The sequence below is a fragment of the Chelon labrosus genome (genome assembly GCF_963514085.1).
Source record: "Chelon labrosus genome assembly, chromosome: 20".
NCBI classification, from domain to species: Eukaryota; Metazoa; Chordata; class Actinopteri; order Mugiliformes; family Mugilidae; genus Chelon; species Chelon labrosus.
The window spans coordinates 10,629,678-10,690,625 of NC_140353.1; the positions used below are offsets into that span (position 1 = coordinate 10,629,678).

At 42.7% G+C, this 60,948-nt stretch overlaps 2 protein-coding genes across 4 annotated transcripts; both read left to right on the forward strand.

Annotated features, from left to right (window-relative positions):
* Positions 1-16,746: 16,746 nt before the first annotated feature.
* On the forward strand, positions 16,747-24,150 carry nipal3 (NIPA like domain containing 3). Its single transcript, XM_084569433.1, has 11 exons — positions 16,747-17,019; positions 17,342-17,410; positions 18,093-18,264; positions 18,375-18,434; positions 18,678-18,823; positions 20,819-20,915; positions 21,061-21,196; positions 21,305-21,393; positions 21,581-21,644; positions 21,949-22,043; positions 22,226-24,150. Exons 1-11 carry the CDS (start codon positions 16,984-16,986, stop codon positions 22,411-22,413), a joined length of 1,152 nt encoding a protein of 383 aa, XP_084425559.1. The 5' UTR covers positions 16,747-16,983; the 3' UTR covers positions 22,414-24,150.
* Positions 24,151-26,054: 1,904 nt separating this feature from the next.
* Positions 26,055-60,430, forward strand: rcan3 (regulator of calcineurin 3). 3 transcript variants are annotated; one of them, XM_084568736.1, is made up of 4 exons: positions 26,462-26,698; positions 54,386-54,559; positions 55,585-55,756; positions 58,290-60,430. In XM_084568736.1, exons 1-4 carry the CDS (start codon positions 26,477-26,479, stop codon positions 58,442-58,444), a joined length of 723 nt encoding a protein of 240 aa, XP_084424862.1. In that variant the 5' UTR covers positions 26,462-26,476; the 3' UTR covers positions 58,445-60,430. The 3 variants fall into 3 exon arrangements, with proteins under 3 accessions (XP_084424860.1, XP_084424862.1, XP_084424861.1); XM_084568735.1 differs by lacking the exon at positions 26,462-26,698 and adding an exon at positions 41,467-41,702; XM_084568734.1 differs by lacking the exon at positions 58,290-60,430 and having other exon boundaries at positions 26,055-26,698; positions 55,585-55,862.
* Positions 60,431-60,948: the final 518 nt, after the last annotated feature.

The window sequence follows — 60,948 nt, forward strand, 5'->3', positions numbered from 1 at the left end:
GCTGTGAAAGTAACACATCAAAATGTTTTGCTCTTAAATCCTCTGCTTCAGTCAATCTCTCTGTTTCGCCTTCTCCTTAGCCGTGAGAAAAACCTTAATGCCCAACATCTACATTTAGGCATCCCCTGAAACATGCCGGACGCCTGTGCCATATCGGTGCTTTAAAAGAAGGGAACATTTACTATAAACGTGCCCGAAAACAACCAGGGACATCAGCTTAATCATGAATGAGGCATTTAATGCTCAGATTAGGATCCGGAAAGGTGTATTCCCTAAAAGTATTCCCTAACAATTTTCAAGAAAGTTTCCATTAAAGAGAGTCTAAGTAATTTCATGGTACTCATTTTGTCCGCTTTCAATTCACAGCAAATGAGAAAAGTGAGAATGAGAAGTTAATATTTTGCAGTTTTTCTCAAAATGTTACTAATGAATCAAACTGTTCTTTATAAAAAAAAGAATAAAATATCCATGAGGTTAAAGGTTAGTTGAGGGAAAGTTCTTCTGTTTCTCTTTTATTCGTCTAATTTACAGAAAAACTAAGTAAAAAGAAAACGTGTCTTTGTACAAAAGCATTCCTTGGCATTTCAAAGTTCAAACTTCTACCAAGTCTTTTGTTCAGGGCTGCACTTTCATGTCAAATTCGGGGCAGGTGTCAATTCGCTCCACGCAGAGAGCTCCAACGTACGAGGTGTAAGTGATAAGGAATCGGAAGACTGATGGATGTCACAAGATGTTCAAACGACTGCCTTGAAACTCATCCGTGGAGCGAGAAGACAAGGCCCGAGTGCCGAGCCACTTTGGTCTGTTGTGTGGCCGTCTGTTCTGCGTGCATGTGAATGCGAGCGTGCAGCCATGCATGGCGGCACACAAACAGACGTCAGCGCCGGCTCCACGCACGACCGCTGCTGAGTAGGGGCGCTCTCACCACCTCCCACTGTGTATCTCTTTCTCCCTTTTCCTGTCTCCCGCTTTACTCTTCCTTTCACCCACTCTCCCTGCCTCAGCCCGCGACGGTTTGACCAGTTATCTGGTCTGAACACTTCCAGCTCAACCCTAAAAGTAATCGTGCACAATCGTGGCGAAGAATAAGTCACGCAAGACAAAGAAACAAATAAAAATAGAAGTCAGTTTCTTTTGTTGATCCTCCTCATCAAGTCCTACACCCCATACATATCTCTGTATATCTTTCTTTCTCTTTCTTTCTCTTTCTTTCTCTTTCTATCTCTCTCCATCTCTTCTAATGCATGGCTTGTCATGGAGGAATGTGTGCTGAGGGTTGACAGAGATATAGGGAGCCCGGGGCGTATTGCTTTGTATTGGCTCTTTGCACCCGGAAACCAGGCCTTACAGGGAACACTGTGCACCTGTTATCTTAAGGCCTCATCGCGTTCCCTTCAACTGCGCTGCTTTCTCGTCTCCCAACAATGCCACTTCTTGTGTAAGAACTTCAAATTTTGGGCTCTGAAACGACCCAGTTCAACGAAGATGAGCTCATGTCAATTTATGTAACGTCTGACACGTTGTTTCCGTTAAAAAATCGGCATTTCAAAAGGTCTGACGCGAAGTGTCGCCACATTTAATAACTCCGATGTTTGCTTGTCGTGTGTCAGGCGTCGCAGGTGAGTGAAACTGCAACTGTCATGCATGGAAACCCGGACATCAGTATTTTGAAATCAGCGTGCATGTATCAGAAATTTCAGATCTTGTGTCGCAACTGCCATGCTATTAGTCTCCCTCTTTTGCGCGTCTGGAGCCAGACATCGCCACTGCGATCAATTCAAGTGGTGTGATAAGCATCAGCAGCAAGGAGGGACCAGTGAAGGAGCGTTTTTCATAAACACAGTGTTGCATTATACACCAAATCTACAGTGAATTTACGCATTTTTGTTGCTTTATACGGGACTGACATTTATTTTTGCTGTTTAAAAAACAAAATGCCCATTTTGTAGATCATAGGACTCAGTTTCTGTTTGTTAGATAACGCCAACAACCACGTGTATAATTTATCTGCCAGCATTAATTTCTCCTGTGTGTTGAAGGTACCAAACACGTCAACTCTACTAAGTTTCAGGCTTTGTTTTATTCTGCTATTTTGCAGGTTAATTTTGAATAAAAAACATGAAAAAACCTTGAAGACATGACACATTGTTAAATAAAAGATTCTTCTATGAGATATTCTAACCAGTTTTGACTGCAAAAACAATGAGAACTTTTACCTCTGATTCACTATTAGTAAGAATTAACTGAAAGATTTTTACTTGCAGCTGAACATTATTCCTCAGCAGATTGTTGCATTGTTATTCGTTGTCATACAGAGGCCTAGTATCTATGCAGGCCTTAGGTTGGTTTGATTAATCAAAAGATGCTCTTGAGGTTATTACTTGGTGGCAAATCACCTACACAAGTGTGTGTGCATGCAGTGCAGTATGCTGCTCTCTGTCCACTGAGATCAGTGTGTAACTAATGTGTGTGTTCATGTGATTTGTTGACCTCTGTCAGGTGTTTTGACTTCTTCAGGCCTATAACGCCGAGAAGGATGGGGGGGACCTCTTTAGCAGAACACTCCCAGCTGTCACTTTTGTTTGACCTGGACTAGAGAGGCTCCAAGAGTCTGGAAGGACTCTCAAGCACCCCCCTCCCAGCTCATAGGTCCCGCTTCTCTGAACTACTCCTCTGACCAGGCCGGCAGCAGCCACTCCCAGAAACTCCACATTGCCCCGAGTGAGGGATCAGAGTCGGGGGAAGGAGAGGAGGAGGGTTTAGGTGTAAGAAAAACCAAAGTTGAGGGAAGAAGGTGTGCACATGCAGAAGCAGCAGATGGCAGAGGGAAAGGCCATAGAGAGAAAACAGGGGGCTGACAAGAATGCGAAGGAATATTTTATGAGTCCGAAAGCCACTTCAAAGTGACACTTACAGTAAACCGACATTTACATTTCGGCTACTCGAGGTCGGGACAATACACACCTGGGGCAGGGGGAAGCTGCAGATGAGAATTTGGTAATTGCATTGCCCAGTACAAATGCATTCCTCTGAGCTCTGCTCTGGGGCAAATGTGGCCTAGTTTCATGCAATTTCGTTTAAATGAGCACAAAAAAAGCAAACATATAGCTTTGTGCACAAATGAGAAAAGTATGTCTGTTTTTGCGCCACAATAGGAATGGAAGAAATGTCCCTGACACAGAAACAATAGAGCAATGGAGATAGCTCTGTGTCTCTGTATTCACCTTAACTCAAATCTAAGTTACCGAAATTTAACCAAACTGTAACCAGTGTCGTTTACAGTCCAAATGCATTGTCAGCTTGCACAATACTTAAAGAACAGGTGTTATCTATTTCCCGATCTATTTCCTGATTGATGTACCCTTTTTTTGTTGTCTTGAAAAACACGTATGATGACAGAGATTTAGATTTTCTAACTGAACACCTCTGCAAAGCCAGACATTTTAGTTATCGTTCAGCAGATCAGCAGGATTACATCCATATTCGTTTGTATTACTTCCGCATCAATACCCACTACTCTTGTAATCTATGGTGTTGATTCTACAGTAAGCCACATGCACGTAGGGCTGAGCGCACCGAGAAGAGTTGTTTGTTTAAGATAGTGGAAAGACTGCTGGTATTTGAGGTCTGCGTTGTTTGTTTACAGTCATTCCTCTTTCCTTTCTGTTCCACACCACACTTGTGCTTTTGGAACACAACTGAAGCAGTCTGTAAGATAACAACGGCTGAACGGCACACACACGCCATAGACGCACACTCGAATTGTGCACGCACGCATAACTAAAGTCACATAAAGGTGGTAGATATATATGCGCGATAATGCCGTCTGTCACACAAGCCATCATTCTCTCCGCTCTGCCATATCAACTAACAGATAATTTAATGAGGGAACGCCAGTCTGAGGGTAACGGCTGCCAAGTAAATCAAGTGTCTGGAGTTAAAGAAACACTATACCTGATCGAAAACAGATTTATTAACCGAACCTGCCAGCGTTTGATATGATATGAAATAAATACGCTGACATTTTAGACCTGTGTGACTTTATTTACATCTTGAATAAAAACGGTAGCAGGTCTCCCCTTTCCTTGTTCTAGAGGTGAGCTATTGGGAGCACACACCCTCAGCAAAAACACGAATTTAGAAGAACTTAAAATTAGAGTTGAGAATGAAGTAAGATTACGATATCAGGGTGAAAAGTGAAACTAAAGACATTGTTAAGCAGGAGGCTGTTAGATTTGCAAAGCGAATTAATGGCGCTTAGGGTAATTGGTTGTGGCCCCACCCTCACAGAGAGCAGGTATTGGGGTCATCTCCATATCAGGTTTCATTCTGGACCCCTGAGGGCCAGAGGTAAATGCAGCCTCTCAAATGGAGCATCTGTGCAAGCAAGACATTTAAAAAAGTTAAAAAGAATTTAAAAATCTAACAAATTTGCGGTACACGTAATGTACATATGTTTTTTTGTGAATAGCCTAACACAACTGAAAGAGTCATACCATAAGTTCTGCAAGTCAGAACAATAACAGAAAATTAGATGAGAAGATGTCTGTATGACAAATATGAAGGCATAGCCTGTAGCCTATTAGCTTAGTTTAGCTTAAACTCTGGAAAAAGGCAAATAGCTAGCCTGACTCTCTCAGCAGGTGACAACATCAACTTGTCGCGCCACAAATGCTAACAAATCAACATTTATTATCTTGTTAGTTTAACTTGTGCAAAAAGGATTGTTTAAAGAACATAAATTGTGGCGCTAGCATAGAAAATAACCGGACTTAGCAACTAGCTCTGAAACATGAAGCTAATGGGTAAGTGCGTTAAACCTGCGTTCTCGCTAATGGCCAGCAGATGGTGACTCCACAGATAAAAAAAAAAAAAATAATAATAATATAAAAGACAATGTATGCTTTAGGATGTGGTTATATTGTGATTGATAAGTCACAATCAGAGCCACCCTTAGCACCTCTCCTGCGCCACACTGTGGTCTAAATACTGCCACTTCTAGCTCTAAAAAAACAAGATGGCAACCGTCAAATGCAAAACTCAAGGCTTAAAAACTGTAGTTCGCAAACCAGTGGGTGACACCAAGGTGACGACGTCCCCTATTTCTAGGCCTACTGTCTCCGTGTAGGATTGAGATTACCACATTTGGCTACCAGTGGATACTCCAAGAAGTTCAGCTTTTCTCTCTTTCTAGCCCTGGTACCTTTGTCTTGTGAGCCTGCTGGATTCTTGTGAGACACGTGAGGTTACACAGTCTAATGACAATCTGTTTTTCCAGGCTTCATACTGTGAGTTTGTGCCTGATCCCCTGCGGTGCAGACAAATTAGTGTCCTATGAGGAAACAGTGGCTGCTGTTATTGTCCCATTACGAAGGTGTGTTCAGCAGCGGGCAACATGAAGCTACGAACAGACACGCGACCTTTGCCTGTGCATGACAGGCGTGAGCTGGCCTGAAGTTTTTTTCAGCAATCTGATGATGCAGTGAAGTTTCAGCTAGTCACATGTGTTTGTTTAATCTGTTTATTTATCTCGGTATAACAGCATCAGTGCTTGAGAAAACTCTACGGCGGTGACTCAAGCCTGGTTTTCGCTCCTGCAACTGGCTAACGCGGAGCCTGCGCCGTAGGGGATTACGCGGCTTAAATCACAGACTAGTCAGCTGTTTTGAGTTTGACTCTGTACTTCACACAGTGGCAACGGGACTAAGCGGCTCATGTTGGAGTAAATGTCGATCAGCCGCTACTATTAATGAAACAACTGCGGCACAGAGCGTGGAGCTAAGAGCTACGAACAAGGAAATGCTGTTTGCTCGTACTGCACTTTGGTTGACTGAGGTTGTTTTTAAATGTGCTGTAAAAATACAATTTGACTTGACTTAACCCTTTATAGGGCACTCATTGAAATACTTGGAAATTCACAATTTCAACCCTAGTTGAGTGTTATGGTAGGGCATAAGAAGACCTTTTAACTTTTGTGAAATTTTTCTTTTTTTTATTTTCATGGAGAAAATCAAGATAAATTAATTTGCCTTATATGGTTCCTTGCCCTTAAGTGGTAAACAAATGTAAAAATGTATTTTAGACCATTAGAACATACAGTATGTGCTTATTCAGGCATTTGTCAATATACACATTATCACATTAGACCACTTTAAGCCACTTCTTCGTGGCACCTAATAAAGCAGTTATGCTCGGCGTTCATGCAGAGGTGGACCTTGCAGACCATTTGACACTGCTTTGACCTGAGAATGTTACCTTGATCTTTACTGATTGGCTGATCTGTGCTTCTCACTCGTAGACAAGCACAGGGTTGCAATTTAAAATGTGCGCTGAATACGGTTCAGCGCACATAAAGGGTTAAGTTCTGCACCGCTGCAACGCATAGTTATGTTTCTGGGGAGGTGCATGGCGTAAGGTCCAGAGCTATGCTGTAGCTACGGTGTCGAAGTGACACGAGAGCTTCAGCGGCAATTAAGCTAGCAATAGCTGTCCATTATGTAACTTGTAATAAATGTAACTTTGTCGCTTGTATTGTTAAGAGTGACTTTTATGTGCAAAACTTCTAAGAACCGTTCACCCATCACCTGTCAAATACTTGATCTGAAATGCCTGCCCTTATTCTAAAAGGTTTCCATGAATATCCACAATATGCTGCACGTATAGCACTGTGTGTAAACTGATGAACTATTTTAAATGATTTTAAATGGTAGCTGAACATTGAAAGACTCCATAACAAACTCCATGGTACCATAACGAGTATTCCTCAGCTGTGTGGCTGTCAACTTGAGCGATTTTATGAGAGTCAGTAAAGCATGACTGCATCAGTCATTTTAAATGGAAAATGAATATTGAGGTTTTTTTCTGTCCCCGTAGCCTCGAGGCACCCAGGAGAGAACTCTGAGCTTGATATTTTGGTTAAAATTTCCTGCAGGCAGTAACATGACACGGAGCCGGCGTGTTTTCACAGCATGCTACAGTGCAGCTCATATTTTCTACAGAAGCTGTCTGGTGATGCAGCAGTCTCCAACTGAAAGGGATGGTGCAGTAGCCTTTACAAAATGTTCCTGTTGTATGTACAAGTTAAATATGTGTGTGTATATATGATCCGTCACATGTCAGCATGCAGTATCAGTCATAGACGTTCACTTGGGGGTCAGAGTCAAGTGGAAACAGAAGGAGATGAGGGAAGAAGTGATAGTAGTGGAGTATCTTTCTGGGAAATGACGCCCAATCAGGCATGTGTGCAGCTTCAATCAATTATCACTCTTAAATGAAGCAAACAAGCACTTGTCTACACATCCTCTCCTTTCACTGATGATAATCATCTCTCTCTCTCTCACCTTCCCATCACTCCTCTTTTTCTCCCTCCTCCTCCTCCTCCTTCTTTTCCTCATCCACCCATCATCCCTCTCTGTCCCCCTTCTTCTATGGATGAGTGGTGATATTCCCGTGGGATAGTGGAGGAGGAGAGCTTTCCAGGGCTTGTTGCTTCATCATCCCAAATAAAACAGGGAACATGTTCAGACCACCTTGCCCTGGGTTCAGTGTTGAAACACTCAAGACAGAAACTCATGTGTTATTATTTTTGTGGGCATGTCACGATTGTACACACACGCTGCCTATTTGCAGTATGAACACCATTTTAAACGCAGCCCCACACTTATTCACAGTTCTGCCTTAGTTTATTTTCCTTTTTTGAAATTTATTTTTATGTCTTGTGCTGTTATTTAATGCCCAAACTAAATGTAAGTGTGACCATGTTAATATCACCAGCTAATATCATCACATATCTACATCAGAATTAATTAAAGTTTAAAAAAAAGTTCGCACGGACGTCCACGCAGCAGTTTGTTTTTATGATTAGAGAGAAGAACATTTCTTTTCCATGTTAACCTTGCGATACTTCCCCATAATCTATTTCTCTCTCTCCCCCTCCCTTTTCCTTTCTTCGCCTCGCGCCCAGTTTCAGTCTACATGTCTAGGCTCGTCGGAGAATTGGAGGAACCACGCACTCCTTTTCTCTTCAAGCCTCCGGAACAATCGCGGCATGGCCTGATTAAGGGCCGCAGCAGGGTGCGCCCCATTGCAGACAGGGAACAAGGAAGATTGACGTATTGGTGCGAAATCCCTGTGACCTCTAGGCTTGGTCCGCAGCCAAAGTCTCTTTCCATTGTAATAGATTCATGTGTTTTTCACTGTAAAAGGAAAAAAATAAAGCGACCTTCGTGCCCGTTACTAAATCCCACAAATGATTCTCCTTTTCAACTTATTTTTTTCTACATTTATATTATTGGCATGTATTAAAATAGCTACCAGATGTTAACTATATATGCTGTTTTAAAATTTAGGATGTTTTTAAGTAGAATCCTTGCAATTATTTGTGTCAGCAAAGCACCAGTGTGTTGTTTTAACTCAACTAAAATATGGTGCACTCACGATTACATTCAAAAATGAATGAACATGCACGAATAGTTTTGTAGAAAATGAGTTTATTAAAGCTAGTTTAAATAAGCCAGCAGTAATCTAACAAATAAAGCTCGTGTGTGTGATTTCCAAAGTTCATGTGATTTGGTTTGGAGCGTCACTGACGCAGAGAGCGAACCGGATAAATTACTTCTCGGAAAGTGCCGAGTTTTCAAAGATGTAAATTAATTTCCTAACGGGCAATGTGTCACATAATACGGTCTGCCAATGACTGAGACTGGGACACCAAAAATGCACCATCTTCTCAACTATGGTTACACGGAGGGGAATGTTTTGACTGGAACTGACCGAGATAACGTTTAAAAATGAAATCGCCTGAATGACTTCCATCAAAAAAAAAACAAAAAAAACAATAAAAGGGAACTAAGGACGACTACATGAAGAAAACAGCTTGAATGCAGAAAGGTTACGGCGTAAAAGCTTCCAAAACTAACATGTCATGGTTTTATTATCTTTTTCAGACAAGAGCCAAAAGTACCGGGTGCCTAATCAGTAAGATCAGTGCTCTAAATTAACTTTACGTTCTGTTTCAATTACACTATGGGTTACACAATCGACTTAGACATTGTCTTTTTGAATCATTTCTGGCACACATGCACCTGCTATTGTGCGACTTAAGTCTCTCCTGAAAGAGAAGTCACCTGCCATTGCAAAGGGGGAGGAGGAGAGAATGCAAGGAGGGGGAGAGGGAAGGGCAAAAAGAATGGAGGAGGCAGGGAGAGACGGTCTTTATGACTTTTGCGGCTCGTCACCCGTTTGTGGCTTGTCACAAGTGTGAATGGAAGACTGGAGAAGATGTGAGGAGATGAGTAGGGTGGAGGACAAATAAAGTGTGTGTGTGTGTGTGTGTGTGTGTGTGTGTGTGTGTGTGTGTGTGTGTGTGTGTATGTGTTAGTGGAGGGGTAGGGGTGTAGAAGGGAGGAAGGGAAGGAGGGAGTTGTCGTCTCCTGCAACGAGTTTAACCTGAATCCAAAGCTAACAAGATGCCCTGATTGCAGGGTGCTGAAAATATGAAGGAACAACCAAAGAAAACAGAAAAAAAAAGAAAATTAAACACAAGCCTTTGTTCCCTCTGCTCTCCTCTCTTTCCTTCTCTCCTCAGATTTCAGACAGACAAGAGGGCTCTCTCTTTCTCCGTTGCTCTTTCTGTCACAGATGCAAACACACTCCCCAAAAAGGAAGTTTTATCTCAAGCTGGCAGGATGAAGTTGTGCGTTTGTCGACCGTGTCTGAAATCCTGCAGCCAGGAAGCGTGATAGAGGCACCTGTCAGGTGCAAGTGGAAGAAACAAGCTGCCCTACACCCACACGCAGAAGTAAAATCCTGCACGTTGCACATCTTCACTCCGTGTCTGAGCACTTCTCATGCATTTTTACTCACTCATTAGCAAATGCACACACCTAAGGCACTCGTAGAAGCGCGTATTATTATATTTTTGAAATACTATTATTATTTGCAAGTGATTTAATGTTGTTTCTGTATAGTAACTATAATTTCAAACATGCCAGAACAAATGTGTAACTGAACACAGACTGAACTAACATCTACATTTTAAAGCGAGCGCAACAGAATTTGCATAGAGTAGAGCTGAGAACAAAAAAAAAAAAAGAGAGAGAATATAGGAAGCCATCATCTCATCTTATGCCCACAAGCATGCACACACTATGTCAGTGTGCCACTCTGGGATGTGTAACATATATGTAACGCGTCAGGGTCAATAGTTGACACAAAATGTTATCTTACTCTTCTCATAACTGCGGGTGAGAGACGAAAAAGGCTATAAACTGCTCCAGGTGCGGTTTTCCACTCCTCGTGTTATTGTGACATGCGGGGTTTGGGTCAAATGCAACTGCTGTTGCAGAGATTCTGTCATAAATTATATTTAGAGTAACACCGCTGGAATTTTCCAGTTTTCAGTCATAAAACTGGAATGCTGAATTTAATTAAATTTGAGTGTTAGTCAGTCGTAGGTCATTACGTAAGCGTCAGAAGGGCAGAGCTGCATTGTCATAATGTCCCATAAAGTAGGGAAGAGTGTCAGGACGAGTGTTTTAAGTCACGCATACTTATCCTGAGTCATTTACCAGTGGTACAAGAACTACTCTGACCTTTATACTGAAGTGAAAGTAGCAATGCCACAATTTAAAAATACAATTAAGATAAGATAATCCTTTAATTTATCCCACAGTTGGGATAAATAATAAGCGTTATCTGTAAAAAATTTACTAAAAGTAAAAAGTAGATCCAAATGGCCTCGACTAGTGTTTTTTAAATGTTTTACTCTAGTATTAATGTCACAGAGACACTCAGATGGGAGCAGCGCTTCAATATTGTAGCTAGCTGGAATTGAGTTTACTCATTTTATAAACTCACATGTGGCTTATTTTACATCTTATGGCATGATTTTTAAGCTACTGTTGTTCCTTTTCTGTTGTAAAGGAACAACAGTAGCTTAAAAACAGTCAAGTACAGGTACAGGTACAACGAAATTAAGGTGACCTGAGGTCCCCCTTAGGTGCCGTAGAAGTATTGGAATAAAAATAAATAAAAAAGTAAAGGAAATGTAAAAAAATAGAATAAAAAAATATGTAAAAAAGCTATAAACACTACCATGACATAACTACCCCATGCACACATAATAAGACGTAACTGTTATTGCACATCCATTATTGCACTTGTTTGTGAGAGATTATTGCACATTTGCAACACATGAAGTTGCAAATATGAAATTATTGCACAGGTGTATTGAACATTATGAGAATTTTAGTATGAATTATTGCACATTCACATTATTATTTATTTAATGTTCGAGTTGTTCATTGTGATTACGGCTCTTGCATGGAGGCCATTCCTCAGTCTAGTTAGTACTAGCCTTCAGTGTTCTGAACCGTCTACCAGATGGAAGCAGTTCAAAAAGTGAGTGTCTGGTACAGTACTTCAGTACATGTACTTGACTATGTTTCATCCATCTAATATATCGACTGCCCTGCAGAAGGACGAGGGGGCTGCGTGCGGCCTTTCCTAGCCGTCATAGGGTGAAAGGCGGGCTACACCCTTTAACGGCACTAACATGGAGAGACAAACAACCACTGACTCCTGTACACAATAGGGACCGATTCAGAATCACCAATCAACCTAGCACGCGTGTCTTTGTGGGAATGTGGGCGGAAGGTGGAGAGAAAACCAACACAGGGAGAACATGCACAGAGAGAACCGTGATACATGTCTGTGGTATTTGTCTGTTGATGGGAACAGAGAGGACAGAAATTAATTACACCATTAAGAAACAGAAAGGCATTATTAATTGGCAAAAATATGAAGAAGAGTAAAAGCAGTAGAATAAAATATCTAAATGTTACTTGATAGAAGAAAAAATGCAATAATATATTTTTTCATTGTTTATTTTAAGTTTAATATTATATAATCTATGACACCTTTATGTAATCCCTCGTGACCTCCTTTTAAAGAACATATCATCTACACTCGTACCGTAATTATTCATTTATTCTGCTTTATCTGCTCCCTGTCTAAACACTTAAATGGAACAGAGGCAGAAATGTCATTTGTAACTTCTCGTCCGCGTTCATGCAAAAATAAATCGCTAATGACGGGGATTAGCTCCCCGGGATTCTGCCCTCACACATAATGGTGGGTTTGACGCACGGGAGGAGCAGAGCTCGGAGTGGACAGGGCCTTGAATTCAAAGGCCACTGGGAGATAAGACGAACGCATCTTTGTTGTTTGGATTATTGTCTCACTTGGAGCACATCCCCCTTCGCAAATGAAAGCATTTACGGTAATTAGCTTGGCTGAAGGGGATGATCATTGCGAATTTTAACAAAGCTGGATAATGATAGTTCTCTTAGGATTCGGAGAAACAGAATTAAAACCTTTTATACTGGCTCTAAATTAGACATAATCACCATCATCTTTTTTATTTTTTATTTTTTACTAATAAGAACAATTTGCCACGCATAAAAAGTGCACTTAGTTCTATGACTCTTTTAAAATAATTAAAATTGCTTCTCAGTGTTGAGCATAATAGGGAGTCCAGATACTAATGACAGGAGGCAGGAATAAGACCCCCGCAGAAACCACATCAACAAACGGCCATTTCTCCCTACTGGATGTTTATTTTCTCTTCAATCTCCCTGGTGATATCCGTTTTATTATTCAGAGTGAAAACTGCTCCTAAACGGGCCTTTTGTTGCACATCTTTCTTCCTGCTTGGCCGATAAATCCACATGCACACAATGTAATCGAAACCAGTGTTCTGGAGGGATGCCCAAAAAACTGGAGCTGTTATCGCAATCAGCGTTACACCCCAAGTGGCACGCTGTGGCTAATTACACTCGATTATTAAATCCAGCATTCTTTGCAGTGGTGTCATTGTCACTTTGGGCACATTGCTACAGGTGTTTCCAACAAGCCTGGACCTGCAGAGGATTTAGGAAAAGCCTGCTCTTCCACCTCCGCTTCATAACGTGTTAACATTCCTCCACCAGTTTGGAGTATCACCTCATGGAGAAGGGACTTCCTGTTGAGCGGTGCCATTTTGCGATGAATACGTCCCCTTCATTCCCTTCTCCTGCACCAACGTGCGAGCATTCTTAAGCCATTACAAAGGGATGCTGGTCTGTTTGGTTTTTAAAAGCGGCCCTGGCAGTTATTAGATACACACTGTGAAGCCTGCCGTCAACGTTCGCACATTCCTCCGGAGATGGTGGACGGCGCCCACGCATCTCAAGGAACACGCACAGGAAAAAGAAACCAAAGATACTGTGCAGATAGGAAACGCCAAGTCATTATAATATTTATCGTAACAGTCCTTTTCTGGGTCAACCAAAGTAGCTCAAGGTGAGAAATGTTAACTACAGGATGCTGCATTTGAAGAGGCCCCTGTAAATTAGATGATGCAACATGCAGAGACTTCAGCTTGGCGCCAGAGGTGTAAAAGTCCAACAAACTCCAGCGATGTCAACGGAAAAAAAATTCTTTGTAACCCAAAGCTAAAGAAAAAAGCTTATGACTCAGTTTTCTCCATGACCCCAACACAATAACAGGCACATGTGGTTGTATTGCACTTAATCCACTATTATTTTTTTAAGCAGATATTTTCCGCTTCTCTTTGTCATCTTTGACAAAAAATGATCATGTTTGTATTTTTGGACAGTGACATCTGAAAACTTCACCGTACAGGCTGTGACAAATACATGCCCTTGTTGTGTTTACTTAAAATCCATCATTATTTTTTTAAAAAGTGCTTGTTAACAGAGTCAAAACAGTTGCTTGATTAATTCATTGGAGCCTTGTAATGGAGTCTTTTATGATTGGAATAATACATGATCTGTTTTTCTACCGGGAAAACATGTATAAGGGCTCTGAAACATTATAAAGGGTACATTTGTACCATGAAAAAGCAATTGAGCTGTTAATCAGCCAAGAAAAAGGTGAGTCATTAATGGATACAGCCCCGTGGATGCCTGTGAAACTTTGTCACGCTTGCCGCTTCAATCCCGTTAAGCTGTCCATTCTTCCCAAGCGCCTTCAAAGCTGTCTCAGGGGGACACAAAACACACTCCCACAAACACAGGTGGCAGCGAACTGGTCGGTCCACTATTCAGAATGACCTGGCGTCCCATAGGAAGGGACACACCTTCACCTGCGATGTCTCAACACAACAAAACCTTATTAAAAATCCGTGCACATGTAACTTTTCGGCGGCATGACAAATGAACTGTTTTTATAGGAACACTGTGGAGGTGTGATAATTGCTGGGATAAAAGCTTTGTGGAGCATTTGCATATTTATTGACATAAAAGCACATTGAATCTAATTTCTTAATGTGTCATTTGTATTTAGAAACATGAAGTAGTCCGTCGGATGGGCTCTCGTCGTGTCCTAAAGCAATTAATTAATAACTGCACCACGTTGCATTTAATCTATCACAGCAGGAGTTGTTATTGACGACAAACCATCAACGTGCTGCGTTGTGTGTTGTGTTAGCTCGGCTGCAGTTTTAACAGGTTGCCTAAAAGTCGTTTGGGTTTGTTTGTATTGTGTTCTTTCAGCGGTTATAGAAATGATCTTTTTGATTTGCTTTTTCTTTTATATCTGTGACATTTGCCTAAGTTTAACTTTAAATTGCAACTAAATCATCAGGGGTGTCAAACTGATTTTAGTTCAGGGGCCACATGCAACTTTCATCTCAAGGAGGACAGACCAGTAACACAACAGTGCATTAACCCATAAATAATGACAACTCCAAATGTCCCTTTGTTTTGGTGCAAAGAAGAACATTATAAAAAGTGTTTACGTTTAACAAACTAGGTCTCAGTGTCGTGTTATGTCCACAGCTCTCACTAAAACTGTATGAAACCTAGGATTTCTATTGGAAAAATTGCAGGTAATGTCTTCACTGTAATTTTTTGCACTTTTCAAATTCATCCCGCTGGCCAGATTAGACCCTCTGGCGGGCCGCTTTTGGTCCGCAGGCCGTATGTTTGACACCTGTGAACTAAATGTACATTTAATTGAAACTAAACTTGAAAACCAATCCAAACCCCTTTCTTAATGCTCAAATAAATTTCTCCAAGATTGCGATATAAAAAAAAGACTTACAGCATTGCACATGCTACAGTTTGTCTTATCTTTGCATTATAGTTACATTCTGTACACTTTGAATGTAAAGTGGTAGCGTGTTTCGTACCTAGGAAAAAGGTTCACCTGCATATCTCCAGTCACCTGTTAACACCCTGAGGAAGGAGCACCTGTTCACCTTCCTCCACACACAGTCTGCAGGCTGTAATTACCGTCGGCGTTATAAATATCTGCGGCCCGTAACTCCAAATCTCATTCCAACAACTCGTTAAGGGCTGCAAGTAGAGCTTTGTAGTTTGGCAGGCAATGATGTTTTATCTGCAGGAGTTATTGCACTGCCGTAGAGCAGAGCCGGTTTTTATAATGTCTTTGTGAATTTACAGATTTGAAAACGAAAGCAGTCGGCTTTAAGAACATGCACAACTGTTGACTCCTTTCATGGAAGAATACGACTGTTATTGTTGTGACTGAAGGTTCTGGTCAGCTTATGGAGGTTTTGGCCTCTGAGGAAGGGGAACAATACAATCATCTCCAATGAAAACTTTCTGAGATGTGGTTTTGTTTTTTTATAAAAACACAGTCCGAGCATCTACAATAGAAATCATCAGTTTTTAGCTCTGAGGAAAAACATTCTTAATCCCTCATATTACTTCCATGCATTCATGGAATTTACACTGTCAGATGTAGCAAAGAGTGAAATTAGACATCAATCAAACATCAAATGGCAAAGATTAATGTGCACGGAGACGTCTTGGCTTTGATTTGAGAAGTTTGTTGAGGGTGCTCTCCCAGCTGTGGTGTTTCCCTCCCTCTGCTGGTTCACAAATGAGACGCGGAGAAGAATACATTCCTCATTTTGGGGGTAGCTACCTCACATCAGGTTTTCAGATTAAATTAGAGTTATAAAATGTGTTTCTAATTCTATTTGCCAGCTTCAGATTAAGTAAGACACTGCCTCTTGAAGCATAGATACATGGAAATGTCTGCCAAACTATTTTCTGTTACTGACACGTCAGTCATATATATATATACTTTATATTTATTTTAATGATACACAAGGAAACAATGATTCATTGTGACTTCTATTTGCTTTTGAAATATAAAAACAAAAACCTCTTGTGTCTGTTAAAACAGTAGCTCACACCCATTATTGACCTACCTTAGTTTTTTCCACACCTCCTGTTATACAAAACACTGCTGCTGACGTGTTTTACTGTCCCTCCTTCGCTGCTGCAATGGCACGAAGAGAAAAGGGAACATGCCATCCGCGTTAGTCAGGATGATGATAGGATGTCATGAGGGGGGGAGAGTCATTATTTTTGATGATGAGAAAGATGTGCCTATTTACAGTTAATTATTCAGGTTTAGAGGAGAATGTACTCATATGTACATGAACAAATGTGTCACCTAATCTATGAGCACGCACTCTAGAATCCATGGCACACTTAGAAATAATCTATCCATGGTGTTTGACTAATGCCAGCAGAAGAAGGTTTTACTGGCATATGAGATTAATTGGTCAATCTCTTCCTCCTCAGTTGTCCAACTCGCTCGGATCAATTCAAGCTCAATGGCGCAGCCTATTGGTTTCAAGCGGCATTGCAGCTGAAGACTTCCCGCTGGCCCCCTTTATAAATAAATAAAAGGTCTGTCGTTGCGCGCGGTCACGTGATTTAAGCGTAACTGTCTTGCGTCAAAGGCGTAGGTGAATCCGGAAGTGAGATGCTCCGCGGTCCCAACAATGGTGACCTCCTCTGTTTAGAGCTAGAAAACCATATTTAAAATGAGCTATAGACATTTTAGGTGAAGCAAAAAGCAAAGCGATAAGATGAGATGTCCTGAATTTGAGTTTCTGGTCGCTGGTAAAATTTAATAAACTGCCTCTGAAGGCGAACAAGTATGGACCGTAGCGGAACTGGAGGAGGCTCCTACACGGTAAGACAAGTTGACATACTGTAGTTTTTTAATCGTCTGTCAGTACATTTCTTTGTAAATAACGTGATATAGCAGTGGTTCCTTTTTAACTTTTTCCAAATATTCAACTGATAACGACACAGAACATGCTGGGCGTTTAAAGATAACGCTATAATTATGATAAACAAACCTGACAACACTTCCATTTTAAGCATTTATAGGAGTCACCGAGTACAAGGTGAACATTTATCACCCTTAACTGATCTGCACATATCTGCTCAAATCATTTTATTGAACCAAACGTAATTCTGTGAATGTTTTCTCCTTTCTTTTTTATTTTAAGGACAATCTCATTGGGACTTTACTGGCCATCTTTGGGAATGTTCTTGTCAGCATCTCCTTGAGCATTCAGGTACAAAACTAGATCTTGTGTTTAAAAAAAAAAAAAAAGCATCTATATGTATTTGACTCATCCACGAAAGCTGGTATTTTAGTTAAAGGTCTCGTATACAGAGTATTTTTGTGTTTTTTCTAGTTCTTTCTCAGTGTGTACCATGTCCTCTTGTGTCAATCCCATGTGTCAACATAGCTTCTGGGCAATGCTGGAAAGTAACTTGCATTTAATTAAATACTGCACTGGTTTCCGTATACTTGCACTCCGCTACATCTTAAAGGGACACACTGAACTGTTTATTCCCCTTAGCATATCAGAGCTTGAAAATACAGCTCATGATTAAAGATTAAACTGGCGGTTTCCAAGCGTTTTGGCTTCATCTCCTAAAAAAAAGCTCGATCTTATGTCGGGTGGCACAGTGGCACTTCTTCCACTGCTTCTTCTGGGTCAAATAAGTATGATTACTAATTAGGGCTAGGCTTTGACTACAGGGTTGTTAGCTTATGTGAATGAGCACCTCACTGTCGTTGTTCACTGCCATTACTGGTCTTCACTTCACTTCTGCTTTTTTGATTTACAGCGTCACTCATGTGAATCTATTTTTCTTCGTGTGGTTTAAGCCCCCCCTAACGATTTAAGCTATTTGTACTGCAGCAGACTTTCCGTTTACTCTCTGTCACCTCTGTGTTCGTCCTCACAGAAATACAGCCATGTGAAGATAGCAGGAACGAAGGACCAGCGTAGCTTCTACCGCACTAAAACCTGGTGGGCTGGTTTCATATTCACCTGTTTAGGGGAGGGAGCCAACTTCGTCTCTTATGCTTTTGCGCCTCTTGCTCTTGTGGCGCCTCTCAATGCAGTGGCTGTCCTAAGTGAGTATTTACTCCATGCTCCAAAATATATCCTCAGTTATGTCCACACATTAATATTCATTGTAATAATTGATATTTTACCTTATTCTTTTTTTTTTAATGTTTTCCAGCAAGCTCAATTTTGGGCTTTCTCTTTCTACGTGACAAGTCTAAACCAAAAGACTTTGCAAGTGAGTTTGAATAAGTGTGACTGAAGATATGCGGTTGCAGAGACACTCATGCAAATATCTCTGAGCGTGTGTCATTATATGCAAATGTTTAGCGCCGCCTCATGCAGCTGCTCTAATTGACTCAAATTACAGTATGTGCGTGGTGTATTTGGTTGGACACGTAACAAGTTATAAACACAATCTGGCTTTGACTTCACCAGGACTGGTTCCTTGTAATTAGTTGTTTGTTTTATGTTATTTCAGAACACTATGGGCTGAGCTTCCTGGGCTACATCCTAACTATAGGAGGAACATACCTCTTTGTAACATTTGGACCAAACTCTCATGAAAAGCTCAAAGCAGAGAACATTGTGAAGCACCTCGTCGGGTGGCCCGTTCTCTTGTATCTGGTAAGATATTTTCAGTAACCGTATGCAAAACAACTGACTCATGCGTAACATTCAAATGGGAATCTCTGTCATAAGGGTGTAAACATGTAACGTATAAATATAAGGGTGGGGATCAGCTGAGGCCGCACGATATTATACACTGCCTGGCTAAAAAGTCGCCACCTAGATTTAACTAAGCAAATAGGTACGAGCCTCCTATTAGGTAATTACTGCACGGGTGATTATCTTTCAGCTGGCAACAAGTTATTTAACCCCAACTGATGTAATGAGTAGCTTCTCATTTCTTAAACAGCCATGTGGAAAGACACATCCCGTGGTCGTGGAAAAGATGTTAGTCTGTTTGAGAAGGGTCAAATCACTGGCGTGCAGGAGATTGCAGAAACTACTAAAATTGGGTTAAGAACTGTCCAACGCATTATTAAAAACTGGAAGGATAGTGGGGAACCATCGTCTTTGAGGAAGAAATGTGGTCGGGAAAAAATCCTGATTGATTGTGATTGGACACTTACACGTTTAGTGAAATCATATCGAAGACAAACAACAGTAGAACCCAGGGCTATGATTAATAGTGAAAGTAAAAGCATTTCCACGTGTACAATCTGAAGGGAACTCAAGGGATTGAGACTGAACAGCTGTGTAGCCTTAAGAAAACCACTAATCAGTGAGGCTAACTGGAAAACATATGGTCAGAAGAGAGCCAGTGAAGTGGTGCACCCATCATGCCTAGTGCCTACTGTACAAGCCTGTGGGGGCAGTGCTATGATCTGGGGTTGCTGCAGTTGCTCAGGTCTAGGTTCAGCAACATTATGTACCCAAAGAATGAGGTCAGCTGACTACCTGAATACACTGAATGACCAGGTTATTCCATCAATGGATTTTTTTCTTCCCTGACGGCACGGGCACATTGTGAAATGTCATCACTCAAATTGTGAAAGAGTGGTTCAGGGAGCATGGGACATCATTTACACACATGGATTGGCCACCACAGAGTCCAGACCTTAACCCTATTGGGAATCTTTGGGATATGCTGGAGAAGGCTTTGTACAGTGATCAGACTCTCCCATCATCAATACAAGATCTTGGTGAAAAAAGAATGCAACACTGGATTGAAATAAATCTTGTGACTTTGCAGAAGCTTATCGAAACAATGACACAGAGAATGCGTGCTGTAATCAAAGCTAAAAGCGGCCAAGCGTAATATTAGAGTGTGTGGCAACGTTTTTTTTGGCCAGGCAGTGTATTATCACAATACTTAAGGCGTGATGCCATGTTAGAGCGGTTTTAAACATTTTGAGTTGATATTGGGATAACAAATACTGACATATTTTGTGATTTATTTATTTTTTAACTAAAAATGATTTGCCCAAAGTTCACAGTCAAAACAGTCATAAAACTAAACGGTTTAGTTAGCTTCAACAGCACCATCTAGTGGACTAAAAGCAATAGTTTTTTTTATTTTTATTCTCCTCCCAGAAAGTTCAATTTGTATTTGCAAATAAAAGATTGAGACTTAGCACCTGCGTATGGATAAAATTATCTATAATATTATTCATAAAATTTTCATGTCCGATACACACACATGCTAAACCGTCATTCTTGCTCAGCCATAGTGTTTAAGATCTATCGTGTAGACATGCACTATGCCAGACAGTGCACAACTGCCTCCAGATAGTAGGTACATGCAGAACGGCTTGTCTGGCATTCTTGACAATAACCAGGCAAGCTCCACCTAATTTACTGCAGGGCTCAGTAAATATCTCATGCTGTTTTTTGTTATTTGGTTTCCAATTTGGGCACAAATTATGTCCAAACACATAAGTAACTAAACAAAAATCCCAGACTTTTTGACCAAGGTTGTTATTCTGCAAAACATTTGTCCCTTTCTGGCTTCAAGACTAATGGTAATATCACTGAACCTTCCTGTGCTCCATAGTTTATTTAAGTATTAATCTGACTTTCATTGTCCTTGTTCTTCATTGTTATTCTTATTGCCAGCTCCTGGAGATTATCACGTTCTGCCTGCTTTTGTACTTCTACAAACAGCGCAGCGCTAACTTCATCGTTATTATTCTGCTGCTGGTCGCACTGCTGGGTGAGTCTCCTGCATTAAAGCCAGCCTCATTAGGCTGCATTACCACGGTTTGATTGTTCGAACGACACCAGAGCCGAAGAGAAATGATTCTTACTCGCTCGCTTGTTCCGTGTTTAACTGTATTATTTTTTTATTTTTGTCGCAGGCTCCGTCACAGTCATTACAGTGAAGGCTGTGTCGGGCATGTTGGTTCTCACCATCGAGGGCACCATGCAGCTTAACTACCCGATCTTCAGCGTCATGTTCGTGTGCATGGTGGCATCGGCGATCTTCCAGGCCAAGTGAGATACCTTTAAGTATTGCTGTAGCCTTGCCTCTCTAAAAAATGAAAGTCCTTGTATGTCAGGAAAGTTTCCCTTTTCACATTTTTTATAAAATTGTCGCCCTAGATTTCTTTCGCAAGCTGTTAAGCTGCATGACTCCTCTCTGACCGCCAGCGTGAACTACATCATCTCCACCTGCTTTGCCGTGGCAGCTGGTGAGTTGTGCCATTCTTTGCTGCTATATTTCTCTTTGGGCATGTCATCATCTAGCACAACGGAAATTCAGCAGTGATCTCGGAGCCTGAGTGGCAGAGTTGAAAACTCCTTCTTTGCTTCTGCTAAACACCTTTAGGGTGTCAACGTGGAAGTAACCGAGGATTTTTAATTTTTTCTGGTTTTCAGGAGCTGTGTTTTACCTAGAGTTCAACCATGAAGACGTCCTTCACATCTGCATGTTTGTGTTGGGGTGAGTGTTCAATCCGTTGGCCTTTTGTTTTCACAGGAAAAAAGGAATTACAGTAGGAAACGGTGAAAATGATAAAAGTATTGGAGGCTGAATTCCATTTAAACGGCTTCGGTTTCAGGGTCCTGCTATTGTGCATGCTGCATTTAGACTTACAGGACTCTTAAATAGAACAAAGTCATTTTAAATGTTACTATTAATGCCTTTGCCTTTCTTATGCTACATCCAAATAATAATAAGAACAAAAAACAGACGTTTGATTTGAGTAAAGGCTGAAGCTGATCATTTTTTTCCCCCCTTTGTACAGAGTTGCATTCTGTTTCCTTGGGGTCTTTCTCATCACCAAAACCAGGAAAATGACAAAAAGCTTTGAGCCATATGTCACCATGGATATGGCTAATGGTTAGTAAAAAAAATATATATAAATGTTTTAATCAATGCCGAAAATCTATTAAGAGTTAAAGTCAAACATACCCATTCAGTTTTAAAGAAAAGTAAAATAAACAAAATGTAAGATCCGTTACACATTTCAATTTGTCTAGCTGACATTAGGTTGTCCGTTTACCTGTCCGTTCCATCGTCAGGTGTCCCAACGATTCATGACAAAGGCTTGGTGGTTCAGCCAGACTTCAATGGCTCTTTCTCCTACGGAGCCCTTGTCAACAACGACGGGGTGACTCCTGCTACTGTACCAGTCGACCTGGAACAACCACCAGTCATTTCCAGATCCCCCGAATCGTCTCGCGGCCAGCTTGACCTAAAGAAGGACTAAAACGGAGTACTCCTCCCCCTTTATTCCGTTCAGCTGTAAACAGCATTCGAAGGATCTTGAAAAACTAAGTCGGGTATATTCTTTTTCTTTTTTCTATCACAAACACCAACCAACCTCCTGACCAGCGTCCACTGGGTGTTTTAGACGTTCCCTTATTGCCTTACACTCATCTGCACATGCTTTCCTTTAAAAAAACTTGAAACCAAAACTCTGAAAAGCCTTCCTTTTATGTGAAGCTATCGACCGTATGCATTCCAGAAGTAACGTGGAGCCATGAACTGTTGTGGTGGGTTCACAAACATCAGAAATGTGACATTGAAACTTCCTGCCTTTTACCGTGTCCTCAAATATTTTGTGATTTCGTTCCCATTCACTCGTTAATGGGAATATATAAAGATATCTGCTCTTCCACTGAGGATTTTTACTCCTCAAACCAAGGCTGTTATTGACCCATGGTGTGATGTGGCTGCAGAGTTTCCAAGAAGAAGACATGCCAAGGAAGATTTTCACTTTAATATCTGCCTCTAACTCAGTATTTACTCACTGCCTCTCATTCTTGGGACTCCATTGAATTATTGTTTCATTATGTGACCAAACACTGGGTGTAACTGTTTTTAATGTATTGTATTTATTAATATTGTCTAATAATCTTCTTACTGTGCCTTGAAAGGTAGCTTTACACTAAATAGACTACTGGAATATGGTACGTAATACAAGAAGGTGTGTGATAAATTACCACGACGGTTTGGTTGGTAAAAGGCAACCCCCTGTCAGCGCCTCTCTAAAAGCATCAACCCTTAGAAAAGCAACAATGCTTTGGTCGACTCTAAAAGAAATTAAGTTACTGGGAATTGGTAAATTCTACGTCGTGCTTTCGGCTTCAATTTAGCCCGTACATTTAGCCTTGGGAGTTTCTGATGAAAAGCAAATCTAAAATAAACATGTGTAGTTAAATATGCACAACTACCAATGTTTCTTTCTTTCAGCATTTATTTTAAATGTAACCATGCCTGTTTTTTGTTTTTTTGGGGGGTTTTTGTAGATAAGCTAAAGTGTATGCTGCAGTATGAATTGCTGCACAAATGGTACTCTTTGACACGTCTTCCCACTGTTAAGCAAGGATGCCTTGGCCCAATGTTCAGTTCAGACTAGTCTTAAATGTGTCGTCTGTAAGCACTATGTAAACAAACTCCATCTTGTTATTAATTATGCCTTTTAATGGAACCAGGATTGCTTTTAATATGAGTGCACTGAAGCTGTAAAAGACCTGTTCCGTTGTAAATTACTGTATATGTAATCTTGTGTCATAAATTTAACGTAATGCAGTTTTGTCATTTTTTTTAATCATGCCTCGTGGGTTTAGGAACACATTAACAGCTGTGTTTGCACAAGTCTCCACATTAATCTATTTAAATTCAGACTGATGTCTTCTGTTCTGAGCGGGTCTTTCTGACTTTAACTTACTATTTCAATGCCTCTACTTCTGTTTGGAAGAGGAAGAAGGTCTATTCAACAACAACAAAGTGCTCCCAGTTACACTTTTGTGACTGTAAAATTCCACTCTTGCAATCCATTGTGAGATTTGGTATGCGGAAAATCCTGCTGACCTACCTGGCTTAGTTTTAACAACAAAGAACCAAGTTAAAGTATGTCTCAAAGTCTCAAAACGCTGAAAAATCTAAAGTTCAGCTGTTAAAATCATCAAATCTTATGCGTGCAACAGGTGGCTGCAGAGTAGTGAACTGTAAATCTGGAAATATTTCATTGCCATAGTGTGGACTTATACACGGTAGGAGAGGCGGTTAATAGTTCCTTTGACCGATTCGACCCTCCGGTATGTCCTTGTGAAATTATTAAACCAGTTTGCAGCAGAACGCCCTGTGCCACTTTGCTTTGCTGCTTGATCGCCACCAATCTTGACGCCCGAGCATCCTCCCCCTTGCTGCACCCTGATTGGTCGCCGAGAGCATCCGCCGGCATCTCATTGGTCTCACCTGCGGGGTCCTGACGCAGGAGTAGGGTGCATCAACACATAGTCCGATAATCCAGCAATGTAATAACAAACAAACCCCCACGCATTTGACAGCAGCCGTAAAAATATCAAAGCGGCCCCCCTCTCTTTTTTTTTTTTTTCATTTTTAATTAATTTTTTTTTTAATTCAGACCAAGTCACCTGAAAACTCCGCCTTTAAACGTGAAATGGCTCGTTTGTGCCGCTTTCACTGACGGCGGCAGTGAGGTGAGTAACAACACGGATAAATGCGTTTACACGGATTAGAAAGGGAATTTAACGTCTGCGAGCGCGACCGTGGATTTGTTGAAAGTTCCCAACAAATTTCAGCTTTATTATGTGTTTAAAAAAACATTATTTTGGTGTTGGGGACAAAGTGTTTCCGCGAGATACTCGGTTGCTCTAATTATATATGCTCGTGCCGCTATTTTGCACGCGCCCTACGTAATATCCAGGGGTTTCCTCGGTGAACACGCGAGCCACATTTCAGGGTCACGATCCTCTACGACCATTTAGACAGCTGATGTGTGGCGTTATGGTGGCACTTTTGCTTTATTTGCACGTTTTTCTACAAGAATGTGCGTTTTTTTGCTTAATGAAATAAACTTTCTCACAGTTGTTACTTTAAATATTAGACACATGGTTATTTATTTTTTACGTTAACCTGCTTAAAATATTCATGATAAGCGCCATTCGGATGTACTGACCACTAGATGGCAGTATAACCTCAGTTTGTGATAATCTCCTGCCAGAGAGGAAGTTTCACACATAAACGTCAGACTTCACCCAGCCTATTTATAATTGGTGAAACTGTTGTAGTTTAAGTCAGCCAACATAAAAATTTAGCAACATATAAGTGGTGCTTCTAATAATAAAGTAAAAGATAAAGAATTATTTCAGGCATTCTCCTCTTTAGAATGTGATATGTTTCATTTGTGACCTCATAATGACACCAACAGATGTAATACCCTGGACCTGCACCGCTTCCTAAGAGGTGAACAAGTTGAGTCGCTAATAATCTCCCAAATTTCACCGATTTTGTAGATGTTATTGATCAGCGTCTTGCCGTAACTGCGCTCAGCTTGTTTCATTCTCATACCTCATAGTTGTATTGTGTAGGAACCCAGCTGGTGGCATTCCATCGTTTTGGCCGGTAGGATTCTTAAAATTTAAAGCCAGACATTGCAGCAGTGCTTAGCCGAAACCTGTTCTCTTAGTGATAAATTAGGCTGGACCTACACCACGTCTGCAGAGGTGAACTAGTCCCTCACAATGTCCTGTTTCCCCCTATGGAGACGAGGCTGTGCTCAACATGTTTCATTCCTGCGCTTCTGTTGTTGTGTGGTTTAGGACCCGAGCTGGAGACGTTCCATTTTCGTAGCTGGTAACACTTAATTTTATCATATTTAAAAAAAGTAAAGACCGTCATTGTTGTTTCTAGTAATAAAGTCACAGATCAAGCATTATTTAAGTTTTGTTGAATTAGATAATTTGGTGACCTTGACTACTCTCCTAGCCTGTGACCTCACAGATGATGTTGGTGCAATTGTACTATATACTATATACTATTATATAATATTCTAAGTGTGACATCACAGATGAGTGAGTGTAGGTCGAGCACCCTGGACTTATGTCACACCTTCAGAGGGGAACAAACTGAATCGGCGACACCTCCCTCTGGATGTTAGTGGTCAGCATAATAAGTGGGCCTTGGGAAAGCTGTGCTCAACTTGTTTCTTCCTCGCTCTTCTGTTGCTGTTCGGTGAAGGATCCCAGCTGATGGCATTTCATCATCATAGCTGGTTCATTCCAACCCCAGCCCCCCTCTTCCAGGGTCATTAGGGTACAAATTATCAATCATCAGTCATCCAGGACATGACACTAATCTTTATTCTCTCACGATCTGCATGTCGTCTATTTAATCCCTATATAACATTGTGTCACTATCACTTTGTATTCAGCATCATGTTCTTCTTATCTCCCAATTTACAATTTCCTAACTTCCCCAGTTCCCAGCCTGTTCGTTTCCCACCAGCCTCAAAAGGCTTCAAGATGCTGCGAGAAACTTCCAAGGCGTGGAGCAATGGCTCAGAGGCCTACAGCAGCGATCCCGAGGAGGACGAGGAGGAGGAGGAGGAGGAGGAAGAGGACATGGTGTTTGGTGAGAGCGATCACGACGGCATGGCGGAGGAGATGATGGACCTGAGCGACCTTCCCACGGCCCTGTTCGCGTGCGGCGTCCACGAGGCCGCGTTCGAGCAGGACGCGCACAGGGTGAGATGCGGCGAACTCGCTTTCTGGGTCATATATATATTTGTGCCGTGCGCGCGTTTGTTTGTTTTTTTTTTTTTCTCTGACTGGGTGCGACAGCGTGCGCATGTTTGAGTCACCTCGCTCAGTGTGTCAGCCCGTTCATGATTCAAAGCCCGGCAACACGTGTGCGGCGTCATCCTCAGCTTCTGCTCTTCTCCGTCGAAGTCCAGTCACGGTCTCAAGCTGCGCTGCTGATTGCTCATCCGCAAACGCGCACACACACACGCATTTGCACACCTGATGCTGTTATTTATCTGCCAGGGAACATGAATGCAGGGCAGCGGATTACACCGTGACATGCACAGAACTGTGAGCCATACTAATCCATGTGTCTCTGCATATCATTCAGTCGTCATCTCATGCGGTGTATTATTCATGCCCACTTATGATTATGGATTTAGCACCAGGCCTCATACAAAAGCCCACATACATACTTGTTGCAGACACGTGCAGGCAGATACATTTGAGCCCATGCACACATTTACTGTATATATTCTGTTAAGGCCTTTCTGTGGCTTTCCGACAGCGTTAGAGCAGGAATACTTGGATCTTGTGTGCTGGAGGAGGATACAAAGAAAAGACTTTTAATTTTCTGCCCCTCTAATCCAATTACGCTGCCCTACCGTGCCTCCATCTTTCCAGCTGGCATCCTTATATCTCCCTCTCTTCTCTCTTCGTAAGTCTTCTTTGTCACTTCCATCCATCTCTCCCTTTACCGCATCGGCCCCCTAAAAGCTATCTAACCCGTCTTCTGCATCACGGCTTTCACTTTCAGACTGCAGTACGCTAACTTTTGTAACTTTCTTCTCCTTCCTCAAGTCTTTTAATAGCCCCTTTCTGTCTATCGCCTCAGCCTTCTTTATTTATCCTCTCTATGCACATAAATGCAAAGCAGAGAGGCTATATCTGGCGCATGCACAAAATCCCTTTAAATGAATCACTCCTGCTTTGTGAGTTTGCTGTTTGTACACCCATCGCTCCTAGCGGCGGAGTCCGCCCCCTACCCTCCCTTTCGCTTTGCCTCCTCACTTCATTACGATTCGCACTCCGGCTTTTAAGTGGAAATGCCTCCCACACACCCTTCAGTCAGTACATGTCAATAGAGTGTTTTCCATATGTTTCAAGTAAATGAGCGGCGCTAAAAATAGAACTTTTGACGTTTATTTTTACTTTCAAAACGAGGACACGAGGGGATGCCATGCGAAATTAAGTTGCTTCTGATATTTTTTCCCCCAGCGCGACGATGCTCGTAGCAGTGCTGCTTGATTCTCCGCATGCACCCTTAGAATCTTATTTTAAAACTGTAAGATTTTCCTGACTGCTAAAAAACATCTCTAAATTCGCTGTCAGTGAAGAACAGGGACACGGCAACCTATATTTCTGTGTCTTTGGGCTCTTGGCTTCCTCCCAGCGCCGACATTACCTTCTGTTTCTGTTCTCAAAGGCCTGCATGCAGGAGGATGGGCTGTTTCTGTAATCACACTGTGCTCTTTGAGAGGAGGAAGGAGGGACAGAAAGAGAGAGAGAGAGAGAGAGAGAGAGAGAGACATACATGTTGCCCCCATATTTATAAGAAGCTCTTAGCACACAGTAAAAGCCTTTTCCTTTCTCCTGCATTAGTGAAAAGTAAGTAAAACCTAGTGGCACACTTTCTCTTTTATCTTCAGTATTTTGTTCCGCCGACCAGCTTTAGGCTAAAATGGAGAGTGCTTATTGTTTCTTTAGGGAGTTCAGCTGAGGTCTGGTCGGATCAGCCCATTTCTCCCCCGACGTGATTGGGTTTATTATTCCCTCACTAATTTAAATTAATTCTCCTGATTAAAACAGGGCTGCGACACTACACTTAATGATCTTGCCTGGCACTCCAATCGCCTGTCCCAATTAAAATATCAAATGGGCTTTGTTTATCAGTCTCCACATGTCTTGCTTTTTTTTGCTTTTTTTTCTTATTCAAGGTGCAGCATTTAAGCTGAGGCTTTTCTTTGCGAAAGGTTTCAGAAAGATGAAAATTCTTGGATGTCCTTTGAGGGATCTTTTCTTCCTCATTAATGTGTTTTTAAATTCTATTTCATTGTATTTTTCCTCCCGAACAGCATTTTTCATTGATTGTTCGTAGAGAGGATTCAGTTTGATGTTTTCTTTAGTTCCTATTTTCTAACGATTCCGAATGTCAGAGGGTGAGTGCTTGTCTTCATCTTGGCAGAAGCTGGCTGACTGTGTGGCTTTATCGTTATATTCCCGACAAACTATTATAATAAATTATAATATTGTCAATAAAATAAACAAAACAAAGTCCTTCATCCACCAAGTAATCATTACCAGCATTTTTTAATTTGAGTGATATTATTCAGAATAATGATGAGCCTTTGGTACATTATGTTCTATTAGCCTTGACTGCTGATCCTGAGTCGCCTACAGTTTTCTTGTCCTGGCTTTTACAGTGTCTCCTGAGGACTGCGTATACTATTTGCAATACCGTAGTCAAGCGTGGCTTTTTATTTTTCACATGATTCATTATCTGCTGTGCGGCGCCCTGCAGAAAACAAGTGTACATGTACAAGGAGAGGGGCAGTTAGACACAGAGGTGTGTGTGTGTGGGCAAAGTAACAAGGCGAAGCGGTTTCTGTGCTTGTCAAGACAAAGGTCAGAGAAGCCATTATAAGTCGTCCCTCATAGAGTGCAGTGTATATCAGGCCTAATCAGCAAAGAGCAAAGCCTTCGTTGCTTCTCCTGCTCCTTGTCAGACTGTGCTCTCCTCAATCCATAACCAGTGCAATCAAGCAAGCACCGGCTGCAGAAATATAGAAAACCAAACAATTTCTACTGTAATGGGATTATGCTGGATTAATGATGCCATCTTTGTTTAAATCAGTATATTTGAATTACCAGTAGATCAAATAAATAACATTGATCATCTTGTGATAATGCAATGGGAAAACTCTTGGACCTGGCATTCATGTGGATGTTACTTAGACATGTAGCACCCACCTAGACTGGACCAGACCAGGCACCCCCACCCCATGGCAATGACACACTGTAAACTGTAATGATTCCTCATCCCATTTACAGCAACATCTTGTTTCGAGAAAAATGTTACAGTAAATAATCCACTAGACACCAGATTTCAGCGGGATTGATTCTGCACAGGAATCTTATTTCTAAGAAAAATAGACAGAGGTGTTTTCTATAGATTCAAGCAGGCAGGACAAAAATAACGACAGTGTCCGCTAGATATTTGCTGCAAAGATTTTCCAAACTGTACCTCTTAGCGATGCATTAGCGGTGCGGCATTAATGGAGTGCTTTAAGTATGTGAAAAGTTGAACTGCTCTCGTGGACGTTGTCTGTCCCACTCGAGCGCAATGTGTTCGATAGTGTGACTCACCTATAGTGGATTATAGAGTAGCCCAGTGCCGAGTGCAGCTGAAACATCAGGCACTAAAGATGGTGTGATGTGAAAAGTGAGAAGTGAAGTGAGTGTGTGCGTGTTTGATGTCCAAATGTAATGCATGTACGTACAGTGTGCGCGCGCGCGTGTGTGTGATTGTGATATGTTTTCATGTGTCAGACTATGGTCTATTTTTGGGTGTCAGTCCTCGAGGGGGAACGTGAGGGAGCGGGTGCTTGGCAGGCTGAAGGTCAGACATGATGCAGTGCGGAGTGAGTGAGTGCCCCTGGCCTCATGCTCCTGCTGCGGCCTGGATATTATTCAGGTACGCCGACAGGGGCCGTTCCTCCGACCTGGTGTGTTTGTTTTGCTTTTCTTCGTTACGGACAAGAAAGCAGAAGGCAGTTCAGAAAGTGTGGACAACAATGGAAACTAGTGCAGCACTCAAGTGTTATTTTTTGATGAGTACCCCAAGTTTAGGTTAGCTGCATGATTTCCCATTGAAACTGAAGGCTCTACTGAGTACATACAGTGCTCTAATACAAGATGATTAATACAGACTGAATAGGGAGACAGAAAATGGCCCGTCACTCTCTCCTGTTTGCTAATTACACCTTAATCTGTGGGTGTGATCCCAACCCAAACAGCTTAGAGGCAGTTTGTGTCAGTCAGGCTTGGTTTGCACTTCATTTCAACGGCCACTGCCTTTTTTTGTGTGTGCCATCTTGAATCAACAGCACTGAGCAGCATTTAAACGCACCGACAAAACCACGATTCGAACTAACAGCTCGTGGATGAAACCAAACGAATGGTTTGGTTTACCGCAGGATCTATACGACTTGCAGCTGTTTAACTGGATATTCTGAGTCATGCTCCATCGCATGGGAAAAACGTAAACATCTTCAAATGGGGATCATGTTTACCATGTTCAGAAAAGAAGAATCCATGTAAATATCCTCCTCATCTGCTATTCACAACTTCATAGGTGGAAATTTTCAGAACAGGCCTTTTTGCTGGCGTTTTCAAAAATGGCAGAGGTAGATGGCGAGATGATGATATTGTAATTCACTCGTGTAGAGTTTTCTTTGAGGAGAATGTTGATATTACCAACGGCCTGCATTTGCCTTCCTCACATTTACTTACCCGTTTGTTATTGTGCTAACTGTTAGTCTCTGTTGCTTCTAGACGGCAACTGTTGCCCAATAGCAGCGCTCTCACAGTTGGGCCCCTTCCATATTTGCTCGTTCGGCAGTAATCGCGACATTCCCGGCTTTGTCAGAGGCTGTTATCAGCTTGGTAAATTAAGTGGTAGTGGTGGATGGTTTTTCCTTTGTGTAAATATTTGGGAAACTCATACGCAAATATGAGTTTCCAGATTGGTCAGTTCAACTCATCTGCGTTTTTTTTTATTTTTTTTTCACCACAGTTTGCTGAATTTCATTAAAATCCCATGGTTTCTTGACACTACATTGCAACCAGTCTCTCTTTGTGTGTGTGCACCCTTTAAATTGCTTAATTCTGTATAGGGTCTGTGCAGCTGTACACTGTCCACTAGAACAGACATCCATAATACTATTAGCAGACACTTTAAGTCAGGAGTGTGTCTGCCTAGTCTTGTTAGTTCATAATTTACACACCTCCATCCACTATCTCGGCAACTATGATTGAAAACACCAACACTCCTCTTTTGTACAGTACAGATTTTAGGGGGAAGATTTTATTTTAACAGAAGATTTTACAGCACTGTAACTATTTATAGAAACCATTTTTTTATCCTTCTATTGAATGAATTATGACATAAATGAGATAAAATAATTTTAATGTGGTTTTATTACTCAAAATGCTTAAATACGATTAAGACTGTGGAATTAATCGTATTCTAATGGTAGCTTGTCTAAAATAACATCAACATCATTATTTTTCAAAGCACCGGCCGTGGCTCAGTAGGTAGAGCGGGTTGTCCACGAACCAGAGGGTTATACCGAAGTGTCCTTGAGCAAGACACTGAACCCCCAGTGTGTGGCACTGGTGCGTAAATGCATGTGTGCTCGTGTGAGCTAATGGGTAGAAGTGTCTGTGATTGTAAAGTGCTTTGAGCACACATAGGTAGAAAAGCGCTAAATAAAAACAAGGCTATTAACCATTTACACCCATCAGCCACAACATTATGACCTCTGACAGTAGGAGTAAATAACACTGACAATTTTGTGACAATACAATGTTCTACTGAGAAACCTTTGGACCTGGCATTCATGTGGACGTTACTTAGACATGTACCACCCACCTAGACCAGACCAGGCACCCCCACCCCATAGCAATGACTCTCCTTGATGGCAGCAGCCATCCCCAGCAGGATACAGCCTGAGTCACGCATACAAAAATGGTTTAGGAACAAGTCTAAAAGCATGAAGAACAGCACAAGGTGTTGACCTGGCCTCCAAATTCCCTAGATCCCAAACTGATCAAGCATCTGTGGGATGATCCACAGAGGCCCCTCCCCTCAACCCACAGGACCCAAAGGCTCCCACTAACAACATTTTGTTACCAGACACCACAGGACACCCTCAGAAGACCATGTCCATTCTCTGATGAGTCACAACTGTTTTGGAGGCACAAGGGAGACCTGCACAATATTAGGAAGGTGGTCATAATGTTATGCCTGATTAGTGTACGATCGTAGTCCTGATTACCTGTGCTTACACCGAAGACAATAACATAAAAACTGAAAACTGGTTAAAAGACAAATCATTTTTCCAATGTCACGGTTGCTAACGTTAGCTGTATCCACGCTTGTCAACTGATGCTGACTAAGTCTACAGGCTTTCAGTGTTTTTCTTTGGCACTGAACCACCACACAGTGTCACTTTGGGTGCTCATAATTTGCAGTGATCATTTTAGATCTTTGAATTAATCATCATCTTTGTCAGCTCTCCTTTCTATTCTCTACTGAGAGCCTGTACTGTACGGTGATGATATCTGCTTTTAAAAACATTTCTTTCATTACCTTGCAATTTTGAAAAAGCCCTTCACACTGCAGCTGATCAGATACAATTACATAAGTCTGCCATTTCAAACATATTTATAGCTATTTAAAGACGAACATCCTTATATCCTCATCATGATAAAACACTTTGGTGTTGCTGTATCTTACGGTACCTCCCACTCACCTCCACATGAGAGCTTAGGAGAAATCATGTTTTTGCTCTTTGATGTGTGATTATGATTGGTTTTGTGTAGGGTTGCGCATCTCGCCCCGCCCTTCGCCAGCTACACAAGGGCTGATTACGAAACTGTAAGATTTAGGATGCTATGTAAGCCACTCTGTTTTTCTGTTCTCAGCCGTGCTCCTGTGATTCTATTTAAATAGAAATTATTTTCTGGTTCACTCGGTCTATAAAAAGCAATGTGCCGTGGGTGCTTTCAAGAATAGAACAACAATAGAGTATGATCTCTCTTTTTAACTGATGCCAAGTAAAAAAGGGACTCTTATGAAATGAGGTGTAAATGCAGTCATGCAGTCCATGAAATGGGGAAGTGTTCTGCAGATGATTGCTTTTGGGGCACGAATGCATAACAATAAGGAGCTGAAATAAACCCTCAGGCAACAGGAAGTTTAGTTAAGCTGGTTGTGAGAAATAAATGGAAAGCAATCCATTTTTTGGATTTTTGGCGTGTCTTTCTGTTTTCTATTCGTGCCGTAGAGATGAAAATTGTTAAACTTGGTCTTTTCCTTTTTCCCTTTCTGTTTACTTGTGTAACTGTGTTGACATTCTTGATGTTGTAGCAGCGGTGCGCAAAGCCAGATCCCCTATGAGATTGTTTTCTTAAGGTGTTTATTGAGAGAGAGGTGTTAGTGGCAGTGGGAGAAGGAATCTAAATCAATTTCTGCCGCTTGTCGTTTACAGGAAAAGGACTTTTGACGGCTTGCTGTTGCTGATTTTTGTTTCTGCAGTCATGTATGTAACCTTCCCAATTCCGTCTTGTTTACTTGTGATATTCCTTAGGCCTTTTATTTGTTCCATTTTTCTGCATTTAAGTCCCTCTGCCTCTCGCTGTCTCTGTAATGTTGTTTATTGACGGCCTGTACCCAATCTGGGGGCCTGTGGGATATTCAGTTGAGCATCTGTTGCACTGGTGCTTCTTTGGTTGTCAGAAACAGATCTGAAAGCTATAGTATACATGTTAATTCATTGTTATTTATCGACCAAACTCATGCTTTAAAGTTTGCAATCGCACCAGCGCCCCACTTGCGCTCATCTCAGTTGCCATGAGGATCACACAGCTTTCAATTAGATGTGTTTGAAGTGAAAGAACAGAGGGCTCTTCCTATCCTCTAGTGAGGAGTCTATGGTTCCTTTCTTCCTCTTTGTTCGTCAGAAAATGGCACCCATTCCTCAGAGTGCTGCGTTTTCTTCGAAGCTCTGAATCCGCCTCGGGTTCTCTCCTGCCTGTTGTGTCTGGTATTGTAGCTTGTAGAGGCGATGCCTGCGTACGGGTCGCAGAGTCTGCCTAGCCCATCCGAAGATTTGACCTGATTTCAAAGCAAAGCAATCAGTGGAACCATCGGCACGTGTCGCTCTGTACATCCTCTCCCTCTCCCTCTGTCTCTGTCTCCCTCACACAGCTACACGGCTGCTCTCCAGCTCCTAAGCTGCTGGACTGGGTTAAAACGCTCAACAGCTGCTGGTGGCGAACCAGATGTGGGCTGTGAACAAAGAAACACACTATGCTGTCAGTTCCCATGTTAGGCTGTTTGTAAAAGCTCCCTGTACATAAACAGCTTTTTTTATTATTTAGGAACAAATGTAGCTGTTAACATTACTGAGCATTAGTGTTCATATAACATAGGAAGCACATTTTCTCCCATCAACCGTACAAAATTTAGTCACTGGTGCAAATGGTTTCTATAAAACGGCTAGCAGAGCACTATTTATTTCTACATATTTTCGTATTTCCTGTACAAACAGAGCTAAAGAGGCTGCCCCCTCCAGAAAAGCCCACTCTGCTCTGATTGGTCAGCTCCAATGACCTGGACCATCCATACATGATAAGAGCTGAAGACAGCAGCATGAAACATAGACGCAGGGGTGAGGCAAGAGTTTTCTAGAAAGTGTCATTGGACACAACATTAGTGTACACCCCCCCCCCCCCCCCGTGCACGATGAGTAATCAACATTTGAGTAAAGTCAAATATGTACAAAAGAAGTCTTGTTAGTGTTGGGCCAGACATCAAATTTAATCTGATGGGCACATTAAACTTGGAATTGGGTCAGTTCCATATATACACAAGATACACTGAGCTAATACAACAGATAAGGCGGTAATAATTACTTTAATTCTTGTCCAAACTGATAGCTGAACATAGTAAAATATCATCCATCATAATTTCCTACATGTCCGGAACAGCTTTATATAACTTGCTTGACCAGCAATCTTGCTGCATCAAAATATATTTTATTTGCAAGACAGAAAAGGGGATCACATTTGAACATTTTTACAGTTGAGAAACTTGAATCAAACATCATTTTTTCACTTTTAGATCCAATACAGACCTCCCACACCTCATGAACTTAAGTGACATCCCATTCTTAATCCATAGGGTTTAATATGACGTCTGCCCACCCTTTGCAGCTACAGCTTCAGCTCTTCTGGGAAGACTTTCCACAAGGTTTAGGAGTGTGTTTATGGGAATGTTTGACCCTTCTTCCAGAAGCGCATTTGTGAGGTCAGGCACTGATGTTGGACGAGAAGGCCTGGCTCGCAGTCTTCACTCTAATTCATCCTGAAGGCGTTCTCTCGGGTTGAGATCAGGACTCTGTGCCGGCCAGTCAAGTTCTTCCACACCAAACTCGCTCATCCATGTCTTTATGGACCTTGCTTTGTGCACTAGTGTGCAGTCATGTTGGAACAGGAAGGGGCCATTCCCAAACATTGGGAGTATGGAATTGTCTAAAATCTCTTGGTATGCTGAAACATTATGAGTTCCTTTCACTAAAGAACTAATTGGGCCAAGCCCAGCTCCTTAAAAACAACCCCACGCCATAATCCCCCCTCCACCAAACTTCACACCTGGCACAGTGCAGTCAGACAAGTACCGTTCTCCTGGCAACCAACAAACCCAGATTCGTTCATCAGATTGCCAGAAGCGTGATTAGTCACTCCAGAGAACGTGTCTCCACTGCTCTGGAGTCCAGTGGGGCCGTGCTTTACACCACTGCATCCGATGGTTTGCATTCTACTTGGTGATGTATGGCTTGGATGCAGCTGCTCGGCCGTGGAAACCCATTCCATGAAGCTCTCTACGCACTGTTCTTGAGCTAATCTGAAGGCCACATGAAGTTTGGAGGTCTGTAGAGATTGACTCTACAGAAAGTTGGCGACCTCTGCGCACTATGCGCCTCAGCATCTGCTGACCCCGCTCTGTCATTTTACCACTTTGTTACAATACCACTGACAGTTGAGTGTGGAATATTTAGTAGCGAGGACATTTCGCGACTGGACTTGTTGCACAGGTGGCATCCTCTCACAGTACCACGCTGGAATTCACTGAGCGACCCATTCTTTCACAAATGTTTGTAGAAGCAGTCTGCATGCCTGGGTGCTTGGATTTTATACACATGTGGCCATAGAAGTGATTGGAACACCTGGATTCAACTATTTGGATGAATGAGTGAATACTTATAGTGTATCTTCACGCAGCTCCTTAATAACTGTCAATAACAGAAGTTAGATGAATCCAGAGGGAAGAGACTGTCGTGGGTTGCATGATTGTTGCATTAAATAGATGTTCTTAACTTATATATGGCAGTATATAAATATACATGAATATTAGAAATTCTACTTGGGTCGTTGTGCGTACAGATCTCCCATGATAACAGGGTGGTTGTTTTTAATTAGGAGGAAAGAGTTACAGTCAGAGCTGACCTCTGGGAGTTGTCTGTCACTGTTAATTAAAGTTTGATTGCCAGAAGTCATGTAAGACTATCAACAGTTTTCACATCCAAACGATTTAACACTGCAGCATACACGTCCCCTGCTCCACATCTCATCCTGTCAGCTTGTCTGCAGGATTGAAGCCACCAGATAAAACGGGTTTGTGGCTTTGAAAGATTGTTGATCCAGGCCGCTTGTGTTTGTCATTTACAGCTGATGGCTGGTGTCTGCTCCTCCGAGATCCTCAGGCATTCATGCGGTCCTCTCCACCTAGCAGGACCTATTTTCACTCGCCCGCTCGCTACTTTTATTCTCTCTGTTCCAGCCCTGTTCTCTGTTTTCTCTGTTCTCCCCCGCTCTTTCTCACCTACACTCATTGAATCTGTCTCTCTGCCCTGTAGACATTCTTTTATCCTCCCATCCCTCTGTCTCCCCCTGGCTCCCTGTGCCTGTACTTGGCGGCTTGCTTTATAAATAGCTTGGCCTAGATTACAGCAGCTGCATTGGCGCTGGCACCATGGGTTGGTTTGGCAGGGCCGAGTGAGGTAGCCCGTTGTTGGAATGGGCTGCCAGCGACGGGATGGAGCGCGTGTGCATGTCCACACGCGAGCGAAGATGACGAGGATACCTGCAGCCGGCATGCATGCCTGCCTGCAGCAGCACAGCAGCTACGTTTGATTTTTTCTGCTGCCACATCACACACATGCATGCTCAGACACACCCACACGCAGACAAAGCTATTGTGTTATATTTTTATGCTTTTCTGTTCTGGGTGAAAGGCTGTAGCGCATAGATAAATACTACCGTGTGTGAGTTCACGTGCATAGTTTGAATTCACAGGTCATGTAGCGCAAACATAATATGTCGTAGCATGCAGTTTTTATTTGCAACTGTGCATACATGTGTGCACTCTGGGCATGCGTACATCAGCCCACCGTGATGATCCACTGCCCTGATTTCCCCCCTCCCTCCTGCTCCTCTGCAGAGCTCCACTTCAGAATACAAATTCTGCTCGTCAGTTAAGTCGGAGGCACAGCAGCTCACCCTTAAAGCATCTCTGCTGCCTCTCTGCCTGCTCCTTTACTCAACTCTTATAAAATTCATGTTAGAGACTCTGCAATAACTAGATTTCTACCATTTTGCTGTGTATTATCATCATACTGCATCCATAATCATTCATTACCATGAAGAATTTGGGGTTAAGCCAAGGAAAAAATACTAGCTGACCAAAGATTTCCTAAATCTATTAAACCTCTTAGTATTATTTATTGTATGTTATGATATATTCACTGTATATTTGACTTTACAGGGGGCAGTTGTACTTTAGCTTTTATTGCATCGCTACTGAATTAGCTGCAGCTTAAGCAAATGGATTATACTTGAAGTAACGGTTCTATTTTAGGAAGAGCACTTTGGATGGGCTGGTTGACATATTGTTGCCTCTGGACAGAGTCGGACTAGCTGTTTCTGACCGTCTTTGTGCTAAACTACATTTATATGCCATACAACCCACAGACATAAAGGCAGCGACAGTCATCTAACTCTCAGCAGGAAAGCAAATCACTGTATTTCCCAAAATGTCACAAAATGTTCTCCTTGAGTATGTAATTTCTGTACATTTAATCCATAAATATGATGTTGACGGCACGAAGCGGTGACATTTTCCTAATCATAGTTCAAGTATGATAATAAAGTAGGATGCCTACTGTTCTGTTATTAAAACGTCTTCTCAAATTCAGATTCTTCTTTCGGATTGCATCAAAGCCTTTGTATTTGCCAACACAGAGTCTCGTTTCGATGTATGCCGACTGTGGGACCGAACAGAGAGAATTGTGAATGAGGAGATGAGAATTGAGAATGAGGAGGAGGAGGAGGAGCAGATCTTCAGAATGAGGCCAGCGAGGAGGAAGGAAACTGCTTCATCATCCTCTGCGATCCGTCCTTATCAGCCGCGACAAAAAGGATCAGAGGAATGCACTGGCACGCCGCCTTTGATAGTCGAAAACATTCGAGTATAGATGCAGTGCGCTGTATGATGGCAGGCTTTTTTTTTTTTAACTAGACAATCTCATCATCAACACCTACGATCATGTTGATTAGCACTGACTTTTATATTGCATCCACTTTTCACCTGAGAACAAATACGTAGACAAATTATTATTTTTTTTTTAATGTAAATAGCTGAGCTAGTCCATAATCTTACCACATAACCCATGGCAACAGCAGAAGTACACACTGAGGGTTGGGAATCACTGCTATACATGCCGCTGTTGAGATTAAACTCCACCAGACTGAACATCAGATACAGGCCGGGTGGCTTTGAGGACTATGATCCAAATCGCTGTGCATCAGCAAGCATCTGCAGAACTGAAGCTTCCTCGAGCAAGACGGCGTATCTCAACTGTCTTTTATTGACCCAAGGCTTTGTAAATAGGGGCAAGTGAAAAGAGAATTTTCCAGCAAGGCATAAATAAATGATCACAACCTTTGGCTTGCTACATTAGCTCCCAGAAAACAGAGTGGATTTTAGAGAAAAGGCGACACAGAGCACGGAGCGCTGCTTTATTGCTTCTGAGGCTCATGATTAATGAGCTATGGGGAGGGAGGGGGGGGGGGGGGGGGTTCGAAATAATATCTACACCTGTCAAGTAACATCTTCTGTGCTGCCTGTTTGTACCATAGCATGACCTTAAGGAGTAATACGGATTCACTCCCGTCAGATAAGGCAGCTGACAGTGCTGTTCAGACTTGGGCCAGCAGCGTCTCGGTACGTGGTGTTTTTTGGCATTTACAGGCGGATTTTTCCAGACTGAGTGACTGACTGATGCTGTCTGCCGCGGGAATGTCACAGTCATCCGCGCATATCTTTCTCATGTTCTCCGTCTGCACCGTGTGGACAATGCCTGACACGCACAGACATAAATAGCCCTCACCGCCTAGAGCCTCAATATTAATGGCTTACAGGGGACTTAGCTGTCTCGGCTGGTCCCGCAATTATGAAATGGAGGGCGCGGGAGAGCGAGGGAAATGATCTGAGCGATGGAAAGAAGACATGGTTTGTTAGCATATTATGCAACGGCCTAATGTGTGTGGGAATTTGCGAAATGATTGGTCCTCAGCCGTGATGGAAACTCGGTGGATCATTATAATTAAAAGAAAGGAGCCATGGCAGCAGTCAGCCTCGTCAGCGGCTTTATTGTGACTGATAAAGAGCAACAGTACACTTAATCTGCAATCAACAAGTCAGCGGTTAAAAGCTCGGCCTTTGAAAAGTTTTTTCTGCATCTGCTCTGAAGGCTGTAATGCCTAAATTAGGAGCCCATTGTTGTTAATGGTATCGTCTTTTGAGCTTTTCCGCCATTTAGCTACGCTGATTGTCTGTTGTTCTTAAGCCCGTGAAGCCACACACATTTCAACTGAAGGCTAACTTCATGCAGCTGACACGCAGGGTTATGCAATCATGCCTTGACAGGAAAAAAAAAAAAAGAAAAAAAGTGCAGCAGATCCCTTGATGCACAGTGGTGTGGCTAAGCCAGCAAACTGAGTTCATGAATCGCACACGGCAATATGCTACTTTGAGGATTTTATCATTAAACCGTAGCTCTGAATCCTGGGATAGTGCTTGTAAAGTTGATGGGACACAGCAGATGGGCTCGGGAACAACTGACGGGCCCGACGGCGGCTGCGGGTTTCTGACTTTTCTTGCGCGTTCATACAACGCGTACCTGCCACATCTGATTTCAGCTGTCAGCAGCCCAAACCAGAAGAGCGCTGCTGACACAAAGCGAGAGGAGAGGAAGGCCCGGTGACCTACAATAAAAGTTCCATTACGCCGCATGTCATAGTCCAGAGTGTCACCTCGTAATGTGCAGGTTTTGAAATGACTGTGCTGTACTGATTAAACTTGATGATGATTGCAGAAGAGTAAATGTTGAATTCAAGCATTTTTTTTTATCAGACGATGTCCCCAGAATCATCTCCACTCCTCTGTAGCACAACTTGATAAACTGAACACCATCAAGGAGCTTGAATCAGAGGCTGCAAGTGAAAGGCTCTCTGCTGGAATGGCGGTGTGGGTGACGCTGATGTAGTTTTGCGTTTTTCTGCACGGAATTGGTGAACATAAATCAAAGCCAAAACACGATATAAAGCGGAATAAACCGGACCCCGGGTTCTGCAGTGCGCCCTGCACGGTTCGTCAAGCGCCGTAGTGGCGTAAAACACCACGGATGTGAAGATGGTAATGACGTCAATGTGTAGCCAGGGGGAGGGCAGGAGCGAGGGAGACAGGGAGAGGGAGGGGGAGAGAGAGAGAGAGAGAGTTTGCGCGGCTGCTGCTGTTGCTGCTCCTGCACCATCACTCTCATCAGCGCGTTAGTGCAGCGAGAAGTCCGGCAGCAACTCTCCCAGCTCGTTAACCCAACACGAACAGTCCGCTGGACTTAATCTGCAACTTCAAGGCGGAAGACCCAAGATAGACGCTTAATCTGCGATCTACCCGAGGCGAAGAGAAAGACTTTTACTCCATTTTGGGTTTTTATCCCAACCACGCAAGGGAATGCCATCGATAAATATGAAACTGGAGATGGTGACCATCATCGCCTGCGAAGTAGACACCGAGGTGTTTACATCAGACAAAATGCAGGTACGGTTACACGTTAAAAAAATGCAACCGATCATGATTTTTACCGTTGCGGTGTGGTTGTGCAGCAGTTTTTTTTGTTTATTTTCTCTGTGCCTGCATGCTGCCCTATAGAAGCGCATGCATGTCTCGGCGGTGACGCTGAATGCAGCCCTCTCACAGACGAGGATTTTTATCAATGGGAGCCGCAGCTCGTCCCGCCTGTGCACGGTGCACGGTGATTGACGTTGGATGAATTGCAGAAATAGGCAGAGGAGGCAAGGATCGCAACCAACCAAGGAAAAAAAAAAAAAAAAAAAAACGTTTACGCACCGATTCTTGCAGCATTGTGTGTCAAGTTAAGTGGGAGATGATGCGCAAGTTGAATGGGAGGGTGTGATGAATTGTCCATGCAAGACACATGCAGGGGAAGAAGTGAGGCAGTTTTTAGACGCAGTGGCGGCCAGACCCTCTTCTCCCTCTGTAGCTCTTTCCTCATTACAGCAGCATTGCAGGTGATCCCAGAAAAGAGAATTAAATAACAGTTAAATTGTTCAAATATAACATTACATTGCCAAAATGCAGCAGTATGAGTAATCCTTCCTTAGCAGTCTGCAGGGGTGCTATTGTTGCCATGTATTCCTCTTTAATATTAAATAGATGTAACTTGGGTCACTCTAGCATCGACTCACTTAAACACCCGTTACAGTAATATTATATTGATTAGCCCTAACCCCCTTAGGACACATCAGAGACACATCAGATCAGGTACAGCTATTTGCTGTGTTACCTGTCAGTCACAGGGTAGGAAGGCAGTTACACTTAAACGTGTTCAAAGTGAGCCTCGGGAGCCCCACCTTTGGCACCGCAACATGCCAGTTTCGGGGCTTAAAAGGCCACACAGATGGTCTGCCAAAGCTTGGCTCACCCACTAAACCCTTTGGAAATTCCATGTCAGAATATATTCCCTCACCTGCTGGCTGCGTGACTGCTTGTCTGATTTGACTCATCACTCGAGAGACAGAGAGAGAGAGAGAGAGAGAGAGAGGGAACAAAAAAAAATAAAAAAGGACAGTGCAGCCGAGGAGTGAGAGGACAAGTTGGATCCCCTATGATTATGATCAAGGTCTGTTTAGACGCACAGAATCGTCTCTTCTGCTCTTCGGTGCTGATGTGCTCTGGTGCGAACTCCCAGTCACCCCACCCACCGTGTTCAACCATGTTTTAGCACTCCCCCCCCCCCCCCCCCCCCCCTCAACTCTGCATGTGTACTGTATGTACATGGAATCTAGTTCGCATTTTGTTTATGTGATGGCACGAGCTTGTCATTTGATGCTACTGAAAATATCCTGCACATACGAGCACACAAACAATGCGAGTTGGCCACTGACTCACCCTTTGGTCTGCGTTCACCCAGGGAGTCGGGCAGCTGCTGCGTTCGCTCCCAACTCTCATTACAGCTTCTAACCACTGCAGATCAGCCAAGGTGAAATTCACCAATGTGTCACCCTGCAGTAGTTCTATAATTATCGGACAGAGGACGTTGTCCTTAAGAGTTCCTATGGAATATGTGTGAAGTGAAGAGAACTGTGGAACATCAGATGTGTGGATTTGTAGGAGGAGGCTAGGCTAAGATCTGTCATTCATTTCCTTCTGATTCTTTTTTTAAAAGCTGGTTGGTGCTGTGAGAACAGCCGTCCTTCCCAGACAGGCTTAACACAGGGAACGTGCAGGACAGTGTGATCAGAGGACAAGTCTTCTCTAAAGCCTCCTGTCAAACGGCTCTTATCGGCCCACCTCTTCGAGACGCAGCCAAAGGAAAGGGGGTCTGTGCACAATTAAAAGAGCAGACAGGGGAATGACTTTCGAATGGCACAAAGAACACCGCTAATCCCGGTTTCTGGCACACAGGGAGTGACGGGAGAGCGCTGGGGGAGAGGGCAGATTAAAGCAGGGCACGTGGGGAGCGGCCTCTGATTGAGCTCACCTCCCTGTCAGCCTGCTCTTGTTTTTATCGCCGTTCAACAAGATCTGCGCCCGTCCAAGGCCCCCGTTTTTTATTAATACGGCCAAATCCGAAGAATGAGAAGCGATAATCTGACTCCTGTTTTTGTTGCACTTTGGGCGAACTAATATGCGGATTGCTGCTATTTATAGACCCTTCAAGGAAAGATTAGGCGCTGCTGGCGTCTGAATGGGCGATGTGAGGAAAAATAAGTGAATCCATTTTTAATTGGAGGAGACGGCTCTGTGAACGGCTGTGGTGATTGTGAGCCATTGTTTTGACACGGTTGAAAATGGCATGCCCATGCCTTGGCTCGGTCCCCGCCGGTTACATCATTAAGGAGCCAAACAGAGAGGCTGCGGACGGGACAGGTTGTCATGATAATAATGGCAGAGCCGACGTTACAGTAGGCTTTCTTTTTCTTTTTTCCTTTTTTTTTTTTTTTTTTTTCCATAGTGCTCCGGAGAAAACAAAAGGGCTGTTGTTGTCGTGAGGTTCAGTGAGGCCGGAGCTGCGGGTTGACTGCGGACGCTGTAATACGTGTGTACGTTCGTCACAACGCTATCATTACCTGGAAAATCTACCAGCATCAGCAGATGATAGCACAGGACACATGGTGAAGGTCATAGCATGTTGGCAAACAGTGGATGTATTACCGAGCACATAGCGCAAAGCCTCATGCTTGATTTGATACTGACATTTACATGTTATTTATTTATTTATTTATCCAACTACCAGACAGATGGCCTATTTATTTGCTCTTTTCTATATGTGTAAATTATTAATAAGCCTGTCAACCTGCTCTTTCGCTTGATTAATGGCTCTCCGGCTTCAGTCTATCACCAAATTTAACATGTTTATTTTAACTGGAAAGCCGTTAACATCAGTGTTTATGAAAAAAATAAAGGATTTGGACTTAATTATGGAGGAGCTTGTCATGAAAAGGCTGAGTGTGCGTTGAAAAGCTAAGAAGGACGGCTATTTTCAACTCGCACCCGCTCTCCCACACGCAGAAGACTGTAGTAGCACTCGCACAGTCACACACTCCAACCACAACAGTGAGTCAGCGAACTCACAGACCTACAGACAAACATCTCTGTCAGCAAACACACAAATCCTCGCAGAGGACGCCGGGAGAAGTTTCCATCCGGCTGGCTCGCTTTCCGTTCCCTCTTCCACCCGTCTGTCCGCCCGTCCGTCTGTTTATCTGTCACTTGTGTCATATGTCTGTTCTCAGGCTTTATCGTCGCCGAAGCATGACGGTTATTATGAGGAGGGAAGAGAGATTTGATGACTAATCGGCTACTTGTAGTTCAGCACAACTGATTTCTCTGACGTCTGAGATGTTGTTTTTTTTTTTCATTCTTTCCCTCTTTTTTTTTTCATGTGCGCCCTTATATAACATGTTGTCATTCCCCTTGATTTATAAAGGTTATTCTGGGCATGTAAGCAGAAAAGCAAGGTACAAAACAAAACAGTGTGTAGCATGTTATTCATAGCAGTTTCATTTATCCAATGTGGGATATTTCAATAAGACCGTGCGTGCCTCTTCTCTGGGGAAGTAATAGAAGGGTATGATGAATTTTAGAGGATTAGGCAGAGTGTTTTCATAGAGATGCAGTTATTTTTGTTATAAATAATTGTGCAGATTATTTTAATTGCTTAATGATTTGGCTCGTAAAATGTTTTAAAGCAATTATTATTTTTCTGGTCCAAGCATCAGTTTAAAACGCATTCCTGTCGCATAAGATAAATCATAGGAGGTGGATCTATGTTACAGTTAATTTTTCTTGAAATTTCCCCAAAGATTACTTCAAAAATACTTCCAGACGTAACTCCAGAGAAGATGCTGCTCATATTTTCCTTTGTATAATCTAGACTGATGGATTACTTGCCTCAGTGGACTAGCTAATGTAGCAATCATTAGATGTTCAGTCCCTTTTCCCTGCATTGTTTTAATGTTTTAGGGAAACAACAGTGGCTTAGCTCTATTGTGGTGCTCATCAACCACAAATGAAAACTCTTCTGATCAGTTGTTGGGTGAAGTAAGAGGCAGAGGAGCAGTGGTAGGACAGGCGGGATGCATGTAGACGCTGGCGGTGTCATGTTCTGTGCTGGTAGGAAACCAGATCTGCGTCTTGGCAAGGTTGAGCGATCCTGGGTCTGAGCAGTAGGCTCAGGTGTGCCTGCTCCCCCAAAGTCTGGGCACTAGGCAGGTGGAGATGGGCAGTTCACATTTGCCTGAAACCCGAGAGAAGCACTGGGTCTCAGGTGTCGGCTAAAGGCTAGCGCCGCGTCCGCTGGGGTGACGTCGAACAAAGCGCGGCCTCCTGGACGGGGTGTCTGGTTACCGTGTGGCCAAGACGACACAAGTATGAAGTGATAAGATTAGAAGCAAAGGAAAAGGCCCTGCAATGGAATGTAGAGGCCCACAATAGACTCGCTCAGGAAGAAGAAGAAGAGTGGTAAACAACGTCATGCCATGATTGACGTTTGTTATTGGAGTTGCAAGAACATAACTTTCTCGTCAGAATTTCCAATTGGATTTCCAGCCCAGAACAAAAGGGTTTGAGAAGACGAGAGCTTAAAATAGCAACGTCAAAACAATTACCTAGGAAAGTATAGTTAGGTCACTATATGGACCAGCTTGTAGGTTATACACTGCAGTGCATACAGCTAAAAGCAAAGTATAGCAATATTGGATCAAGTGGTGTTTACATTTTTATTCACTTACAGTGCCGAAATGATTAATGAGTGAATTGATCCACATAAAAAAAAAACAGAAAAACAGTCGTCTACACTTTTGAAATTGATTAATTATTCATTCAAGCTATTAATCACACAGAAGTGGCAAAAATAATCAGGTTTCAACTTCTCAAATTTGTTAACTACAGGTATTTGAGTAAATGTCCGTAGTAACTTTTTATCACTGCATGTCTTACACAAGCTCCACAGGGTCCTCCTATCTTTGTCTCCGAAATGCTTGATGGTCACCAGCGATGCCACCGCCAGATAGGTATAGAAAGAGGATAAAAGGAAAGAGATAGCCGCAGGAAGAGACAGAGTGGTGGTGACTAAAGGAACAGTGCTGATCTGTTCATATGCTGTGACCTAACTCAAGAGCTGCGCGTGAGGCACCTCTTAGCCACCTTATGTAATGTTGTATAACTCTTCGGATTACAGTCACCTCTAAAGTGTATGGAGCTGCGTGGGAGCCGATGTGGACACGCATGCATGTTTCAAGTGTGTGATGTAAGATGTGTTTGCACACACACACGCGCGCGCAGCTAAGTGCTGCCGAAGAGAAAATGCTCCCGCCTCAATAAAAAACCATAATGACCATATTGATGGTAATAGGATTAATGTGTCCCCGCATGCCGTAAACTGATTTCAAGCTCCCTGCCGTGGACACATTGTCCCCAAAGGAGTGGCGGTGTAGCGCCGCGGCGTCGGCCCCTGTCAATACGGCTCCTTGCTCGCGGTATTGATTCCACGGTAATAACACTTGCCCCATTCACGGTCCTCCCAAGTGCTTATGCCGCCCTCACGCAGCAGACACGGCTATTAATCATGGGATGTTTTTGTTGTTTTGTAACACAGAGCCTCTGTTGCTATGCTAATATCAATGGCTGCATTGACTAAGGCTGTGTTTCCCTACGTGTTGAGCCAGCTCAGAATTTAACCCATGATACCGAGTCCGTGACAACACGTTACTTCATCCAAGTTAATTATTACTGTAAGCTAACCGTAGCCTGCAATCATTCATACCGCTGAAACGCTAACGCCTCAACTGCTAGCGGTCTAACAGAGTATGGCTTGTAAATGAAACAAAAAATATTGTAAAATACACCTGTCGTCTCAAGTATTTTTGTTTTTGTGCTGAAACGGTGCTGAACTGGTCTGCGTTAGCCCTGCAGTAGACTGGTGACCTGTCCAAGGTGTACCCCGCCTCTCGCCCGATGACAGCTGGGATAGGCTCCAGCCCCCCCCGCGACCCTTCACAGGATAAGCGGTTACAGAAGAGCAATGAATGAATTTGTACACCCCAAATACACAAAATGTACGTTAACCGCAAGCTCGCAAGCAATGGATGCATCAGCTATGCTCTATATGTAACTGTTATTTCCCTCCTTCCTAATGGCATGTTTCACTCAAGTTGAAACATGTCTTAGTGTAGATTTCCAGTCAAATTCACATCTAATCATTGCTCCATACTGCTGCTAAGATTTGAGAGTAAAGAGTAAATCACCTAACAATTACACCAAAGGTAATTAACTGTCAGGTCACGCAGCATGATGTATTACCAGCGCAGTTCCCATGGTTAGCAGTAAACCAAAGTAATGAATGACACACCTGACATAATAATAGCGTAGCCCTGTTTATTATAGAGGTAGACTAGCATCAACTGGGGAGTAGATAATGAGCGCTGGTCGATAGGTTCAGTGAGATGTGTGTGTGGTCCGAAGCTGCAAACCTGAAAAACGAGTGGAAATATCCTCATACTTTGAGTATCAGTTTAACTTTAAACTGTGTTTGTAGTCATGTCTGGCGAGCTGAACGGTCTGCTGTTTTTGAAACATAATTCATGATAGTTGTAACTGTACACAAACATAACTGCAATGGAAAGTTGGCTCTGCTTTATGGAATAACCGTGGAAAAAAAAAAAAAAATAAGGAATGCGATAAGGAATTGTGTGCTGGAACAGGCACGCATGCAGGTGTGAGATGTTTCTTCCAGCGCCGTCTGTTGTCTCTACAATCAGCCTTCCTCCCCGTTCGACCTCATTAAACCGGATCCAGTTTGGCTCTTTAGGGACGACGGTAATTAAAAATGATGGTCCACACACTTAAGAAATGAATTTTCTTAATTATTCCAACGTGTTCTATTTTTAGCGCAACGCTGTCCCTGACTCAACCCGAGGCTCCGTGGCCTAATTTGTTGGTTTTCACCCAAATCCCATCGAAGCACGAGGGTCTGGATTAGACTGCGCTAAAGCCACGCACGTGCCCCGGAGAAAGATGAGTGATTTGGAAAAAAAATAAAAATTAATCACACACAGTGAACACATACACTGAATAACCCTTCTTTACGTCCCAATTAGGCTCGGGTAATCTTTTCATTTTGATCCAAAACGCCAAATGGTGTAATTCAACGTGGAATTGAACAAGCTTGTGGATTACAGTCATGGACTGTCATATCCTAGTGCCAACGAGATTGAAATACTGTACTGGCTTAAATGAGAAACCAGAGCAAAGTAGAGCACTGTGACTCAGTCGCTCAACATAAATGCTTCGTATTGCATAAATTTCATGAACTGTTTATCAATGAGTATAAATTGTTGCAGAATTGACTTATTGTTTTAGGTCTGTACTTAATTTTATAGTTTGTATTGGATGTTCGTAGCAGCACTTTTTGACCGTTTTATTGAAAGGCTTTTATTTTGAAATCAAAATTGAGAGGACTTTGTGATTGACTTCTGTGTGATCCGTGCGTTTGCAGGCGCATGGCTCATGGAAAGAAATGTAGCTGTGTGCTTCAGATGACGTGACTTGCTCTCTCGATGACAGCTAACAAACAGCTGAATAAAAAAAAATTAAAAAAACCTTATTTAACTCCCTAAACTGCGCAGTGAGCTGACAAACACAACAATGCTCTTTCGTAGAGCGCAAAATTTGGAATATATTTAGAAAGTGGTGTTTTTGAGGCGCTTTTGAAGTAGATTGTCCGTCATGGTGTTGGCTCAGAGAATACGATGAACCTGCGGGTCTGCTGAGTGTCATGAAGTAACATAATCCTGCCCTTACACAACATGGGAAAACATTTAAGTCACTCTCATCTGTCAAACGGTTACACTTAATTCTTCTGCCTGACCGTTTCAATACCTGGAAAAGGTGTGAAGTAGACATACTTTTATACTTCATTCCTCAGTTTTATCGGCCCTCCTGTCTCCCCTTTCCATCAGCCCCTGCTTTTTATGGTTCTGCTACCTGACGCCCCCCCCCCCCCCCCCCACCCCCAGAGGAAACCACGTTGACATTGCCCAATAAACCTCACCCCTAAGCCGACTGATCTCTTGTTCGGATGATTGTGTGTCAGGACCACTAGCTGGCTCTGTGCTCGCTGCCGCCCTGTGCTGCTGAATGTGAGTCATGCCCACAGTCATGTCCTGTTGCCGCTGTGATGACAGCCTTTCCATTACCGTCAGGAACATACTTGCCTCATTACCCTAGAGGCAATCTGCTGAAGGATGGCCCCGCAGCCACCAACGGAGCCACTGCGGTTCACTAGCAAGCGTTAGATCTCCCCATGCTGGTCTTTTATTGTGCAGGTTTGCTCTCTGTTGCTATTCGTACATTGCAATTTCCCTTCAGGACGTGGGTTTTGCCGAAAAGTGATTTATTTCACTTTTCTTCATATATAAACACACGCAGAGAGGACTGCGGCGCATTAGCAGTAGCTCATTTGCATTTTCTCTCAATTTACCCTTTACTCTCTATTTCCAGATTATCATTATGTGAGCTATAAAGAGGACTTACTGTAAACTGTGGTTGTCGTCCCACAGCAGGAAACATGACCGCTTTATGGAAAAATAAAGTTGTTATTTAATCCGTAGAAGTCTGTAGAGTCTTATTTATCAGTGTTTCTATGGAGATAGAGTTACTATATTTCAAGGAGATCTTATACAAAAATTATTTGTGAGTTTTACTTTTCGCAAAATACCTGCCACTTGCTAGTTGAATATAAATTTTGAGCTCAGTTTTCGTATGCTCCTGCATGGCTAGCAAACTGTCAAACTAAAGAGAATGTACCATGCTGCAAAGTGTATCTTGCATGTTGCCTCAGACCAAGTTTGTGCAACAGCAGGGCAGTAAAGTGACAACCCAAGACAGGAAAGGAAGGGAACCCCGGGTGTTACATAAAGGTGACATGGAGACCGGCCGGCAATGATGACTGCACTTGTTCTTTCAATTAAGCCAAGTTTGTCGGCTATTTGAGAGCTGCGACTTCGCACCTCCTCCTTTGGACCTAAACACATCGGATATCTCTTGTTGGATAAACAACACCTGCGAGCGGACACGGGCTTTAAGGAATCATGAGGAATTATTTTAATTGTTAAGGTTGTTTAATATACTAATTTGATCTTAGAATATATATAAATGTTCTTCTGTTTTGTGTATGTACGTTTTTAGCCAGCTTCTGTTTGCTCCTTCAGTCTCACTCCAAGTACAGTAGCAGCAGGATTTTGTGCAGTTATAACCAGCCCATCTCTTCAGACGCAGCCGTCCTTCGGTTTGTGCTTACACCGCTGCCTGTCACATTGCCTTCTTTACGTGGGCATATGTGTGCTGTTTTCGGCGAGGGCACCTGCAGCTTACTAACCGCGGAGACACGGTGAAGGATCCCGAACACACTGTCTCCGTCGCACACATGCTTACTCGCTTGCGCACGCTCATGCACACAAAGAGAACAAAGGGAGTAGGTCACCGCGGGGAACATTGCGATGGCAGATGAGCAGGCCACTTTTCAGCCGCGTGTAACCCGACACCGCCCTCCTCTTCCTCGTTTCCCCTCGTCTTCCTCCTCTCATTCCCTCAGGATGTTCGCTCATAGAGACCACATGAATTAGTGATCAGCACGCTCACTTGTTAACGCACCGGTGTATATCGGGGGTTTAAAAACAGGCGCATTATCTAGGAGATTCCCCACCCTCTCCGCTCTTGCCAAAACATCAATTTAGGTTAGGGAAGTAGCCACAGTGTGGGATTTTTTTGTGTGTGTGTGTGCATGTAAACAGCTACCTTATCGGTTATACACATGGATTTCGATGACATGTGAGTCATAGTAGCTGGCTGAGGCTCATGGAAAATTTACGGTTTGACTTAAGTGGGCTGTCTAGATCGGCCAAACAAGTGCTTTGTTGTCATTCTCAAGCTAATCACGATTAAACCAAGATCAGGAAAGTTTGCAAACAAACAACAGGTTGGCGTAACATGTTCTGCTGTAAAATGCAGTGTTTATCTATATCCTCGTGTTCCTTTCTTTTTTCCTAAATAAGGATTTATTTACATAAATTAAAATTAAAGCTGCACTAGTAAGTACTTGTGCAATAGTAGATGTCATAGTTGTGTCCAGTTGTTCTCATCAGCACCTTTCCTTTTAGCTCTGAAAAACCAAACTACTACATGCCCAGGACTAATGACAACTTTAGCTTGTGGCTAGCAGGTAGTAGTGAATATTGGGCTTAACGTTGATCACATGGAGAAAGAAATAGACTAAAAATCATTGTTAAATTCGCTGTAAACAATCTGATAATATGTTAGCGTTGTGTTAAAGGCTCCCAAGTGGGCAAAAAAATAATAAACGCGTATTTAAGCAGGATCGCACGTTTAAGAAAAAATGAAAAAAAGAACTGGTTGTATCAAAAGTGTCTGTGCTCCAATGAGAATGTATAAACAGATTTGTTACATCATGTATCCTGGTTTTTCTGGCATCGACAGAGAAAAATAATGGTTGAGGGACTCACAGAAGACATGAAAACACAAATGTGTCGTGGCAGAGGAAGCAACTTTTTTGACGCGTAGCTTCTTCTGCTATTTATACACAACTATGGGGGCGAAGATTAAATTTTAGATGAGCACACTTAACACTTATTGCGGCATCGCGGGGTGAGTCACCGTCTTCCCCCTCCCCCTGGCTTTTTGGGATGCTTGCGTTCCGATCGCGAAGTTAGCCCGCGCTTCCCCTCAAAAAGCATAACAGGAGTCGAGATATTCACACATTCCTGACTCGGCCTCTTTTCCGTGCTTGTTCAGAATGCACCTTGTATGGTGAACTAGAGGCCTGACTAAAAATGGTATCGCTGGAGCCGGGAGGTGAAGTCAGCTCTGAAGTTTAGCCAGCCACCCCGAGGTGTTTAGCGCAGGAAGGACCAGATGCACTTACATGGGGAGAAGAACTGGAAATAAAACAAAAAGGGAATGAGGGGGATTAAGAGTTGAAAAAATAAAATAAAATAGAAAAAAAAGCGCTAATCTGCTTATTTTTTAAATCCCAAATTGTTTAACCACAGTGAACAACACACTGCAGCATAGCTGTGGCTCACAGCTTGCTGAATCATTTACAACTCTGCATGTGTCAGACAGGGTGATGATGTGATTTCTCTGCAGAAAGGTAGAGTACAGCCTGTATTTTCAGGCATATCTGCTGCCTCATACTAACACTGGCTGACAGTACTTATTGTAGCTCCAGAGAAATCACAATTCCTTCACCTATCATTATATTTACGCCATGGTAGTACGATATGTCTGTATGATTTGCTTAATTAATTCAAGCAAAAATGCAAAATCTTTGAATCAATTTAATTTTCTTGAGCAGGCTATTAAGCTTTTTGCATTATAAAGCAACTCAGAGATGATTTAAATGCACTTTGAGGTTTTTTTGCCGTTTTCTCATTTTCTTTAGATCAATCCGATGATTAAACTAGAATGAGCTGCGCAATGAAATTAAAAATGAATGAAAATAATCCTTACTTGTAGTAATATATTTATGCATTTGTGGGAAATTAAACCATATCCATGTTTTGATTAAGACAAATCTTTATCTCTGATGCAATGAAGCAGTCATTATTGGTTTCCTGTAGTTTTTATCATTAAACGTCAAACTAAATAAGTCCAGACGTAGAGTAGGTGCGCAAGCGTTTTTAAGGGTTTTCCACAAGGACACAGGGCTGACAGGACACACAACCCAGCAGCGCTCATCTCTGTGTGCTGAGTTTACAGATACCTGGTGTCTTCGTTCACTAAGCTGTCACTAATGTACAGAGGCAGATCTCACAGCCGGCATTCTGCCCGCGCTCCTGCAGGTAACAAGCACCCTTTCCATCCTGGCGAGAGGTGCTGTGTCAGCGGAGCGAGGCAAGCGTTGTGGGGGCGTTTTCTCCTGCCGCCGCTGACGGAAAAGAAGACAAAAGATTCCGCAGAGGAACAGAATTAGAGACTAGTTTCGGAGCGGCGCTCGTCAGCGTTGCCACTGCAACGTTTTGTGATGCAGTAACCGTTGAGCAGAACTAAAGTTAGAATTAATGACATGATGGCCCCTTTGGAAGTACCAGTACGAGGAGTCTCAATCAGGCCTGTTGGTTCCTATCAGAATGACACATTAAGTCCATCGTTCTTCTTGATTCTTGGAATGACAAAGTTGCCGACGCTGCTGGGAGATGGTCGGCAGGGAGACAAATAATAGCGCTACCACTGATTCCCCGAAACCAGCTCTCATGGTGGCCTTTTTTTTGTCCCTTTCCCTCCTACTGAGCTGCTTGATTGAGTTCACAGCTGAGGAGGCCAATTTGTTGCCCATGGAGAGGACTGAGTACGAAAAACATCAGAGACGTGGGAATGTATTATAGGGGGATAGTTAAAGTGTGATGCATAAGGAGGAGGAGGGGAATGAGCAGAGTGAGGAGATAATTACGTAAAGAACAAAACAAGGGGGGGAGGGGGCAAGTCGCACCTAGAGAAGATTACAGGAAAACGACAGGAATCTGGAAAATCTAATTTCTCCATTACCTTTATAATGAAATGAAAAAAATGTACCATGTGTACTAAAGAAGGCCACCAGTTCTCTTTGTAACTACTGCTGAAGGCTGAACTGTTCATATATAAATCTCACACTTTTGTATGTTTGTTTTTTTTATCCTCCACAGGAGAGGTTCGAGGCGTTGTTTAGGATCTACGACGAACAGACGACTTTCCAGATGTTCAAAAGCTTCCGGAGAGTCCGAATCAATTTCAGCACCCCAGAGGCAGCTGCCCGCGCTCGCATCGAGCTCCACGAGTCCGAGTTCAACGGCAAAAAGCTGAAACTCTACTTTGCTCAAGTGAGTGTCAGTTAAGGGTTCTGGGAAAGGGCAGGCAGGGGGCCTGGGAGATGGACCATCTGAGGAAGAGCTTTGTTTACTTAAAAGGTTATGCCACAGCGCTTCGTTGTCTCCAGCAAAACACACAAAAGTGGGACAAGCTCAGAGAAGGAGGATGGCACTGAGTCTCCTCACAACTCCTGTTTCAGTTTCTCTTTTTTTTTCTTTATTCCCTTCTTTTAGTGACACTCGCTTCTCTGAGCCGCACCTGACAGCTTCCTCAGCCCACCAACCCTCCTGTCAAAACCGATCAGTCACACGACTGCACACGAGAACACAATTTTTTATTTCTCTGCTGCCATTGCAGCAGTGTGTGCCTGTGGAGAAGAGAGGCAAAATAAGACGAGCGTACCTTCGAGTACTGCCATGCAGTTGTTGTTCATATTCTACATATCCACATATATCTACAAAAATCAGATTGGGCATGGATTTCTTAATCTTTAGGAGAGAATGCGTAATTTTGCTGAACAAAATGTGATTGAACATGAAAGTAAAATCTGTTCCTGTTTAGATTCAACAGTTCAGTTAAATGGCTGTTGTTCAAAAAACACAGATTATCCCAGATGTCATCAAAGTCATCCTTCCTGAGAAAATATGAGTCAGCTGGAGGCAAATTGATGCCCCCTTCATCATGAATACATCAGCAGTCATGACCCCCGCTGCACCTCTTAGTACTTTGATGTAAGAGGATTAAGGATTTTACTGCACAGACAGATGCCACACGTTGGTATTGTAATTGCAGCAATTGGCAGCTATTATAATGCCAAAATCCCTTCATGGGAAAGAGCTTGCAATTTGAGACTAAAACACTAAAGCTGTGACTACAAACACATTGTTCTTTTCTCTTTGCTCTTAAAAAGCACGTTAAAAGTGCATAAACTTCAATAGTTATCCCAGTGTGACCCATCTCTGCAGTAACGATGCAGTCACTAAAGTTCAAATATACTTAGAGCAAAAAGTTAATGCTATCATCTCTTCTACGACAGATCCAGAACGGCGATGAAAACATCGACAAGTCCTACCTGGCGCCTCCCCAGCCGGTCAAACAGTTCCTGATCTCGCCGCCCGCCTCGCCACCTGTGGGCTGGAGCCAGAGCGAAGACGCCACACCCGTCATCAACTACGACCTCCTGTGCGCCGTAGCCAAGCTAGGACCTGGTCAGTACTCGGCGTTAGCACACTTGTACAGGATGTTCATACTTGATGTGTACAACAGGTGCAGCGCAGGGCAAACAGTGTGCAGCACAATGTGAGTAATTCATCTCTGAGCAGTAACCCAGATACAAACAGGAAATCATTTTACATACCTCAGCGGGGCTAGCGTAGAAAGGACATGTCTCTCAAGAAGCAATCAGGACAACAGAGCTTTGTGAATCATCACTGTTTTATTTTTAGCTTTTACTGCAGAGTTTTTCATTCATGTCCTAGAGGCGAGCTATCTTAGATGCAGATTTAAGACTGTCATGGCGTGGTGTGAAATCAGCAAAGAACCTCCTGCTGCAGTGGTACTCTGAAAAAAAAAAAAAAGCACCGGCTTCAAACCCATGAATAAAATCCACAGTGCATGCCACCAGGGGTGCGTAATCCCTGGTTGCTGCGTTCTGACATCTCTAAGGAATAGTGCCAGTGTTTGTGGAGGGGCCTGTGTATGCATATGGATTTGACAAATCTCTAACACTGGCTGTTCACTCAACCCCTCCAAAACAGTGACTGTCCAATCACAGCACAGCACTGCTCCAATGTTAGGCCTTAGAATTTCTGGTTTGGTAGCTTAAAGGGGAACTACTGTTTTTTACAACCTGGACCTTATTTCTGGCATAAAACACGATTGTTTACTCACCCATATAACTTTTGTGTAATTTGTAGTCAGTCGGGAGATATTTAGATTCGCATATATCCACATAGTGGAAGTGACTGGGGCACTGAAACACAGCCTCTAAGTAACGCATTATCTGCCACGAAACTCGTTCATTTTAGCCATGTTTTTGCAACCCAGATGATGATAACAGGTAACTCCGGACTCAACGGGGAATAGCACTAGCGTACAATAACAAAATATTGGTGAAATGAACGAGTTTCGCGGCAGATAATGCGTTATTTAGAGGCTGCGTTTCGGTGCCCCAGTCACTTCCACTATACGGATATACGCTGATCTAATTATCTACCGAATAACTACAAATTACACAAAAGTATAAAAGTAGCATAAAATAAACGATCGTATTTTATGCCAGAAATAAGGTCCATGTTGTAAAAAACAGTAGTTCTCCTTTAACACTTGTATTGATCCTGCTTTACTTGGCTAACTGCAGTAGTTTGTGTGGCTACGGGTTAGTCGATCCCAGAAGATGTTCACGCCTATGTAAGTGAGCATTACCTAGCATTGCATTTGCAAAAGACATCAACAAATCTTGCATGTTACCAGCTAAATAATAGCACAAGTAGTCTAGAAAATGTATTTGCTCAATTCAGTAGAGTTAAAAAGCTCTTAAAGAAACTCGAAAATGAAAAGCTTTTGTCCATCTGAGTCTTAAATAAGCAGCCCATTATTTTAGACTATGATCAGCGTAGTAATCTGAAATTTATACACTGCACCACAAAGATTATTATGAAGATTAGTTTCGAGATTAGCTCTTTTTTGTAGTTTCCTTTCTATTATAGTTTTGTACGTTAAATGCGAAGGCAGAACAGCTGAAGGTTTCAACATCTTCTCCAGCAGCCTCATTCCCCGGCATCACTTCTGCTTACCAACCTCCTCTGCCTCAGTCTCTTTTGTCCATGAGATATCAGGTTGCGGCAACCTTTAGAAAATGTCACCCAACGCGCGCAAATGTCCGCAGCGTCTTCCCATGATCGTGTATGTGGGCTGATGAAGTGGAAAACACTTGAGTCTGTTTTATTTATTTTTTTATTATTGTCAACAACGTCACGATCCAACTTTCCACATTCTCACCAGCACGCACACACACAGTCCGGCTCAGAGGACCACTTTTGACACAATCTGACACAATTTCCATAGCAACACGAGGCATCAGGAAATGGCTTTGTTCTTTGTCTCACATCCCTGCCATCTAAAATCAGATTAGCGCTGAGCTGCAGCACAGCGCGCTGACTCCCTCTGTCAACTCCCTGCGGTAACAGCAGGGCTCCATTCACTGTCCGTCTCTGCGTTTGGCACCATGGCGAAACGCTACGAGACCAATTTCCTCCTGTCTGCCAGCTGTCTGATCTCATCTCCATGGCAACTGCGATACAATCTCGCAAGTGTGTGTGTTTTCAATCTGAGCGCGCCGAGTTTGGCATCTGGACAAATGGCAGACGACTGTTCGGAGGAAAAAAATGTTTTTCTCTCGAATTCTCGTCTTGACTGCTGACCTGTTCTTGAACCAACAGAAAAATGGCAGGCTATGTTTTACCGTTAAAGTACGCTCTTAGAAATATGTTCAGTATGTAGAGCTGTAGCCACTTGGAGGAGCGCTTTTGTTCTTTCTATTAAAAGTGGTAGAAGTATTCAAATTCCTTTAGTAAAACTCAATACACCGTTCTTATTCTGTTCTATTTTGTATATATATTTTGCATTTAATTATTTATGATTATTTGTACTTACTATACTATTTCCTCTAATGTTTCCTTAGTAACTCTTGTTCTTCTCTCTCTTTCTTCCCTTTCTCCCTCGCTTCTCTATCGCTCCCAGGTGAAAAGTATGAACTCCACGCAGGCACCGAGTCCACCCCCAGCGTGGTCGTCCACGTGTGCGAGAGCGAGACGGAGGAGGATGAGGCGGCGCGGCCAAAGCAGCAGATCGTCCAGACCAGACGTCCCGACGGACCCCCGAAAGTCTTCAACTAGAGAGGCCTCCCCCGCGACACCGGCGCGGCTCCCGACCGCCCCTTAAAAAAGCCCGCAACACACCTGCCCTCTCTCTCTCGTCTCTGCACTCACAGAGAGCGTCGATGCCCCTCATTTCAGTTCAACTACAAGCAAAAACAAACCAACAAACATTGCTCGAAGACGGTGTTTGTGGGGAGCGTGGCGATGGAATGAGGCGGCTTGAAGGGGATGGATGAGAATCACACACACACTCATCACATTCTGCGGACAGCGTGGGGAGCGGCGGGCACGCTTGCCTCCACCCCACCAACCCCCCTCGTTTTCAGCAAGAGGGGTCGAAATACCTGTCCCAACGCAGGCACCTGTCACTTATCACACACTCTCAGCTCTCATTGCTAGTCCTGCTCAGTAGCTTGCTAGTCAGTTAGCTTGTTTGCCGTACCTCTCCCTTCGCCTCACAGTCATGTGTACAAAGATCTTTGATTGAGGACATGTGATACCTCAGAACAAAGACACATTTCTCTCTCTCTCTCTCTCTTATTTAATTTTTTTTTTACTATAAATTATGGTTCAGGTTGCAGTTTATGTATTTTTTTCTTCTTTTTCATCCATTTTCATATCCGTTGGTTTGCCGCTTCAGCTTGCATCAAGATTGAGTGTGTGATGTTCCCGCTCTTGTCTGCATGTATATACTGTATTACAAAAAAAAAAGATACGTACAGAAACACAAATACTAACAAGATATATCAAGAAAAAGGAACTTATTTAACATCACACACAGCACGAAGCGCCATATGTGACTAATTTGTGGTGGTGTTTTGACTTTCTTTCTTTCTTTTTTTGTCCTTTTTTTTTCATTTGGAGAGGTGTTGTTTTTTGCTAATCTACTAGATGTGTATTCTTACTATGTATTTGATACCCCGACACTTTTTGCATGCTTAGTTACTTCTGTAGATGAGGAGCTGAGGCGTTTTTTTGTTTTTTTTTGTTTTTTTAATTGTCGTTCGTGATGACAGGGAAATGGTGTGACGCTTTTGACGTAAGTGCATATTCCCACGCAGAGTTAAAAGTGACGTCTTTGGGAGGTTTAAAAAAAAAAAGAAAAAAAAGACATACCTGAATGGGTTTTTTTGTAAGATTGACAGGTCAGTCCTTTACATGATGGCTAATTAGTATCCGTCGCTTTTGTTGAGATTTGATGCATCGGAGACAGTTCATCCCGCTCATCTCTTCAACGGGTTTGGGACGTGTGTGTTTTTATTGTTTTCTCCTTTCTTTTTTTTTTTTTCTAATTCCATCCGTTCTGACTCACATCTTCTACGTCTTGTTCGCGTTGTTTGATCAGACTCACTCTCTTATGTGTCAGGTTTCCTCTGAAGCCTACTACTGCTTGTTTTGCACTGAGAATCTCTTGATATCTCCAAGCAATTGCGGGGCTCTCCTGCTGCGCAACTGAATACTGCGCTGCTTGATGCTGTACATAGCTGAGCCGTAAATTTGTGTACATTTTAGATATTGCCTGGAAGCATTTTTGCTGATAAAAGGGAAAATTAGTTAGCCTCGTGAGATACCAACTGATAAACCAACCAAAGCATTCACTCTCCTCATACGTCATAAAAACCTTTTTTCCTACTCACTGTATGTTGTTAAACTGAAATCATATTTTCCCAACATGAATGCAGTAGTATGTCTCATTTTATATGTTTTTTTTTTTCATTATATTCTTTTATTGGAAACCTGAACAAACCTTCAAATACTTTTTGTTGAATGCACCTCTTGTATCGGTGTGCGTCACCTACTCATTCAATGAAACATTTCAGTGCTTAAGAAGCAACATGGACTAATGCTTTCAACAGGGCTTCTGGTGAGTCTAAACCTTATTTATGTCATTAGGCAGCATGAAACCTAAAATACTTTTTTGCTATTTAACAATATTCGTAAGCAGAAGACAAGTCTGTGTGCATGTGAGCACTTTATCTGTGTTTTTTTTTCTTTTGTCACATTAAATAGTCTTTTCTGGGACAAAGTATGAAGCACATAGTTTCTTTTCTTTTTTTTTTTTTCTTTTATCTCAAGCTAAACACCTGGTTAGCCTTTTCACCAGCATATTGCAGTGAGTGAAGTGCTCCACTTCCTTTTTGCTAGTGTGAACCTTTCAGGCCTTTTGGAATCTGTGGGAGTGTACTGCTGGACAAGGTGTAGACATGCAGTACCGTTTAAAATAGGTTTATAATGAGGCAGGATGACACTGCAGAGCAAAATCGGTATCTTTGTTTTCGTGTTTGTCCGCAAGAACCATCCATCTTATCTTCTGAGAAAGTTGAAACAGTTCTTAGAGATGCACCAGTGTTGGCAGAGTGCACTTTTATTGGCGCTGCAGTAAAGCTGTCGCACCCATCGGAGCAGGCAGCGGATTGGCGGAACTGCCGAGGTGGATGATGGTGAAGAGGAGGCACCGGAGCGGAAAGAGGAAAGACTCGTGAAGATTTTTTTTTACTCTGTGGTCATGGTGTTTAAAATTG

Excerpts from the sequence above, each read along its gene's own strand:
- nipal3 (XM_084569433.1), top strand. The coding sequence starts at position 16,984 with ATGGACCGTAGCGGAACTGGAGGAGGCTCCTACACG. Across the intron at positions 18,265-18,374 it reads CAATGCAGTGGCTGTCCTAA|CAAGCTCAATTTTGGGCTTT; the intron begins GTGAGTATTTAC and ends AATGTTTTCCAG. Across the intron at positions 22,044-22,225 it reads CACCATGGATATGGCTAATG|GTGTCCCAACGATTCATGAC; the intron begins GTTAGTAAAAAA and ends TTCCATCGTCAG.
- rcan3 (XM_084568734.1), top strand. The coding sequence starts at position 26,300 with ATGACACTAATCTTTATTCTCTCACGATCTGCATGTCGTCTATTTAAT. Across the intron at positions 26,699-54,385 it reads TCGAGCAGGACGCGCACAGG|GAGAGGTTCGAGGCGTTGTT; the intron begins GTGAGATGCGGC and ends TATCCTCCACAG. Across the intron at positions 54,560-55,584 it reads TGAAACTCTACTTTGCTCAA|ATCCAGAACGGCGATGAAAA; the intron begins GTGAGTGTCAGT and ends CTTCTACGACAG.